Here is a 70249-nt window from a genome sequence, read left to right as displayed (position 1 = left end):
TGATAAAGATTTAATTAACAGAAGACCCTGCAATTACTCCATAATTAAAGTAATGTGTCCCCTTGTTTGGATGAGAAGGCAAGGCGCCACATGCCTCTGTGAGAGCACGATGAGAGGCAGAGGGCACCAGAGGCTAAAAGAGGTACACTCTTAATGTTTGAATGTATTGCTTGATTTTCCAAAACCTATTTTCACCTCGCATATTCTAATACAATATTCGTACCAGCTTCTCTTCCGCCTGTGTTTATTTGCTTTTTATTTGACAACTCATTTGTTATTCATTGAGAAAGTAATAAGCTGAGTACAAAGTATCAAGAGCCACATGAAATAGTAAATAGCTCTGATATAATCATAATCCTCTTCAAACTGCACCGCATACAGCTTGAATTGTGTAATAGAAGGGCTACAAAGCTCGCTGAAAGCTAGAAATAAGAAAGTGGTGCTTTTGTTTGACGAGATCAAATTGCACGAATCCAAAGTGAGAGTCCTGTGTGAGGTGTTTGACCTTGGGCTTGGTGCAAGGTGGATCTAATTTAGAGCAAAGTATCAGTGCACTATTGATGGGGGAAAACACGCTCCGTAACAACTAGTGACTAACCACACAAGACAGGAATAGTGAGGAATTAACAACATCGTCCAATATGTGCCACCGTGCAATGGCAGTCCAATTAGCCTGGAGATAAAAGAAAAATGACTGCCAAGTTTACTATATTAAAAACCATGGAGAAAAATGTGTCTTGTGTTTGCTTCTGAGGTTAATTTACGCGAAGGGGAGAGCACTATCTCTTCTTTACAGATGATGATCTGCATATAATTTGCTTCAGTTTCATGCTGGGTAATTGAGGTAAATATCACAGCCACAACTTGCCAGCTAAAGAGTCCTGCTGATAAGTTGGCGCACAGCCCGCAGCCACCTGTGGCATTTCACATGTTCCATCCCGGGGCAAAGAAACATGTAGAAGCGAGGCTTTAATGTATCTTCTGCAGAAACACTCAAACATGTGCTCACATGTGCCAAGTATGGCTTGATACCCTTTTTTTAAATAATTTTCCTGTTAAGATGTTTTGTTATTTTATAAATGCCTTGCAGATTTTATGAGTAACATTAAAAAACAACAACATAAAAAACTGCAGTATTAGAATACCTGCAAGGGCCAAGACAGTAATGATATCTTGAATCTTTGCCTATTAAGCTGCATTATGGGAAACGTAGGATTGGGCTAGTATAGACACATTCTAAAGTTATCTCTGGCTTTTCTGCTAATTACTTTTTTTACTTTTATCCCTGCAATTTCTTAAATGCGGGAGTCCCCCTTTAATATAACAGGTTGATGATCTATATTCATTGACATACCATCTCTTCCCCCTAATTCCATAAACAGATTGACAGACTTAATAATGTGTATATGTGTTACTTAGCCAAAGTCCATTTGTAATACAATTCTAGTAAAGCTGAGAAATATCATTGTGTAAAATTGAGTTGTGTGGCTGTGAAAAGTGTCAGGAGTTAATTAGTTTTAAAAAGGTGATGCTAGAAGTCCTGAGGTTTGTATCAATCTATTGCAGTCGCAGCGTGAGTACAACACATGAACCTTACTGTCTCATGCAGGAAGCTGGTCCAAGAAAGAAATGGTATCATTCCTCTTTATTCACATAACCCTGCCCTGCTTAAAGCAGGGGAGCCACTGAATGATCTCAACATTAACATGCTGTCACCTTCAGTGTCTCTTCTGTCATTCAGAAAAACAGGCAAGTGTGCAGACATCTGAACCCATCTCACATCTACTGCAGGAATGTTAATTAGGAAGCATGGCATCCCACAGCTCCATGCCTCTCCAAATGCCTAACTGACATGTTATGTATTTAAATCCCTTTCATGTGCCCTTATTATAGAGGAGATGAAGTCACATGCGAATTATGGAAAATGTCATCATCATACAATATTTTTGCATGCACATAAAAATAAAAGCTAAAAAAATGCCTGTGCCCCCTGTGCATATTTGTCAGACATGTCTTGCGTGTGATGCCAGGATTTAAATCCGGAATAAATCTAAGAGCTGTATAATTAATTTAAGAAAAACATATAAAAACAAAAGCACATGGAATGTTAAAGATTAATCATTAAATGTCCTACTATAAATATACAGTCTACATATCTCCTGTGGTAGCGTAATTGCACACAGAGGATTTTCAGGGCATGCAGACTTAGTATATACAATTCCTCTTGTTTCAAATGTATTTATACTGAGTCTTTTTCATAATAAACATCAAACTCCCATTCCTTTGCTCTGTGTTATTGGCTTTTTAATGCGACAGGCTCAGTGGTGTGGTGGGCTTCGTGCCAACCTCTTTATTATTGAGGAAATAGTGCCCTCTTCTGGCTTCAGAGGAAGACTACACTCCGCTCCAAACACCAGGGAATGTTGCTCATGCAGTGATTTTCCGTGGGAAATATTAAGATGACGCTGATAAGATACATGACATGTGAATAATATAGACTTGGAAATGTGTTCCCTATCTCACAAATGCTTTGTTTGATAGAGATATACAAATCCAGGGACTTTTTGGCAGCCAAGATAGCAGAGAAATGCTCATAGTGAGGAGTGATGAAACACATGTGTAACTGTGATTAAACATTGCTGCCATGTTGTACGTACAGAGCAAAGACCAAAGACATCAAAGGCAAAACATAGCATCAACTGTACTACCTTTTAAAACCACTAAATCAACATCACAACCACATGAGATTTAAAGAAGGGCTAAAATCAGAGACGACCAACTCACTTTAAGCTCTTTTTAAAAAATATTTTATTCTTTGCAAAGGAGGCATTGGGAGCATCAGTGCGTTCTATGGCTTGTGTACAGAGTTCCTGTATGAGACAGAATCATAGAACAAGCCCTTGGGTGAGCTGAGGGCCCCACCCATGTTTACCGAGGAGGAATGTTTGAGGCAGCTACTCTGCAGCTGTTACAGAACACGGTCTTAAGCAATGGGCACAGTGTTAGAGCTGAAAGTGTTGGAGAGGAATGCAACTGTACAATATGTGGCGTAGTACTTGACCCTGCTCGGCAGTTACATCAAATCTAAATTCACAAATGTGGTATGCAAGAAGCGTAATGCTGCTGATGTTTTTAAGAATGCTAGGTATGTTTCTCTTAGTAAGTGAGCCCTTAATCGGACTGGGTTCATATTACATCCAAAACACATTTGAATGCTATATTAAAAATGTTACGATCAACTCATAGATTTAATGCTCAATATTGTATTTGTTAAACTAGAGTTAGACTTAATGCATTCAGCTACACTCTACATATAGGCAGTCTGGTAAGCTAACATAGCAGAATAATGCATATTTGTCCCAGATTCTTTACTTTCAATTCATCGGCTACTGTTTTGATCCACACACAATAGAACTCACCAATGTTGGCATGGTGTGCGATAATATCATTATTCTGCTGGTAGCGAGCAGCTGAACAGCCTCCACTGTAATCCAGAGCTGTCAACACTCCACGATAGCAGCAGTTTGGGTTTAGGACTGTTTACAGAAACACTTTGGATCTGAGAAGAGTGGTCGTTACATCTTGCGTTTGGAGACAAAAAAACATCTCCTTATATTTGGTATAATCTCTGAATGCTGCTGAGACTGTGCCCAGGTTTGACAGCGTACAAATCATGATTGGATCAGACCCAGCGTGGGATAAAGCTAACAACAGTGCAGATTGAATACAGTACATGTGTGTGGGGCATGGACACGGCTAGCCAACAAGCTAGGTGGATGCATGTGGTAGTGTGTTGTCAAATAGGCCACAGCCATAAAGAAAGCAAGTTGTATCATTGAAGCACCACCAGCGAGGAGAGTCAATGTATTTCACTACATTCATTATCAAACCCTTCAAGGTGGGTTTGACTCCTGTTTTCTCTCTGGTGGTGTTTTGGGTGGTGGGCGAGATCATAAAAAGGGGATTGGGGTGAAATGATGCAGTGCACCCACACACACACAGTCACACACGCAGGCACACACACACTCACACATCATTTATGCAGGAGAAAAATATATTAACATTTGCATTACAAAACAGTACAAGGGCCTCAGTGTAGTAAAATACCTCTTCTGTCATAAAAATAATCCATGTGGGCTGTCTCTTCCCTATTTATGCAAAGAACTATCTCTCCCTTTGCCTTCAACAAAATATCTCTTCTCCTTTATGAAAAATATTCCCATGGTTTGATGGGATTTGAGGCACTGGATTATATCTCTGTACACAAAAAGTATTTTCCCCCGCCTCCTCAAAGTTCAGCGAATGGAAGCCAAGAGAGCTACGAGATGGAGATGCCGCTAAGGGGTCAGGGCCGGCAGGGCGATGGGGAGCGCTGAACCAGATTGCTATCATACTCAAAGATTCTCTCAGCCAACAGTCCAGCTGTCTGGCTCTCCAATAACTCAAACCCACCAGGAATTGAAGTAGAATATGTTATCAGTGTCCGTCTGATGAGGAAATCATTCCTTCTCCAACCTTATTTAAAGGCCATCCGATGGAAACCAGCAGTGATAATAGTGTAAAACAATCGTCTTTAAAGCAGTCTCAGGTGAAATCGTATTCAATCCTGGAGGAGCCACGCGTGGTCCACGTCCCCGTATGTCACAGTGGCCCTGAACAATCTGTAACGGCTCTCTGTTGTAAAGAATCCACAGTATATGACCAGAAGACTTACTACTTTCCGCAGCTGGCTTACATGAACCAAAGAAAGCACAAAATCATTTCAACAGTTTCACAGCATGTTGGCATTCCTGTCTAATCTTCTCTACCGGAGCAGGACCCTCGGACTCAGTCCACCGGGCCCTGGAAGATTAGCTTGGCGAAGCCCTTAGTGAGGCCGAGCTGGGTGGCACAGAAGGGGCAGGCGGCGTGGAAGGCGTGGGTGCCGTGGGGCAGCGGGATCTCCGCCCAGTATTTCACTGATTTCTCAGAACACACGTGTCCGCATGGCACGAAGGCATGGGTGGGGGCCCCTGTGTCCACGTAGAAGGCCGGCTCGCAGCCCAGCCACAGCGGCACGTAGGGCCCGACCATCCGGCACATGGGACACTCTCGCTGAGCGTTGGCATCCTGTTCCGAGCGGTGGCCCCAGTTGTGGTAGCCGTGCACGTGGCCGCAAGACAAGTAGACCCAGGGCTGCTTCTCCTCCAGAGAGGAGAGGGCGCGGCTGCGTTGCATGCTGGGGAAGGCGAGGGTGTTCAGACCCACGGGGCACTGGGGGCGCCCCGCGTTGATCTCCTGCCTGAGGGCCTCCAGGTGCTTTTGGGTGGGAGTGTGAAAGAGGCCTTCTGCAGTACGCCACAGCAGAGTGGCTCCGCAGAGATCCACCAGGGAGCCGTCCTGCAGGATGTTGCTCTCATGCTCCACCTGCAGAGGGGGGCGAAGCAGACGTTCAGTTTCACTAAGCAGCGATACAATCAGTCATTTTCTATTTGTGATTTAAAAACATGAGCTTGATTAAGGTCACAGTGGCCCTTCTGCTGTATGTATGCAGCGACTGACCAGTTTGCCCGGAGTCTGTGCCGAGCGGGTCTCTCTCAGCGTGTAGACGTCCCCACAAACAGAGATCTCTCTCCACACGCCAGGCTTGGACTCCTCTGTGAAACCACCCTTGGGATGCATTACAAGCACGCCATTGGTTGTCAGTCCGTCCATGTGACCGTCGGGGTTCTTCCATTTTGCAGCTTTTTCCTGTAGAAGAGACAGAGGACACATGCAAAGTGATTGTTACACAATGCTGCCAAATGTGTGTAATACTTCATGTCTATGGTCCACTGAGTAGTACTTACCCCAAGGAAGATGTTTTTGGAAGAATCAAAACCAGCAGCGTAAATGCGGGCGGTGAAAGGTGGGACGCGCTCGCAGACCACTCTGCAGGCAAAGCGTGAGATGGTGCTCTGAGTGATGGGGGTCTCCTCTCCCTCCTGGCCGCCTGCTACTGTGTCAGTCACCACGAAGTCTATGGGGCTCTCAGTGGATCGCCCAATCTACGCAGAAACACAGTATTCATTCAATATCATGCTTTGGATTTCTTGTAACTACAGTGGCATGATGAAAAGGGGTTTCTTTTTCCTTTAACTGTTTTGACTTCCTGGCAAGACATGTGTCATGTTGTGGCAGTTTGATGCTGCACAGGATCACATTGCTGTGTTTGGGAAACCAGACGTGGTCTTGTCTCAGAATTGTAACCAAAGTTTTACGTAGCAGCATATTTTTGATATATCAGTACATCTGTGGAAAGATTCCAAGTTTCTTTTATTTTTTATTCAGGCCTATTTTTAAGCAGACCATCGAGGTCAACACTTAACATTCTCCAGAAACTTCCCAAGCACTTCAAGCTTTCATTTCCTCTTCTTTTTTTCATCTTACAAATTATCCCGAGGTCCTGTTTTTTAAATGAATTTCCTCTTTTCTGAAGTGTTTGTATTTATTCAGTGTTGCTCATAGAAACATGGACACAGTATAGGGCTGATGTGAAGCACGTGTCTGCAGTGCTGACTTCCCTCTGGTCCTTGCTGTTGACATTACACAATCAGGACACTGAACTCACTGGTGGAGTGTGACGGGAAACACCACCAAATGGGCACAGATTTTAAAAGGCTTAGCTGCAAATACTCTTATTTAAGTAGATTGTAGACTCCTGATTACAACATACTGTAACTATTGTCATAAGTCATAATTTTGAAGAAGAAATGTATCTCAGCTTTTCAAATCAATGTAAAGCTTTTATTTGTTATAATTCGTATTACATTTTGATGTTTGAGTTTGTAATGTGAAAGTAAAACAAAGCTAGTCATATAAGAAAAGCAATCTGAATATTTCCCCTTTGGCTCTGGGAAATAATCTAATCGCTCAATAATGAAAGTAATCCTTAGTTCCAGCCCTAAAGCAAAAGGACAGGTTTTTAAAAATACAATCCAAACAGTTAACAGTATTATATGAGGGGTTTGTACCTGAAACATGTCGGTGTCTTTGTCGTGGCAGTACTCCACCACTACCGTGTGGTTCCTGGACAGCGTGTAGGAGATGCTGTGTTGGCCTTTACAGTTCACAGCCTGCAATATAACAAGGAATGTATGACATGCTACTCATTGGGATACCATATTAAACACGACAAATGCATATCTCAACAATTGACTAAGAAGCCAAACAACATATTTATGTCATTATTTATTTATTTTGTCTTTGTTTTAGTGAACCCTTTGATGTCTTGGTTTGTGGCTTTAACACCGGATATGAGAGTGCCAAAGGAGAGGCACTGCCATATGCCTTCTGCAATCACTGCTGAGGTTCAATTACAGAGCAGGCAAACAAACCCCACTATTAAAATGCACTCAATTGATGAGTCACACCCTCAGTCTTAGAACAACTATAGATTTATTTATTTATTTCCTTTTAACAACAACAAAAGTGTCTTAGCTTTTCATTAAAATTGAGATTTCTTACAGATGACATTTAAGCAAGAATACTTCCTCATTATATTACATGCTGTGTGCCAGGAATTTCTGGTAGAGAAAAAGGGAAGAGCGTGTAAAGTCACACTCCCATGACAGTGACCGTAAAGCGCCCACTGGCCTCAGTTCACACGAGCCTGGCTACCAGCTGAGCTGCCTCAGTCCAAGCAGTGAGGCATACGATACGATATACTTTATTGTCCCCATAAGGAAATGTGTTCTGGACTCCGTCCTGCACTTCCACATACATGTGCATATACAAACATAGAAGACATTAAGAGACATACACATATCATCAGTCATACACCGTTTGAACAAACACAATACACAGACGCACATACTGACAATGGCGACCTATTGCACTACCCCTCATGGCCAACATTTAAAAAGTACATTTCATTACATTTGACTACATTTCATTTCATGTGAATGTTAAGAAGCTTAAAGGTAGGTAGTTTGAGAAACCGGCTCGAGATACACCTTGTTATATTCCATGGAATGCTCTTAACATCCCGATAGCAATGAATATCTGAAGTGCTTTGACAAAAAATCCATACAAAGTGTCATCTGTGGAAGCCATGGCGCTGTAAAAAGCACGACCAATCATTTTAGCCAGCCCGGCTAAAATAACTGGATGGCCTACCTGCCTGTCAGCCTTCCATCTGTGCACAAACTTATCTCGTGCCCTCATCGGTCACGTGCGCGTTCGTGTGTGTTGGAGGAGGGGCTCTGTGAGGAAGTGGCAGATTTTCTGCTTGTATATGTTTTGGAGAGATGGGTGTTTTTTAACCCCCATACTTTTCATAGCAGTCTGTACCAGGCGAGCGATCTGTGACTTTGACTGCACTGTCAAGTTACCGTACCAGGCAGTGATACCATACCTCATGATGCTCTCCAACACTGCATGATAGAACAGTAACATGAACTTCTGGTCGACTCCGAAAGCGACGCAGAAAGTACAACCGCTGTTGAAGTCTAGAGCACAGACCTTGAACATGCGCCTTCCAGCTGAGTGTATTATCCAGATGGACACCAAGGTACTTATAGGAGCTGACCTGAGTTATGGGTTCATTGTGGATAACCACCGGCTAAGGTCACCCACTACCTTTGGGTCCCACACCATCTCCTCAGTCTTCCTCACATTCAGCACTAGATGGCTAGAATCACACCACTGCACAAATCTCTCTATTTCAGAGTGATAAGCCGATGAACTGCTGCCCTTGTGCATTAAGCCAAGGATAGCTGTATCATCTGAGAATTTGATGATATAATTCTCCGGGTGGATTCTCGTACAGTCGTTTGTGCACAGTGTGAAGAGGACCGGGGAGCTCACACAACCCTGGGGGGCTCCTGTACTGATGGTCCGGGGCTCTGAGAGGGCATTGTTGACCCTGACGCGCTGAGAGCGATTGGTTAAAAACGAAAAATACCATTTCAAGATAAAAGGATTTATACTGATCTTTATCAGTTTTTGAAGCAAGATGTGAGGCTGCAGTGTGTTAAAATCCACAAACAGTAGGCAGAGACAGGGTGGGTTAAAGTCAGACCCCTCTCCCATCGACACTTCACCACATGCCACTATCATCGCGCTCTAATCTGCGAATACCATTTCACAAACAACCCCCGCCTTTGTCACGTGCGACAGGGAGAGAGAAAGTGGGTCAGCAGCGCTGCCACACTCTGCTGAAACATCAGAGACAGACAGACGGGGACAAATGTCATCATCACATGCCGTCTCGTCTCCACAGCGGCGCTACAAACAAATGGGGCTCCACCTGTTCCACGGCTAAAAGGAGTTCCTGCACGTTCCAAAACATATATTTTTATAAACACCACGCCCCCCCCCCCCCCCTAAAGTCACACACACCCTCCCTCAGTTGAAGGAGTGATAAACAACCCAGCAACAGGCTATCCGGCCCTAAAAGGATTGCCAAAGTAAACAATCACTACTGCACAAATGCAGTGATTGAGCTTAAATGAGCCAGTGTGAAAGCAGGCGCAGGATTTGTATAGGAGGCTGGCAGTGGCGTCATGGGAGCTCCTCATTATCTGTCATGAACACCAGAGTGTGCACAGACACGTGAGATTTCCCTCTCTCAGTAACAGAGCATACTCAGCTCAAGATTTTAGAAAAACAGGAGATGGATTGGATCAATTTACTGCCAACTTAAAAAGAAAGCTCTCCTCGAATTAACCTCAGCACCCTGCTTGTCTGGGAAGGGCTATATTTGACCGTGTGTGCAGCTGTGAGTGCATGGTCAGGGAACAAGTTCCTCCTCAGCTCACCCTCCTAATCCCCGGCCTGGTAACAGGGTGGCAGAGAGGAACGGTGGAGGAAGGGGAAGAAGGTCACAGCAGCTCATGTCTCTGAAACAGTGGGTGACTAATTGTGCAAAGGGCACATTTGCTCAGTTGAGCCGTGCAGCTAAAAACAATCCGATCCAAGGAAACATGGTTTTCAGAGCAAACTGTCTGAGGAAAAAACTTGAGAAAGAACTGTCAAGCCATATTTGATCAGCCGCTGCAGCACAACAATCATCTCAAAGTCAGTTGAAATGATGAATCCCTGCGATGAAAAGGCCTCCGTCACAGAAAAACAGCTATCCGGAGTCATGTTCCACGAGGTGAGAGTAACCCGAACCACAGGGCCTTCAGCCAGAGAGCTAAACTCCCAACAATTGTCTACAATATTGGGCTTCAAGATGTGCCGAGGTAAGCAAGTCCTCCGGCTTGTTTAGCACTTTTGCTTGGGAACCAACGGCAGGAATGCAGACGTGTTATACTGGAGGGGGCAGTTTCTGGCAGGCACTGCGGTACATAGAAAGGGCTATGAGGCCCGCTTAGGAACTACAGTGATTGTACTGGAAATGTCAACATTAAGGTCTGCCAACAATAATGCACCGCGCGTTCCATAAGCTACTGAAAATCACTGAGAAAACATTCTGCTGCTCAAACAGAAAGTGTTTTTCAAAATGTTCCTTCAGCTGTGATTCCTCTACCTTCAATCCCAATGTGTCCAAGTACATTGACCCGATTACTCATTCCCCTCTCTGTTAGTTGTTCACATGCTTATACGTTTTGTCCTAAGATAAGCAACAAAAGACAAGTGGATAAGTGTTCATTCTGACTGAGAGTCTGTTCAGTACAACCACTTATTCATCCTGTGATCCGTTTGGGTACCTTGCTTGCCTGGGGTGTGTTGAGGATGTGCACGGTGCTCGGCTTAACACCGTTGGCTTTGGTCCTCCTGTATAGCGCAAATCTGCTTTTCCGTCTACCCCGATCTCCATTGGGCAGAGAGCCATTGTACCTGTGAGGGGAGGGGGGGGGGAAGGAAAGGACAGCAAAACAGTTACAAATGTATATCAAAAATAAATGTTGAATCCAATGAGATGTATAGGTTAAATGTCTTGTAATCATATAACAAGAAACATTCATGTAGCTTTGCCATGCATTACATCACTGGCAATCTAATGTACCCTGTTAGCAATCTAAGCGTTACCTTGGATAGTGTCTCTTATTACATAATGCACTCTGGTGCTTGTGATTTCGGTGAGCCAGCTCTGTGTAAACTGCAGCTGTTCTTTTGCGCCGTGTCCCAGGCGCGAGCATCTTTTAAAATGCTCGTCAGGTCTGGGAACGCACAGTCTGGGTGAATAACTGGCTCTCATGAAAGAAATATTTTAATTTAAACACTTATAAAGAACATCAACATTTAAAAACCCTCAGCATCCCTAGAAGTTGTTATTTCTCTTTTCCCTCCTCAATATCAGCCCCTCAGACACCTAGCATGGCAGCTCCTTGTGAATGGAGAAGCCCCTTCCGGTAGGGCCGCCCCTCTCCCCATCCACCAGCTGGTTCCTACAGCTGGGACACCCCATGCTCTACTGCCATCCAACACACACCTTCTGTCACACACCCATGTAACCACAGTGTGCTAACAGACACTGTACAATGGATATAAAGCTATTATAGGCCTCAAGTTTGCATAGCAGTGCATATCAAGAGGGAGGGAAATTGTACGACCATTCAGATATGTCTCCTTTTTGCAGCAACACAAATTCAACAGTAGCAACAAGAGCTCCTTCCTGCTCCTCCCTACCTCCGTCCAAAGCTTCTCCACCTGTCTCATGTCTCCTCACGGCTGGCCAGGCATGGAAACACATGGTCCCAGTCAGCACAGTGCACAGAGTTGGCCTGCAGGACAAGCCCCCCACAGAGAGCTAGAGAGGCCCTGTCTGATACTGTGTGGACAAACTGAAACAAATACACTAGAATAATATAATAATAATAATAGTGGTGTTATTCACTCTTGGACCAAGCTACAGGGGAGAAAGCAGATCCTAAATAAAATCCATATGGAGCAGAAATGCTGATGCTCTCTCATTAATAATGTTAGAAGCTAATTTAATAGTGTTCTGACTCTACTCTCATTTCCTTTGAACTGTCCTAGAAAATGTCCCACCTAAATAAAAAGCAGCTAGACTAATACGTAGGGTTGGGAACCGAACCTCGGTTCCAGATGAGAACCGATAAGAAAATGCCGGGTACCCATACAAAATACACAATTTTGGTTCTGCTTAACGGTTCCTAAACGCGGTAGACCCTGTAATCCACCGGGCCGTCTGCTCCGTGGTGACCCGGTGAAATACAGGGTAAGGGCGGACCGGCCATCTGTGTGTTCTGGAGAATCACAGAACGGCCGGTCGTCAGCGGACCGTTGACGGCCGGCTCGGTACGCTGACGGCCGGCACCGCCCTTATTTTTTTTAAACAGCATCATGTAAGTTGCGCTGACTGGCAACAGAGGTCCACAGTTGCCCCGCAGCGAGGCTCCCCTCGCCCTCCCGTAGACAGTCCACGAGCTCGGTCACTTCATAACACCAAAGATGGATCGCGGTAAACTCTCTAAAGTGAGGCTCCACTACACTAAAAAAGAAAAAGACAAGGCACAGTGTAATGCCTGCTAATAGCTTGCCACAGGCATAGCTCAGTAACAAATAAAGCACAGCTTTTGTGCAATACATTTGTATTGCATGTATATGTTTTATTTGTAAAAATGTCAGTTAAAGCTTAAAAGAATAAAGATATTTTTGTCATCTAAACGTTTGACCTCTTTCTTTTACAATTTTGGAATCGAAACGGGGAATCGATAAGCAGAACCGGAACCGGAATCGATACATTTCAAACGATACCCATCCCTACTAATATGTGGATCAGAGTTCTACTAAGTGGATTTGAGGGCTATCTGCCGGTTACCTGTGCCTTGGTGTCTCACATATAAACAAAAAAAAGATGTGCATCTTTGCATTTTCTAATGATCAGTTCTTACTGCTTTCTAACTCTTTGAGAAGAACAACCCACGACTTCTTTTATTCACCTTTACTTCGAGGAAATATGCTGTCACTAGGAACTGCCACATTAGTGAAGGACAGGCTTTTCAAAGCTCTTTTTCTTCTGACCTGTGCGAGACAGACAGTGGATTTACCTTCCAATACTTAGGAGAAGGGATTAGAAGACTCTGGCGAATCACCACCTTTCCTCTGGGTTGCACTAAAGGAGCCAACAGCATCTCCTACCTCTTGTGCTAACATAAAAGGCTAGTGTTCGCAGAATGAGGAGGGGATATGCGGAGTGGTTAAACCCTCATTAGCATGACACAGAGGCAGGGTGGTCTTAAAGGGTCACAGAAGATGGCATCGAGGTTAGATGATGCTGCAAATCAACTACAGGCTAGTAGTGCTCCGGTTAGGTCAAACTGTACAAATACATCAACGCTACATGGGAGGCAGCCAGATGGTACAGTGAGAGGGAAGAGCATCAGTCAACTGACTCAGATTTAAGCTGCCATGGCCTCAAGTATCCATCTGACTGATATAACCTTGCAGCAGACACTGACACCAGACCAGCTCCACCAGCACGCTGACCTTGTTGAGGAACGCAAAAGGATAACTAGGGATGCTCAGTATGGCTTTTTTCAGCCAATACCAATACATTTCTGCTTTTCATAGCGGGCCTGATAATAACCAATAATTGTATACGTTTATAGCTTTAAAATAAGGGCATAAACTGTAGTTCATGCACACCGGGGTTAAAGAAAGGCTAGCAAGTAGTGAACAAAGACAGATGACTTTAAACTCGATCACTATGACCTGACCAAATCTAACTGACATCACTATTGTCAAAAACAAAACGAGTACTGGCTCTTGTTTGTTCATTTATTTTTTCAAATAAAGTACATCTAAAAACTTGTAATGCAAATGTATATCTGTGAAAAGTCCACATCGGTGACATGATGTTTAGTCTGACTTAGTCTAGTCAGCGTGCTGCGCTTGTAAAGACATTTAATAAAAATGTGGCTTGTATTATTAGCTGATAATTTATCGGCAATCATGTTGTTATTGTACCCTGCAATCAACATGTTGCAGCGTACCCCAAAATGCTCCCATAGGCTTGTGTACAGTATTGAAGTTTATGTTAAATAACGTGTATTTAACATAATATAAATGTCCCATTAACAACAGAATACATGTCCGCCTTAGGATAAGTTTTCTTCTTAGATGAATCTGTATAGCACCCGAACAATCAGTGCCAGTTTGTACCAAAGATGTCTGCAAGTTGATTTGTGCACTTCCTTTACGGACCGGTTCTTTAGGGGGAAATGTACAAAGTTCAATCAATAGGCCCAGTCTCCCTGCCACAATGGACAGAGGAGGCTGAGGAGAGGCAAGGGCTGGGTCCTAATCAATCCATCCTTTCATTTCCAGGATACCCACGCAGCTAACCCCCCCCCCCCCCACTGACCAGCACCAAGCCAATCCACCCAGGCAAAGATGGAGGGCAGCCATGCAAGTAATAAGAGCCACCACGGTCATGACAACAAACCACAGAGAACTGCTGCTCAAACAAGCTTTGTTCCATGCTGTCAGCTATCTTGTCTACCATCAGTTTTATCAGTGGGATGTGATGTCATGGCAGTGATTATACACCCGTCACATCTAATTCAAAATATGTGTCTTTATGTCAGGAGAGAGAACAAAAGTCTCAGCTTCAAACGTGCCACATGTTAAGCCCGGGGGTAATAAGCAGTCAGCACTTTTGGTCCCTTCTAATAAGCAGTATGTCTGTGCGTGTATGGGTGGAGGGCCAGGGACACAACCACACTCTGCATATATACCCTTTATTTAGAAGCATCTCATTTCAAATGCTTCAAACACATGCTACACACATGTCATTTTGTCAGCACAAACAGTCAAAGTGCTTATGTTAAATCAGTTGCAATACGGGCCAAACTCTAATCACTGATGACACAGCAGGTGTTTTCCATAATCTGGGACAACCGTTGCCCTTGACAGTTTATCAATATAAACATGATTGTTCATGGTGATAAGTATCTGCGGTGTCTCCTGAACAAATCATAAAAAAACAGTAGTAGCTTCGTAATAGTTGATATAAACAAAGAAAGAGGCACGCCAGTTTGTACTCAGTGGCAGGATGAGACACGTCTAACTAATGCCACTATAACAGCCTTGCTTTTTTAACATCAACAGACCATGGAGGCATATTGTATGGTTTTTTATTACGTGCCAATATCATAGTTTCAGTATCATTGGCAAAACTTTTGAACCCTTGTGTTTTTCTTCAAAGGCTGTTTTAAAACTTACCAAATTTCAAATGGCTCTTAAAAAGGGTCCAAACACAATCCAAGAACTGTGCCTTAATGGAGCAGTCTAAATGGGCACTTAAGTCAGGATCTATCTTGTATCAAACAAGATCTGAGTAGGCATTTGATGCAAACAAGCACAGTTAACAAAAAGTAACTTAGCTGATGAACAGTTAAGAATAGATTAATCAGCAACTATTTTGATGATCGTGTTTGATGATAAGTCCTTTATTAGTAAAAATGGGAGTTCCACATGTTTAGAATTAGTGTTAACAGTATCCCTTTTTTCCCCATTATAATTACCAGATTGTGATTTAAAAGTGCAGCATGATAAGGTGTTTATCTTCATCCCCCACTTATAGCTGATGTTGGTAGTTGTGCTCCAAAGCCTGGTTACAGTTAAGGCCCTCTACCTGACCATGTGGACAGCAGACATTACTCAATGTAAGTCATCCACTTTGTTTTGGGAAAAGCAAGGTATGTGCTTTCAAACTATTGAACGACACAATGATCTAAAGGTCAATTGTAGCATCTTGTGAATAATACAACGCATGGCCTTGTGACCACAGTGGGTGTTTCTTGAAGATGTAGAGTCTTGCGGTCTGAGCTACAGATAGTTTAGAAAATAGGAAGAACCCAGGGGGCTGGGGGGAGGGGACCATCACCACTTCCGAATTCCTGAACCCCATGAATCCAACTTTAAGGTAGAAGTAGCAGCTCAGAGTTGCTGAGTATGGGCTTCGTTTCACCTGGGTTTGTAAAGTTGTGCTGAACGCATCTATTTGGTGGACAAAGGCTGGTTAAAATGTACCCAGGCTGTTGTTTATTTTAGAGAATGTAACATCGCCACCGACACGGCTCGGTGGAAGCAAAATGTACACATTTCTGATTGCGCACGTGTCTGATTAGCTGAGTAACGTGAGCCCGTAAATATAAACTGGGCTTGGCGTGTTTCCCTGAGTATATTTTGAGAGTTCGCTGTGTAAAGTCAATGCCTGTTTAAAAATAAAAGGAAATGTCTTAAGGTCACACCTTATTTAAAAAAAAATCACGTCGCTACGCTCAGTTACCTACGCGAGTGCCCTGTTGTGAAACTTCCTCAAGCCACATAATCGCCTTTACGTTAACGTAGAGGAGTCTTATTAAGTAAAGTAACACAAGAATGTATACAAGAAAAAGCACAACTTACCCCAGGACCACCAGCTCCCCATATTTCACCGGGTCTTTGGACGGGGCGCAGTGCTCCTCTTGGCTTGACGAAAACATGAGGCTACTGGCTTCACTGTGTAACATTAGCTATACAGTAATAACAGCGGCTCAGAAATCACCGAGAAATACCTTCAAAAAACACGACAGGCTCTCATTTCAGATCATATATCCAGCGGCATATGTCTCTGTGCCCACGCCAATCCACTTTTCTATAAATAAACTGTCTCAAACTTCTTTAGCGTGACATGGCAAAATGTAACTTACTTGGCGGTCGAATCCGCTCTGAAGCAGATACAAAAACAGCGAGCAGCAGGGCCGGGATGTACCATTCGCTTGTTCTTTACTTTGTGTAGGGGGGGCTCCATTACAAATATTTGTTTAGAATTATGTTTTTGAACCTATTTTGGTTTTTAAAGTTATACAATATATATAGAAAACTAAATAGAAGTACTTTGCGTTTAATTTATTGTTCGTTAAATAACGTTATTGATTTTAGAGTAAACCCTCCCTACTTTTGCCACCTCAAATGGTCTATGGGTCGCACCCTGTGTTATGTAAACAAAGAGTACAATTTGGGAATTCTTAAATGGATCATACTTTTCCTGAAATGTTTGCAGAGTTTCCAGTTTACCATATCTTACGAGAAAAAGGGATTACACACCGTTTGTCATAACCTGCTTTAAATATTGGCAGGATATGACTCACTCCTTTTCAGCACAGAGGTTGCAAGGTTCACACAATTGTATCTGACATTAATGTTTTTTGTTATAGTTACACAGGCCTAAGGGAGCCTGCAGAAGGTGGAGCAGTAATAGAAGGAAACACATGGTAAAAATAACCATCCTGGTACATTTCCTGACGGAGATAACATGAGTCAAAGGATTGTGAAATCAGGTTTGCTTATTTTATTGGTGACCTTGAAAAACTGTATTTGATTATGGCTTTATTGCAGTTGGCTAATGCATGAAATGTTTTTTGCAACCTAATGATATCGCTGTTTGTCTGCATGCCCGGAAGTTTTAATTTCATATTGCCATTGCTCCTTCTCATTCTGTTTAATTGTGTTGCCCAGCTTACCATTCTCATATTTCCTTTTGTCGGTTGCCAGCCCACAGGTATATGCTTATTTCTTTCCGTAAAATCTTAATTCTGTATTCACCAAGCTCCATGTGAGGAGATGTAAATCAATCTAATAATAACACCTAGTAATTTGCATAATTGCTCCTTCTGAGAATAACTCAGACTGTCTAATGTGACCAAAGGTCTACCTTATGCACGTTTGTCAAAATACCTCTCAACCTTCCAGTATCTCACGGCTTTCTCTTCTTCACTTTTGTCTGGCCGTCTCATCAACATTTTACTGCCTCTGTCTTGTTTTCACAAGAACCTTCATGGCTGGAGGCGCCCTCACTGCTTCAGGCCCCTTCGGTGCTCCCATTGCAATTATGGCCTTCTGTTTGAACTGGTGTTCAGTTTCAAAGTGCCATAACACTTGACACAAAAACAAAAGGTAGTAGGGGTTTTCTCGGGTCCACAAAGTTACTTTCATCCCCACCCTTATTTACTTAAACTCTTTAATACTATAAAATGCATTAATGTGTTATCCAATTTGTGAGCAGTACAACCCAGATTAATCTGTAGCATTTGTTGGTTCCGTTCATAGCTGCACATACTTGTCCATTAATAGTACAGAGGAGTGGAGTTCAGCTCCTTCAGCAGTTGTGCAAAGGCTCAAACTGCATTAGGCCTCTAACTGTAGGCCTAGGGTCTGAACTTAAAGCTGTGGGTATAATGAATGTTTACTGCTCTTTTGTGCCACTGCCTCTCTCCGCTTGCTTTCATCCATTTGGCATTGTCTGTGTAAACAAGCACTACAGTCTTTTCTGTGCGCACACACACACAGTATAGTTTGGGGGGGGGGGGGATCAAAGGCTCTAGCACATACCACACTGATGGAGAGCAGATGCATGGAGTGGGCTGCTTTGCTGTAGTTGTGCTGGCATAGTGTGAGTGCAAATCTGTTTAGGAGGAGGAGTTTAATGTTACCAGGCAAGAAGCATGCAGAGCAGAGGCCTACCGCAACAAGCTAAATTGCGCAATTGAGATCAAGTGTGTGCAATGATGACATGGGAAAGACAAAGCCCCTATTAAGTTCCTCACTGCTCTTTGGCAGGTTTCACACGTCAGACCTTCAATGGAAGTCATGGGGCTATTAGTAAGTGTCTGACAAAGTGTAACCTCGGGCAAATGTATTGCTGTTTTTCAATACCATTTTTAATCCTTTATTGTCTATGACAGGCTTTTCCAAGAACTGTGAGGCACATTATAAAGGATAAAAGTGACAGAACTGTAGAAAATCATCAATTTGTCAGTTTTAGAGATCATCATACAATGAGATGTATTGCAAACAGCTTGTTTATTTTATTCATACGGATCATGGTATTTTTAAAACTCATGACGGTAAATAAGCTATGTTACAGAGGACTGTGTACATATAACAGCAGCCTCCAGCAACATGTTATGAAAGGCACTACTTGTGTTATCGAATGACGAACATGTTGAAGATACAGTAATTCCTGTCTCTTCGCGAGGTTTCCATGAGGGTGAACGCCAGATCTCCAATCAGCTGACTGCAGCATGACAGTGTGGGAGAATGTGAGGTATGTGCTGATCCCATGCTTGCCCTGACCCGACCGACCGACTCCCCCCCCCCCCCCAGCCGGCACAACAGTCCTGTTGTTTTAAAAAGGTATTTTAACATGCAGAAGATGAAAGCAAGAGCTTTCTGTGCAGATACCCAGAGTCAGGTCCAGTCACACATAACCTGTACTTATCCTTGTATTAAAAATTGAAAGTGTGCAAAGAAACGTTAAAAAGGAAAATCACACCCCAAGCACATCTGGGTTTGCGACACACTTTCACACTCAACCACTCATAGCATCAACAAGTGACCGCAGCAGAATAAAAGAGGTTCTTGGTAAGCTATTTAATTTTTACTTACTTTCACGTCTTGCAACTGTTGTAATATTTGTGTACAACTCAGGCAGGAGCTGAGAAAACAGTTTCCTGTTCTGAGGGATTATACCGTACGTTTCCTTCACGGGAAACTGGTCACACCCCAAAATGTTCCATCATTTAGGCAGCACAGTGTGTCACCTACTCTGCGCTAATACAGTCCTTACCTGAAATAAACATGGTAAAGCAGCGTTCAGTTATTATGCTCCAAATATCTGGAACAAACTCCCAGAAAACTGCAGGTCCGCTACAACTCTTACTACTTTTAAATCCAGACTAAAGACTTCTTTTTGCCGCTGCTTTTAATTGAAACTGAGCCCTTGTGTTCATCAGTAAAAGTGGAACTTCTGTGTGAACTATTCATATCTTAAACTGCACTGTAACTTTTTACTCATGTATTTTTTCTTTTAAATGTTTCTTTTATTATCTTTTACCGTTTTTAAATGCCTTTGTCTGAATGTCTTTCATTTTTGTAAAGCACCTTGAATTGGCTTGTGTTGAAAGGTGCTATATAAATAAACTTGCCTTGCCTTTGCACATTCCGTTTTTTCAAGTCATCACAGTTTGAAATATTAACTAAGGTAGCATGCTGCCCCACAGTGGTGGGGAGAAAGAAGTGCGCTGGAAGAGAAAGATGTACGCTGGACAGATTTATCAAGCATCCCTTTTATTATCATCGCCTGTTACAAAAAGAACAAAATCTTCAGTGTTAATGAACTTAGCAACAATATAGCGAGTGTTGATTACAGATGATATGAGACGTTTATTCCTAAAGTAGTTGGAGAAGTATTAAAAACCTCTACACTGTTGACCTGGCCTTCTCTTTTCACAGCCTTCTCTGGAGCTGCAGTACAGACTCAATTTAATATGTCCATGCATCTCCTTAGTTAAAAAATCACGTAGTGACCCTTCTGATATGCTCAGACCCCTTATGATCTCTCTTCTCCCACCCAATAGTAAGCCATGGTATGCATGGAGCTATGAATTCATGAACGCACGATTATGCACAGTTTGATAGTTTTCTGGTCAGGAGGCAAACAGATCAACATGTATTTCAGCAGGTCCTAACTTGAACATTTAAACAATACATATCTTTTAAGTTAAGAAAAAAAGTACTGAAAACCCAAAGTTTGTTCCGTCAAGCTGGACATTTGTATCACTGCCACCCCTTGACAAATAACAACAAAAACTACTGCAGTATTCAAAAAGGGATTTCATTGAAAAATACAGGCGTTTCAAACAGAGGAATGGTTGCCACGCAGTTTAAATTAGGCTGGGTGTCATCTTAAAATTTAGAATAAAAATTGGCGATGCTGCTGCAAAACAGGAATGTGGTGGGAGTGGAGTAGTTTGTTTTGGTACAGTGTCTGGAGTGTTTGGAGTAAAGCAAGCTCTGCCTGCCCCCCCCGCAGTGAGACTGGGGGGGGGGGGGGGGGGGGGGGGGGTTTTGCCAGCGCCTCTGCCAGAGTCAGATGGAGGCTCGTCTACAGTACAGGTGGGGTGACGGAGGTTGGGTGAAAGGGGGGTGGCTGGGTGTTACAGTATGGTGTGACGGTGTAAGTGATAAGACCGAAGGGCAAAGGTGGTCTTTGTAGTGCAGTCAGGGTGGCTGCGGGGGGGTCTGTCGTCCTCTCACTATACCTTGGGCAGACCTTTGTCAGCCTCCTGAAGGGAAACACAAATGCAGAATGCTCAGTCTCCACATTCAAACACACCGTTGCGATTAGAAAGAATGATACTAAAATGAGCAGAGCAGCAGTCCTTACCTCTTCCTCTCTCTTGGTGAGTTTCCTGCTGACGCCTTGTAGCAGCTGCTGCAGCTCTCGAACGGTTTGGTTTAGTCCTGCAGTCATTTTCTCCTTTCTGTCAATCTCTTCCTATCAGACAGAATGACTGGTTTAAGCTCAACGTATCCACTTAGTCACCATACATAAAAACACTTACACCAGAATCTGTTTAAACACCCAAACTGCCCCAGGCTCTTACGGTTTGTGACGAGAGACTGCTATTCTCTATCAGGCCATCAGCGTTTTCCGTCACCTTGGAGAGCTCCCCCTGGATCAGATCAAGAGACTGCTGGGCCTACATTAGGGACCAGGAAGTTACACTTGTTAACAATGCGGCCTGGAGTTGGACTCCTTGCAGCAGGGTAGTCAAATAATGACGAGTATTCTTACCGTGTACAGGTCACCTGCCACTTTTTGCCTCTCGCTCTCTTCTGTCTCCAGCTTAGACAGAGTCTCAGTGAGCTGGGTTTTCAGCTGGAATAAAAACAGACACTCAGCACATGTTTTAAAGCACATTATAGCTTTCCGTTATCACCTGGGAATCCCATTTAAATCTAGCATTGGACTTACAGAAAAGGCATTATTTCAGAGCCTCCTGCCAACATAAAATGCGTTCATTACGGTGCTCAACATTTGCACAGTGGCACTACAACTAACAGTTATTTAGGGTAATCTAATGATTATTTAATTGAATAACTGTATATGCTATAAATGAATACATAACTTAAACCTTATTAGAATTATATTTACATAACAATTATAACCAAGCATTTGCACTTTGCAAAGCCAAAGGTTAAATGCATTGTTGCCGGAAAATATAGAGATGTATTGTAGCAAAACTTAAATGCTTGTTGTTTTTGTGTTGAAGTTCTCAGTGTAAATGATCAAGTCTCATTTTTGACATGCAAATGCAATGTCAACAATCGAATAACTGTTAACACAGGAATGGAGATCACAGACATACGTTTAGTGATACTATGGTACGACAGGCTAATAGACAGACAATCAGACAGACAAGGTTTGTGAGAAGGCCGAAGAGTGTAACATGTTAAGATTCAAGCTGAAGATGCACAAAATTAATAGTTGTTTGGGGACTCTGCAGAAGGAAGGCAAGCTGCAGTTAGTAGCCTGAACAGGCATGAGATAAGGTGCCAGTGTAAAGAAGGGAGGGTTAGTCTCTCAAAGTGTGAAGGAGAGTCATCACCCTCAATCTCAAAAACACAGAAATGTTTTTGAATGTAATGTTTGAGGTTACAGAGGATGACCCCCAGTAGCAGAATAGAAAGATCCCGTCCTGTAGCAGTGCAGAGCCACTGCCGAGTGAAATAAGGGAAAGGCTTTAAAAGGAGTGCTAGCTAGAGGGTGAACACCGCTTACCAAGTTCAGCTCCTCATTCTGTCTGAACGCCTCTGTATATGAGCCATCAAGTCTGGTCTGCAATTCAGTCAACAGATCTTTGAGCTGAAATTAAGTTTGAGATGACGTTTAATGGGAGTGTGTGGGAGTCGGTCCAGGACAGCACGACCAGCACAATCTACTCAGTGAGCTAATCAGGCCATGAGAACAGAAAGGGAACGCTATTTAACAGAGCCATGTAGGGATGAATAGAGCACAGGATCGTGGTGTGCATGACTGTAATTTACCCAAAGCAGTCTATTAGGTTAGTCATCTGGTGGTGTAAATAAGGCTTTGGTAGACTAATTGCTAGATTGCTAACAGTGTGGAGCATGTGTGCTTTCAGTGTCTGTGGTGTGTGCATTTGCCTCCAATAAACAGAAAATAACAAACATCCAAAACAGGAAATTAACATAAAAGTGACAAACAACAACTCGTGTTTTTGTCACAGGAGGATGATGCTGCTAGGACATGATTTAGGGATCCAAACAGAGAGGTATGTGCTTACCTCTCTGACCTCTGTTACATAGGTGGCACTCTCCTGCTCTGCTCTCTCCAGCTCAGACTCCAAGTGCTGCTTTTCTCTTCTAAGCTGCGGGGGAAAGAGAGGTTCAAAGATAGTGAGGACACAAACAAACCAGAATGTAACATGGCTGGTGATCTGAACAACAGCGTAAGTTTGAAATGAGCGTTTTTAGGAAGACTTACATTTTCCAACTCGGCCCCTTCAGTTAGTCTCTCAATCTCCTGATCCATAAGTGTGACTTTCTGGTTCATCTATAAAAAAAGAAAAAAAAGACACAGAAGAGTTATACAATGAAACAGGCACGCAGTACTATATCTGCTCAGTGATCTGTTGTGCTATCTGGGAGTTGTTACCTGAACACACACCTCTTTGAGCTCTCCCTGAGATGCCTCCAGCTTCACCTTCCAGCGGGACTCCTCCAGCTCCACGCTGTTCTGCAGGCGCTGCAGGATGCCCTCCTGTGGATGCAGCAGGAATGACAGCTCAGTTTGGAACGATGGGCCACCATAAAAGCACACATTTTAAAACCTCATCTTACCGTCTCTGCCAACACCTTCTTGTACGTCTCGCAGTCTTTCTGTAGGATCTTTTGTGCTTCCTCCGCTTCCTTCAGCTTCTCAGCCGCTCTCTGTTGAGAGGGAAGTTGCTTAAGATATCTTCAGTTTGAGGAAAGACATTAACCTTTACACTTCCACTTTATTTACCTCAGAGTCCCCTGATGCAGGGGTGGATAGTGCAGCTGAGCTTTCAGCTACTGCCCCCTCAAATCTGTGAAGCCACTCTTGGTGGTTCTAGAAGAAAGGAAGAGAAAGATAAACAAGGGACATCTATACACAGCAGAAGTACAACAGTGTAAGACGGGTAATCGAATACAATTTCCATGGTGATAAATGTCCCGTTAGCCTTACCTGCTCACTGGGCAGAGGCACATGGGGCAGAAGTCTCTGCAGAACATCTCGACACTCGGCCTGACACATTTCCAGTGCTGTCTGGTTCTCCTAAAAGGCGATGGGAGGGGGCAAAGAGGAAAAAGAATAAAAACAGAGGAGAGGAGATTGAGCACTCAAAGTTCAAATAGTTCAGTCGATGCGAAGACAAAGTCCAGGCGTCCTCAGGGCAGATGTCCACCACCTTTCTGCTTTTTCATTCACACCATGATTTTTCTTTAAACCCCTCATAATCAACGCTTCTGCTGATAAACCTCGTTTAGTGGTTATGCATTATGCCATTTCATAAATGACACATTTCATACTCATCATTGTTTCAGGAACCTCCTTACACTCAAGAACAATATACCAACCAGCCTTTTTTTATGTATACAAATATATTAAAGCTGCCAACCTACTTCCAACCACTTCTTTCGTAAATCAAGTAACTACAGGGTACAATATAGTTACCGTTTCACCTCCGATATCCCTCATGTACACACACATGTGGGAATAAGTGGTTTCAGTTACTATACACCTATAGTGTCTCACATTCCCCTTGAGAACTTGAAACTTTATTATCTGCCGGTTTCCTTTTTATTCCTTATTCATAGTGTAATTGTGTAGTTTCAGTTTTGCCAACTGCATTCAAGAGTGTTTCTTGTACTCAGTTGGAAAATAAATCTTGGTCTCAAGTCGACTGCCTGATTAAATGATGATTTAATTTGAAAAGCCATCCATCATGGCGCTCCAATCAATGTCACAGGAATTACTCACTTAACATAATCTTAAACTGTAATTTTAAAGCATTAGGATAAACGCTGTCTCACTCCTACTTCCAATTACCCTGAGAGAAAACATCAGCATCTTTCAAAAGGCCCATGCTACACCAAGTGTCAGCAACCTCCCATTCAGAGCAGATCACATGCTTCACACCTCCTGCAAGCAACAACACGTCAACCTTCTTTCGTGTATCTTGAAACTCTTAAATACGTAAAAGAAAATGCAGTCCTTCAACAATAATCTGGCTTCCTGCACTGTCACCCTGAGGCTGGCACTCTCACAACCACTCACATTACCACACTGCGTCACAGGGCAGCTCTGAGACGAGTTTAATACAAACAGTGTTTTATGACAGTACACAACAGCTGCCAAGGAACTCCCTGGCCCAGCTCTGAGGAGGTGCTTTCTACTATACTCGGATGGCAGAAGAGCAGCTGCGTGCTGACGGTTCAGCATTTACGCTTTCTTAATGTAGGCGACAAGGAGGGCACAGATATATACGTTCACTGTTAATAGACAGGCTATCTGGTAACCCACTCTATGTCTTCACTGAGGGATCTCCAGATACATGATGCTGGATTTAGTTACACAAGTCTTTCAGTCGCGAGTTGAGAGCATACTGAAACATAAGGCCACGTTGCATATTCATCAAACGTTTCGAATGATCCCTTTGGCATTTAAATCGGAGTGAATTAAACAGATTTTCATTGACTGATTAACTGGTGGTACCGACAGCACGGATGTCACAAAACGGAAAACATGCTAGAAATGAGTGACATGATAGAAAGACAGGAAGCGGCCGAAATGATTACAATGATATCAATCTAATGAAATAATGTCTAGGTCACTGCACACTCATTTCCAAGCATCAGCCAGGAAAATTATTTATATATTTATATTTCAGATCTTCAAGCAAAAATATTTGTTAAGTTAATTAAGTCAGAGATTCTCCTGGGGAGTAGCAGAGTTCAGCATTGAGCCAATTGAGGCCAAACAAAAGAGGCGAGGGGCAAGAGGTAGGTAAATGAGTATGCAGCTTTGTAATGGATGGTTGAAATAGGAAATCTCACTGGGTCAATTATGGCAAAAAACAGCATTTTTAGGGGGGGATGCATCAGATTGGAACTAGAGTGAAGCAGACTGAGGGGGGGAGGGGGGTGTCGAACCTTGACAGCTTTGCTGAGTTTCCCTTGAAGTATGGATTCGGTGGCTGACAGAGCTTCCATAGCACTCCAGTTTTTCTCCCGAAGCTCCTGTTTTGGTCAGTTCCAGAGAAATACTACTTTCAGTTCAGCCCCAGGAAATGCATTCAGTGACCCGAACATGAAGACTGGAAGAGTGATACAACAAACCGAACGCATTTCTCATTTTTACATTCCTACACTCTGCTCATCACCCATGCTCCAACAGCTAAAAATAAGTATGAACAACTAGCCTCGAGAATCCCAGTCTCACACCTCGTGTGGGTCACAGCAACATGCATAGTGTGCATTGTAACAATATTCTGCGAGTCATTTATATTCAAACGGAGGAAATAATATATATAGTAGATACAAAAATGAGGGGAAAAAAAAGTCCTGATTTTCAATTAAATTCAACTTTAAAGAATAAAAAGGTAGGCGAGTCCAACAGTCTGAATCACCCACAAGCACAGACAAGCTTTGCCGGAATAGTGAAGGCCAATGGCAGCATATCAGGAGTAGGCTGGGAGCCCTGTTATGCAACACTGAGCTTTAGCTATCCAAATCAAGATAGACATCTGTGCTGATGTGCATGTTTAGAACACAACCTCAGCTGAAGGTGGTGTTTGCATTTGGTTTAAAAAAGAAGAAGCAAAACAAGCGAGACTAAATGGCGGTGGACAACAGGAAGTATGGATGTATGCAGGGCAGTGTGTGACTCCAGTGTGAGGGGAGTGTTTAGGGTGCCACACAAGGGGAGGGGGATGATGTCTCATAGGGCTGGACCAGATACTGGTGTAATACAGTTCAGGTCATCGCTGTGGGAAACCTACGTTGTTCTTCTTCCTGTGAAGCTCCACGGAGTCTCTCAGCTCGGCCAGCTCAGCCTGCAGATCTGAGACCTGCTTGTCCTTCTCTGTCAACCTGACAGACAACAACATAACTTATTGTGAATCATTATATAGTAGGGGCCTTTGAAATGAAAACATGTGGAAAAGGTATGTGTAATGATACATCATATGGAATGCAACATGACTTACGCTGATAGAAGCTCTGTGCTTGGCACTGCTGCCTGGGACTGCTATTTGAGGAGGGGAAACGAAAAAAGAAGAACATTTAAGACAAATTCAAACATGAACCAAAGTCAGAAGAGCTCTTTCATCCAAATGAATTTGTTGTCCAATTCATATCGTCTAGCTAGAGGAATCTTGCTGATTTAATCCAAAATACATGTCACACTTGCACAGAATTCCTTTGCGGTGTTTCCTCACCTGTTGCTGCATCTGCTCCACCTGCTCACTCACTGCCTTTGTCCTCGCCTCCATCTCAGCCTGCAGCATCTGGATCTCTTGGTCCTTTGCTGCCAGCCTGTGGGTCAGATGTGTTGCTCGTTAGAATCATTTGTGAAGGAAGCGCTGAACAACTTCATGTTAAGGTGTGTGTCGGTGGGGGGGGGGGGTTAACCTACTGAGCATGGAGTTTTTGGAGCTCGGCATCAGAACTGGACACTTGTGTTGTCTCCTTCTGTCTCAGCTGCTCCATCTCTGTCTGCAGGGCAGCCAACTGCTGCTCCAGAGCCTGAGAGACAACATGTATTTAGATAAGAGCTCAAAGTCGGACTGGACAACATTAACAATATCATGAAGACTATGTGAAATGTGCAAATCTAGTATATCATTAGAAAAGAAAAGCCCACACCTCTACCGCCTTCTCTCTGGTAGAGCTGCTCTCCTGTGCCGTCTGTAGACTCTCCTCCACTGACTGTAGCTTCACATCCTTCTCCTGGATCCTATAAAAGCATATTGAGCCAAAGGTTTGTCACACTAAAACAGTTTGACGTCACACAGAGAGAAGGTATCTGGGATGAAAGGACATTAAAGAATACACAGGCTCTCGTGACAGTGGATAATTACAATCAGGGGTGTGTCAAGGTAGTGGCCAGGGGGAATGAGTTTGATCTGCCTACAGTAGAACAAGTAGTAGCCTTGGGCAAATAACATGAAATTATGACCTACACCAGCTGTTCATCTATTGTCTGGTGTTAAGGACACTAAAGTCAATGTTGGTCAGTGTGTATTATGGCGCATTTCCACTGCAGGGCCTCGCACGGCTTAGTACGGTATAGTTAGGCCAGGCTCACTTTATGCTGCGTTTTCATTACAGTTTAGTAGCTGGGGCAGTAACTATAGTAACGCAGTGTAGGCGGAACCGTGACGTCATCTTCAATGCGAACCACAGAAAACCAACATCAGCCGTTAGCTGGTAGCACTCAAGCTCACAGCTCCTCATATCTGTTCAGAAACTAGACAAAAGTTAAACAAGTACAAACCACAGACTGCCTGTGTCATGGCGAATACAGTCGCTGGTTTATTTATGTCTGTATAGGCCGTTGTTGCGCGTGTGTAGACGGCCAGAGCATATACTGCGTTAGCTTAGCCGATCTCCATTCAGAAAACACGCATTTTAAAAAGGTTTTTCGCCTGCCGTCTGTCTGCAGACTTGTCAAAGCATTAATTCATGGTTTTTACTAACCGGTATCAGTATGTTGTTACTTCGGCCTCATTTTGAAACGTGTATTACAATTAAATCACGGTCAAATATGTTCATCTTGTTGTAGTTGTTGCCCCCTTGCCAGCGATTCTCTGTCTAGTTCAGCGTACTCAGCCCGGTTGTTGGCCTGGAAAGAACTTGTATTTTGGAGAGCCAGAAAAACAGTACCCGTTAGCCGGTACTACCCCTAGTGGAAACGCAACCACAAACGGGCCGGGTTTGGCACGGCACGCTTAAACCGCGCTGTAGTGGAAATGCGCCATTAGTGTGTAGCGGAAAGGTTGGGTGATCACAAAACACCAAAGTCAACTTGAGTGATCTTACATGCTCTGGAGATCTTCTATCATTGACTCTGATGGTGCCTGTGATGAGAGAAAAATACAATTTAAAAAATACAGAACGAGGTGTGAAAAACACAGCAACTTCTTTACGTAAAGATTTTAGAGATCTCACCTGTTCCGCTGTCATTGTCTTTAAGGCCTCCATTTCCTGTTTTAGTCCCTTGTTTTCCTCTCTTACAGCCTGCATCAGGGAGAGAAATGACTTAAAGATTTTCCTTCCCCCCCCCCCCCCCCATTAGGGATTGTGATTACAAAGCAAGCAGGGAAATGCAGAGTCATTGAAAGCCTGCTGATGTCAGTAAGAGAGTGTGTGAGGCACCTTGAGCTCCTCCTCCTTGTTGGCCACCTCGATCAGCCCCTTCTCCAGCAGGTCCTCCACAGTTTTCATGTTGTCTTCCTTTTCCCGAACACTGGGTGGGAAGCAATGTTTGACAAGGTCATCAGGTTATTCTTTAGAACTTATAAAAGCGACACGTCTAGCCCAACACGTTTAACCAGCTGACTTGTTCAAAATATGTTTCACACACACCTCATCTGGAACTGGTCCAAGGCTATTTGGGAGGCAGTCTACATGGGGAGAGACAGATAAAAGAGGGTGTGTTAAAGAGAAGAACACAAACACATTGGGGCCTTTTAATTATTGGAAAAACAGTCACGGTACATGGCTAACCTGATCAGAAATCAGATTCTGCAGATTCTGAACCTCTGCCTTCATGGACATGTTATCATTGTGCAAGGCCTGCAGAGGAAAACAACAAAACGTATTTCACTGAGACATGACAGGATCTGACAGACATAATCATTACTCTGTCAAAGGGTTGGGAATGACTGGTTTGGGCAGTAGATAGGCTCTTTGACCCGCCAGGACACAACTTACATTTAACTAAAACGTTCTTTTCTTTGTGCTCGACAAAAGTGAAATAGTGAGAATATCTCCAGGTGGAGAAACTAGACTTGAGCTCCGCCGCCGCCATGATAGTCTTGTTAGTAAACAACACAAACACGCCCACAGCCCATCTCCACATGTGACACAGGAAGTATTTAAGTACATTTACTTTACATGTTCTCATCTCTGTTCACCTGGCTGTTGACTATATAAAAAAACTAACGCAGTAACGGAGTAACGCACCATGTAGTAACGGTAACTGAGTTACTGAATTGAAAAAGTAATGCGTTAGAGTACTAGTTACTGCCAAAAATAACGGCGTTACAGTAACGCGTTACTTTGTAACGCGTTAGTCCCAACACTGGGAGTAAATGATATCTGTTCGGCATGTGCAGATGTGAACTGCTCTTTCCAGCAGGGCGGTGTACATGGTCTTCAATCCATATCCCCATAGTCCAGCAGACTAATGAACTGATGCAATTTTAGTACAGGAAGCTGTAGATAAAGCGGCTTTACCTGCATACTCGTTTCTCTAGTGGCCCCACCGCTCCTCTCGGCATTTAGAGAATCCTCCAGACTCTTTCTCTGCAACTCCTTCTCAGCCAACCTGAGGGGAACAGTAGGAAGAGTGCATGAGAAACAGCTTCAAAGGAATAACCTATCTATATGTTTGAAAAGGTCAAGTGTTTCTTACAGCTTCTGTAGCTCCTCAAAGTGAGATACATGGCTGACCTACAGGAGAAAGAAATGACACATTAGCCTAAATTCATACTGTAGCGCAGGCGGCATCTCTTTTTCTGACTTAAAAACTGAATGAGGTTGACCCGTTTACCTGTGTAGACATCTGGGCCTGCAGGGCCTCGTTCTGGACTTGCAGGGTCTCGCTCTGGACCTGAAGACCTTGGTTTTCATTAATAAGGTCCTGTTAAACACAGTCTATATTAGTTGACAAGAAGTGTGGGTTGCTCTGCTTCACCTACATATAGAATCAACACTTCAGAGTACTAAAGTGCCTCTTAGATGTTGTGGAGGCTCACCTGAACCCGGCCTTGCAGCACGTCATCAGGCATGCTGTGCTGGGACATCAGCATGCCATCATCCATCAGCTCCATCACTCTCTGCTCCAGCCGCTCCTTGGACACCATGGCTTCAGTCAGGCTGCTGTGTATGGTCTGGATCTCCTTGTTCTTGTTGTTCATCTCCGTCTCCACTGCAACCAGCTGGCTGTGCAGATCTACATACACACACACACACACACACACACACACACACACACACACACACACACACACACACACACACACACACACACACACACACACACACACACACACACACACACACACACACACACACACACACACACACACACACACACACACACACACACACACACACACACACACACACACACACACACACACACACCATCAGTTGCTGAATGTAACCTAATGATTTCTCTTTAATGTATTCAGAAAGCTACAAAGGATTTCATCTCAAATGCAACAGGATGTATCACCTTGGTTTGAGGCCTGGAGCTTCTCCCTCTCAGTGTTGACATTGTGGAGGAATTTCTGCAGTTCTTCCCAGCTTCTCTTCGCATCCTGCAGCTGGGCCTGGAGATGGAGAGATACATCTACTTTACTGAATTGTACCAAACATTTGAATAGAAAACAAGTCTTGTACTGCCACACTAAAAAGGTAAACTAACAAATAACATCCTTTTATTTCAGTGTTAATATCTTTACCGAGTCTATGGCTTCCTACTACCTTCAACAAGCCTTTTGTTGACTCAAGAATTCAAACACAACTCGGGATGTTGCAAACTGTGTAGTGTATCATAAGCATTTTAATTGATTTGTATTAAGTCTGTGCAATAAAGAACATCTCAACTCTCCAGTTATTTGCTGAGACTCTTGTGTATAGAGCCAGCGACAATATTTTCCATCTTTGATCGTGGTCAATTCAATGAAAAGACAGGAAAGGCAGATCTGGGTGTCTCACAGGAAAGCGTTGTTCATACACAGCACAAAGCTTCTAACATTCCTGCTTCACAAGCCAACACAATCCTTCCAGCCCAGGTTATATTTCCCACACCCCCTCCCCAGGACTTCCACTACAACCTCCTCCCATTTCCTCGGCAATGCTTCCACACCCACCAACCAGATTTGAAGCAGTGCGGAATGGCCCAGAGCTTTAAACAGCTCTGTTCATTTTTGTCTCGGCTGGGGAAACTGAAGCTAAATAAACACATTGTGCATCTGGATTAGCGTACCTCCAGCTGGGACACGTTCTGCTTGTAGTTGACCTCCAGTGACTTCCTCTGGTGCTCCTCCTGCTGCAGCTTGCTGTTGTTGTCTGCCAGCTCTTTCATCAGACCGGTGTACTCAGAACGCAGATTGTTCAGCTCTGCTGAATTCCTATGGAGAAAAAATCATCATAAATGATAGATGTGGAAATAGATGAGGGGGCATCATTGTTGGCTGCATTGATGAAACACACCACAAATAGCATGTATGTGGCATTTCACATTATGTAACTGTGCATAGTAGATGGGTCTCTTAAAGGTGGGGTAGGTCATTTTGGAGAAACCAGCTCGAGTGAGCTAGAATTTGAAAATACACAGCTGGAAAAGATCTGCCACTTCCTTACAGAGCCCCTCTCCAACAGACACGCACGTGCACATGACCAATGAGGGCATGAGATAAGTTTGTGCACAGATGGAAGGCTGACAGGCAGGTAGGCCATCCAGTTACTTTAGCCGGGCCGGCTCAGATGATTGGTCGTGCTTTTTACAGCGCTACGGCTTCCACAGATGACATTTTCTTATGGATTTTTTGTCAAAGCACTTAAGATATTCATTGCTATCGGGATGTTAAGAGCATTCCATGGAATATAACAAGTGCATCTTGAGCCGGTTTCTCAAACTTACCTACCCCACCTTTAACGTGAGCAACACATGCAGGAGAAAGGAAGGGCAAATGAGCTAAAATTAAAAACACAATGCTGAAATTCTAATATTGTTTTACTAAGATGAGCAGATAAGACATGTAGGAAGCATGACCAGTCGCAGATATTGCAGTGCAACACTCACTTGCTCTCCATCTGGTTGGTGGCAGAGCTGACTGCATCCCTCAGGATGCCGTTCTCCTGCTGCAGTCGAGTGATCTGGCTTTCCAGCTGCTCCCTCACCTGCTGGAACTACATATACAAGAGGATTCAGTCTCAATACAACATTGTTCGATTTGTTCAAATTATTCAAATGTCAGGATTTTCCCAATTGTATTAGTTCTATGTAATGTTGTCTAATGTGAAACTGTGCTTATAATAAAACATGGGAAAGTGTTGATGCTTATGTAAGAAATCTGCTCACCTTGATCTGCATGGACTGGAGCTCCTGGTAGCTGCCCTGTGCTTTGCCCTGCATGCTCCCCAGTTCTTTCTCCACGGCTGCACGTTGGTCCCTCATCACGGCCTCCACTCGGGATGTCTTCTGCTTCTCAATATGAAGCTCCTACAGCACAGTAGAAAAACTAAATATTAAGCTCTACACCGAGACTGAAAGTACTATTCGATTTGGAGAGTAAGTTGAGAATAAAATGGTGTCATGACATCATGTGATTCAGGAGGTAGAACATGGGAATCCTGACCTGGCTAAGCTGCTTCACTTTGTCCTTGGCAATGGACGCCTCCTCTTGTACAGTTGTAAGAAGTCTCTCTCGCTCCTGTAGAGCTGGGTCAGGCCTGGCTGCAGACTGGTGGTGAGACACATAATGTTAAAATAAAAGTGGTCATAGCTGGTTCAACTATAAGCACCATGTCTCCTGCGAAATAAAAAATTAAATGTTTCTCGTCCCCACACTTTTTCTTCTCTATGCATCACTTATTAATGTCTCACTTTGAAGCAGGCATCCAAAGCATTGGGGCTCTTTTCCCGGAGAAGAGTCATCACACTGACGGCCTCGGCCTCTGACAGAGCGAGGCTGGACAGACCAGACAGCAACTCCTTCAGCTTCACCCCGGTGTTCTCTGATTAAACACATACGACAGGGTACACCATTTAGCATGTTATCACAACAAACACAACCAAATGAGGGATCAGACTTGTTTTCCCTCTCACCTTTGTCGGTCTCATTCTTCTGTTTCTTGCCACTCCCTTTAGCTGGTGCATCGTTGTTATGACCTGCCTGGTGGTTGGCAGAAGCCGCCAAATCTGCCAGAACATGGGCTTCGTCAACTGGATTGAAGGAAAAGTGGTTGATTCGAATACTAGGATTTGGTTTAAGAAATGTAGATATTACTTTGCTTGTGTATCAGCCTTACCATGCTCGGTCTTCTGCTTCTTGGAGGAGTTCTTCTTCTTGCCACTCGTAGCAACAGGGGTTGCACCGTCCAGAACTTTGGTTTCCGCCACAATAGGAGCTTCCTTCTTCACTGGGGCCGGCTCGGACTTAGCCTCAGGCTGCTGGTCATCCACTGCAACTAAGGAATCATTTATTGAATTAAAGAGTTAGCTATTTCTGTCTAGGAGATGCACACCCACATTCAACAGTGCCCTAGGCTACTCACCAGGCTCTGCTTTTTGTTTCTTCTTGTCCTTCTTCTTCCCAGAGGTTTGGGGAGGTGTCTGAGCCTGAACAGGAGCCTGGACAGATTGGACCTGGACCTCAACCTCAAGCAGGGGAGAGGGGGGGCTGGACTGTTTGCCCGCAGACAGAGTTTGCTCTGACTTGCGGCTCACCGGCTTGGATCCGTTCATCTCTGGCTCCTCAGAGGAAGCTGCAGCAGCAGCAGCCGCAGCAGCCTTGGCGGCCTTCTTGTCCTTCTTCTTCCTCTCCCTCAGACCAACAGGAGCCTCAGGTGACACAGAGACCGGCACGTAAGGAGTAGGCGTCTCTGGAGCTGGATCTGGTGTAGCCACTGGTGTAGATTCCTCTTCTACCTCCATAGCGTTGGTACCATCAGCCAAATCAAAGTCCTGCAGATCCTCTTCAGACTCTCCTCCACCTCTGCCGCCGCCTCCTCCTCCTCCACTAGCACTCTCCCTCTTCTTGCTCTTCTTCTTGTCATTCTTCTTACGCGTGTCTGGCTTGGATGGTGGTAGCTTGAGGTCTCGTTTCTGCCGGGCCAACACCTCATCGTAGGAGGTCTCCTTCATGAAGAGCCAGAAGAAGAGGAACATCAGGGCGATGACCAGGGTGGGGGCCAGGATGAGCAGGTACTGAGAGTCGTAGATATCCAGCGCCATTCTGAAAGGGTTTGGAAAAGAAGGGATCAATATTTTATTTTGGCCTCATCGTTCAAAGTAACCACGAAACAAATTGCATGTGTATTTCCCACATACTGAATGTGTGACATTGTGGCGATAGCTTTCCACCAACAGAAGGCAACTGGCAAATTCTGCTACAAACCGAGAGAGCACAAGAACAGACAAGCACACATATTTTATGAAATTGAATCTGAGATTTCAGCTTGCTGCTCCTATCCCAGTCCTGCGGTTAAATTATTCTTACTTTTGCAAGTGTGAACTGGTGCACATATGAGATGTGGTAGGTGGAGGTGTGACAGCCTATCCTTTAAGCGATATGATTAAATGAGATAACACCAACACAGCTACATATCTTCTCCATCAGGACACATTTTTTAACATGGCTTCATACAGCTCACAAAGGGGACAAAATAGGTCAAGAACATCCGAGTGACAACTAGGCTTAAAAGAAGATGGGTCACTATCTTATTTAGTCACTTCCCCTCCTTCAACCCCCACAAAGACGACACGGTGGTATTCGAAACTCATATCAGCATGGATTTGCAAGAGGCAAAAATACCCCCACACATGCATGTGTCACACACTGAGGTCTGCTGCAGCTGCAGTTTGACCCCTGCTTGCTTTAAGCCAACGGAGAGGAGGTTCTTCTTCTTCTATCAAAGGCAAAATTAACAGAGTTGAGAGGTCCTTTAGAGACAACATCCGTTAGGCTCAGTCAAAGACATTCTTAGGAACTATGTGTTGTCTGCTCAAGGCTACACGGTACACATTAATTGGGGTGGAATCTATGAAGAGAAAGCCGTAATCATTTGAGACACCATATTGTTAACTAGAACCCCCTATAAACCAAATGTAAATAATTACATCTAATTGGCAAAAATGACACTGAGAAAATGGCTGTTTAGATGACGTAGACTGTATATGTATAATGAATGAGCTTACATATTTTCTTGATTATCCTCTTACATACTTATATGATTTTTTTCTTGCAGCACATATTATTCTATTAGCTCAAACTGATCAGACCCCAGGTGGCATGTTTGATGTTAAAATAGCTGAGGTGGTGCTGCAATGTCGTATGTGGCAGAGTAGAACTCGTTTTTAAACATTATTGCATCTGGAGAGTACGTTTTGCAACACACAGCAGCAATGCCTTGTGCAAACTTTCACTACATAAGAAATCATCACTTCTGTGAAAACCTGGGTGACGGCAGCATCATTGTTGTGTCAACACTGCAGGGTGGCAGCGACAGTGAGTGCCATGAAGTGGTGACCAATCCCATTCTATACCAAGGATCTGTAGCAGTAATTAGTTTGGGAGTCCGTGTCTTAAAGCAGACCTCTTTAGTCATTTGGATTAAGCAGATTACCCATGATAATACATTTAAGAATAACTTTCCACTGCAGGGCTTCCTGCGAACTGACGAGCTTAGCCTTATAGTTAAATGATGACCCCGTTTCAGTCACACCTCAAAAACCTCTTCCACGGCACACACAGGTTTACCAGGTCGGTTACAATATCTAATAGTTTTACATATCTTTTTTGGAAACTGGTTTTGGACTTTAAAGCACCTCCCTTTAAGCATAGACCAAATATTATTATATAAGCGTTGAGTCTGGCAAATACATCCGATAGGCTTACTAGGTTATTAGGAATGTTTGCTTTATGCATGTACATTTTTCTAGAGATGTTTGTATAGTAACTGTGTCAAAGAGCATGCATTCCTACACACTCGATAGGCTGCAGCGAAGGAAAAACCAATAGAAAATATGTGTGAACAGTGAGCAGAGAAATAGCTGTTGGTTAAGAGAGCGCTGTGGAAACTCAGCACTGAGTCATAACCCAAGCCATTATAGAAAGGAAAAGTTTAAAACTGTTACGGTCTAATGTATAGTATTAATATGATGTTTTACCCGCTACCTCATTGGAAGATGCCTCGTACTAAAATGACACTACAGAAATCCCAAACCAAGTGTAATAAACAGCAGAACAAGACTAAAAAAGGCTTTCAGTTGACTTCAGATTGTACCCATATTAAAACTGGACATAAACCAACCAGGCCAACGTTTTTTTAAATAAGTCATTAGACATAAAGAAGCCATAGTACATCATGTACTACATACCATACACACCCTGGGTGAATTGTGTAACAACTGCTAACATTCACTGGCTCTGGAATGAGGACATTCTTTGTTATGTTACATTCATTCATTGTGTGATCCAGGAAACTTCCATGTCAGACCAAATGAAGACAAGAAATTACTCTTAATAAAGCAACTTTGCTTCTGGGCGTAATAATCAAGGGTGGAGTAAGTGGCATAAAAGTTTGAAGCCTGCTTGCTTCCCTTTAGTCCCTGGCCTCAGAGAGGAAGGGGCATGAGTTTCCTTGTGCAGCCCGAGCCTTGTCCCAGCATCAGAATGAGCCTGGGGGACAAAGCTCTCTCGGGCTGTTGGCTCCTCGGAATCTAGCCACTTAGCTGGCCAGGCCTCCTGATTTGGCAGGCGTGGACAGAGAGGGAAGCCCTGATAACTATCGAGTCTAAAAAGCTGTGCTGACAGTACTTGAAAACCAGGACAGGCAGCAATTTATAACTTTAAGATGGGAAGAATTCACTTAAAAAGCAAATCAAGGGTCCAGGAAAGCACAGAAAGCAATTTTTCTAGATATATAAACATAAAGATAACATGTTAGATTTAGAATTGGACTACAAAATCATAATAAGACAAAGACGGTGTGCTGGTGCTAGGCAAATGGCAGAAAAGGTTAAGTATTACAACATTTTATATAAATAAGCCATGTAGCAAATAATTTAAAAGGCATGACTCCACAACAAAAGAAGACTATGAAACTATATTAACGATCCGATAGTTACCCTTTATCAGTAAAGTTTAAATGGCTGCATGCCATAACAAACTAATGTATTTACAAGTGATCGGCATGGCAATTGGGAGGTGGTACCTTGAATAGTTAAGCCTGACAAATGATAATGTACAATCATAATTCCTGTAATAAACTATAAACAAGTAGCAAAGTCCACAGACAGTATGGCATCATAGTAGGAAAACATTAACAAATCTGCTCTTCCTGTTGAATCAAGTACAACTAAGACACCCTAGATAAGGGCTTATCTGAAGCTATAGCTCAAGGAAATTAACAATGATGCTAACAAGATAAAACTGATACCATGCGTCAAGCTCAGGCATACATTTAAAAGACTCATAATTTCTCAAAGTGGGGCAATTGGGGTGCTTGAGGGATTTCAAAGATTCTCCAGAAAATACTTTCATTCAGCGTCAAAGTTAGATCAACAAACTATACATGTATTAGGACACAGTGTGACATTTATATTCACTTATTTGCTCATTTCTTTATTCAAGGTGTAGTAAAGCTACCAACATAAGTATTGTTCATTTACATACCAAAAGTAATAACAACACCACAACTGGTCTTAGATGTCCATTGAGCCTCCTCACAATTCAACAAGAGCTGTTCAGTGTAGTTGAGTACCAAATGTCCCAGCATGCTTCGTCATGTCTAATCGCCGGGGCCGGCCTTGTGCTCACTACTGAACCAAGATATGTAATGGCAGCTGTTCGTACAGTAAGAAATAGAGTACTTGTGGATACAGCAGCCTGCAATCTCAGAAATAGCAGAACTGATCCAGCTACAGCGGTTATCTTCCGTGCTAGCCCAGATTAGCTTATAAATCACACGTTATAATGGAATAAACCATAAGAGCATAAGAATAGTTACACATGTCGACGAAAAGCACACTTTACCGACATTATTAGCACAAAAGTGGGGGCTAAATAGTGGTCCGGATACGACTACAAGTAGTAGTAGTTGTATTATCCACACGGGAAAAGGCTTGCCTCTCAAGTTCGTCTCAGAGTGGCTACAGCTCAGCATGATGAATGGGCTAGCTAACATTAAAGCTAACCAACTAACGTGAGGCAGGTTAGCCGACCAATCCAATTATTGGTACAGAGGACGACTCCACAGATGGACTGATTAAGCTATCATATTAGCAGGAACAATTGTATTTCCTTCCCACACACTCAGTCCGTGTGGAGGCGTGGACCTCTGCCTCACCGGCCTCGCCTCGCTGGTGACCCAACCTCCCTCTCTCCTGAAATCTGTGACCCGGTTTGCTGCTTCTTTCTTCCGCTCAAGTCCTGAGGGCCGTTCCCAGGCCTGGGTGAGAGCTTAGCCGCGGTGAGACCGGAATGAGCGGCCTGTTGACGGAATACACATAATACCAACGAGAACAGCTGATTGAGGCGTACCTGTAGCTTTAGTTTGCTGTTCCCGTGGCTGGTGGTTAAATGGCGTTGTTCTGCGTTGACTCCGGCAGACTCCTGACTTCCCAGGGCAGCTCCAGCTTGGCTTTCTTCTACGCTATCCGTCACACTATCTGCCGTTTCTGGTTCGCGGGGGCGGGTCATACTCAGGATGCTTTGGTGCGCTTGTTTTGAGATTCCGGGCACACCGTTCGGGGCGGCTAGTAAGCAAGGCTAATTAAAGAGATATGCCCGCCTTTCCAAGACAGCCTTTGCTCATGAATCTTACTTTCGAGAAAAGCAAAGAGGGGAGTGGTCATTGCACTTCCCCAAAGTCCATAAAACAGCACTACAGAGAGCACAGCAGTGGTATTTAACCAGCCACACTACTCTAATTTCAGTTACATTTATCTGTGGTATCTTCTTGTGACCTAACGACAATTGATTTTCATTTATTATAATAGGGAAACAACCGTATTTCTTAAAGAATTGAAATAAAATTACCTTTGTCTACAACATTTTACATTACATGTATTACAAAATGAACAGTTGTTATTATTAAGCAATAAACCAGAGGCCATCATTTACAGTAATTTTACAACAGCTAAAGGGTGTTGTTGGGCACAAAGTGGATTATTATTGTTATTGATTGACAGACCTAAAAACAAAAAACTGAAAACACTGGCTTCAAAGGAAAACCATTTAATATCAAATAAGTAAATCTTAAACACTATATGTAAAGAAATGATAATCAAACACTGATATTTTCTTTTGTAGCTATTACTGCATCAGGATGAATCCGTCATTCCTCCTCTGTGTCCATGGACTCTGAGGGCCCTGCGGCCTGTACCTCTGCCTCATATTGCTTCTTCAGGCCCTTCAGATACATTCTCAAGCTTTCAGGGTCAAGTCTGGAGTTCCTGGCAGTCTGCATGAGGCGGGTGGCCAGGTGATACACAGCTCTCTGCCTCTGTGTTTCCGGATCACTGTGATGTTTGGCCTGGAGCAATAATAAACCACATCATTAGGGTATAGTCTCTTTGCTCTGATGTGAAGCAGGATTATTTATTGGACGCAAAAATATTTGTGCTGTCTCTCATGTCAGGCCAAGCCAAAGTATTTGACTCTCTCAGGGTCAAATATTTGTTTATGGTAAATGAAAGCTTGTTTTACTGTTGCAAAATGTAGCTTGTGCTGTATACAATCATGTACTGTAAATTAAAGGGACACATAAAACGTTGAAGATGGCAAAAGTAAATCATCGTGAACCATACCAGAAGCTGCTGGCTAACTTTGGAGGCAATTATCTTTGCCTCTTGAATTATGTTTGAAGGAAGTGCAGTCATTTCTGCTGCTCTCAGACCTAAGGAAGCAAAAACAAGCAGTGAGAAATGTCTTTGACCAGTTTAATCAGGATTGTATTCAGATTTTACAGACTCAGTACCATAGTGTCTTTCTTCAGAGCACCCTCGATTTAGCAGGTATGTGTACACCACGCTCTCTGCCCCGGTGTCCCCACTGCGTGTGTGCTGAACCTCCATGTGCTGGTTCTCCACGTTGGGATAAAGAGACTCCAGATGGCAGAGCTCCAGATAATGTGTTGCAAACAGAGTGAATGCCTGCAAACACACAGGAAACAGCACACCTTAAAGAATTAAACACACGGTATTCCTGTATTGACTTTACCTCTTTGTTGTTGACCTCAGAGGTGTATCTCACAGACAATTGCAAGTTATTCATAAAGCGCATAGGAATCAGATTTTTCTGGTTTCCATTTGAGAGGAAGGAATGTCAGTGGAGGACTGTATGCATACTACCTTGAGGCTAAGCAGGAACTCGCAAACTGTGTGGCAGATGCCGATGCCTTCCTCAGCACTGGTTCCACGCCCCAACTCATCTATGATGATCAGGGACCTGTCACTTACATTGTGGATTATGTAAGCGATCTTTGGAGAGTAAATATGCAGTCAATCATTATTTCATTATTTATTTCACTCTTAAAGAAAGTGAGAAGCCCTAATGTTAAAATACAAACATACCTCCTTCATTTCCAACATGAAGGTGGAAGAGTTTGTTTCAAAATCATCATCCACACCTATCCTGGTGAAAACCTGATCAGCAACACGAAAAGATGCATACTCAGCAGGGACAAAGGAACCTGGAATACAAAACAATGTAAGGGCGTTACTCAAAAAGTCAAATCAAATCCTGGCACTGTGCAGCTCCACATTCCAGGTTCCTGCGAGGCTTTAGAGGTTTGCTGCTGACCTATCTGAGCCATGATCTGACACAGCGCCACCTGCTTGAGGTAGGTGGATTTGCCGCTCATGTTGGGTCCAGTGATGATGACAAAGTTGCTGCCCTCGGAGATGTAGCTATTGTTCGATATGGGCTGCTGTCCAACAATCCGCTCCAGAATGGGGTGACGACCCTGCTTGATGGCCAGCGTGTCTGTGAACTCTGGGCGCACTGGCAGACGCAGCAGAAAGAAAAGGAACAATCAAAATGACCTCTACTTGTTAGTATGTTGTTTACATAATAACTCTCTTTCATGCATGTCCATGGGATGATGCCAGTAAACTGTGAGTTAATTAATGTGAATTAATCTACATAATTAAATTCTTAGGTAAGCTGGTTGTTTAACTGAAAGGTTTGTGACAGGATAATAAAGCAGATTTTTCAAAGAGTGTGCATTGGTTACAGCCAGTTAGCTCCTCCGCTGGGGGATTTGTCTGGGTTAATACAGCGCACCAGTGCACACTTATGTAACAAGGGTAAACTGAGTACAGGCTGACTGGGATAGAGGGGGGCAGGCAGTCAGCACATGTATATGGAGATACACTTTCAGACAGCTGAGGCCCAGCGCACACCACCCACGTGGCTGATCGGGCTGGTGCTGCCCACGACCCCACAAGAAAAAAAAGACCTGATGCCAGCAGAGCTGCCAGCTCAGTGGAGCAGTGTCTGACTGTTGTGTGTGACGTCGGCTGGGTGCTGACTTTGTGCACACAGCACTCCTTAAGACAACAGATCAGCATCCTGAAAGGTTCATTTGACAGTTTGACTGAATTGATATAGGCAGTGGCGGAGTATTTTTGTTGGGTAATCTATGGTAGGGCTAACCCATACAGTGGTGGGGCTCAAGTCAGTATTTGCAATGTAATTACATACACGCTATATCGCCCCCTTGACAGTGAAACGCCACGCGTGACGTTTAGGTTATTTCCCTGTCTCAATCCAAATGGAACAGTATGAAATAAAAAGGCACATGTGTCTTGTAGTAAATAAAAAGGGCGACCTGGAGCCAATCCTGCAATTTCCCCACAAGTGAAAGAGTTGACATGACAAACCCAACCCCTGCAGGGGGGTCTGGGGGTTGATTTTTTGAAATACTAACATAAAATACACATTTTGGTACTCTCTTTAGAAGAAAATAAATACATCTATTACTACACGACATATTTTAAAAAATGAATGCCATTTTAGTTTTTTGTTACTTGGTTCTGAAAGCTGAACCTGCTGCTCCTCACAGAGAGAAGAGGAAAGAGGCTGTGAATTACTTTACATTGTGGACAAGGGTGGATAGCCCCCATTGTTCTGTGTCAAAATGAAAGACAGCCCACACACCTATCAATCATCAAACCGTGGGGTCTTATTTCATTACGTGTTGATTTCTATCAACACCTAATGTTGTATCGATGTATATAGAGATGTACTACCGCAAAAGTATTCTCCGTCGGGACTTCCTGCAACAACACCACGCCGTTATGGTGATGTTCTATTAAGAAGACGATCACTACGTGACAAAAGTTTTCAAAACCGTTTCTGGTCTTCGGTATTTCCAGACAAGTGGCTACTGAAATCAATCTTACTAACTGCCGTCTGTGCAATTTACTCCGCGAGGTGGCGGACTTTATTTAGCTTACTTTAACATCATTTTTCATGGTGGGGCTAAGCCATTTCTTGGTATGGCTGTAGCCTACCCCAGCCATACCCTGGCGCCGCCACTGGAGATAGGTAGTCGGTTCAGTGATTCATACTAACCATAGTCTGAGATGGTGCATGCGTTGGCCAGTGACAGCAACATGTCCAGCATGGAGACAGCATCAGAGAGCTTGTAAAGGCAGTGGATGTGCTCGTGGACAGTGCTTAGCAGCTGACATGTAACCCTGTGTGGAAGACAGGTTAGATGCTGCAGGGGAATAGTACTGGAGGAACATTTGCTAACAAACAGTACCCTCTGGTGGACAAAACACAATAATTGATCTAAATAAGCTGTTAAAATGAAAACTTAGACTGTCTAAGTTTTCATTTTAACAGCTTATTTAGATCAATTATTGTGTTTTGCACTGTGCCCACAAAACAATACATTACTGTGAATGTTTGGTACTAGTAATATGATCATGATTTCCTCACACATAGGACATATGGAAGATCTCCCTCAGGGCCTCATCACAGCGGTCATTCATCTTCATCAGGTCAGCAATAGTGAAGCCATAGTTGTTCTTGTGCTTGGTGACCTGCGGAGGCAGATGTTGAAATCAAGCTTTTGTGTTCTTTCAATAGTTAGATATAGCATTTTCTCTGTTCTTAGTTAGCCTGTTAACTCTCTAACTTGAGTGGACCTTGATGAACTCAGGGGGGAGTTTCCCTTGAGGCAACACCACCCCTTCAAGCTTCATCTGGATGAAGAAACCTCGAGCTGTGCTGAAGCTGGTACGCATCGGCAAACCGTATTTCTCCCCCGTCTGGTTCACCAGGCCTGTGCAACATTCAAAGTGTTTTGTTGTTAAAAAATGGTAAAAGATTATGGCAGAAAATACTTTATTCAGCCTCTCATATATGTAGAATATATATGTATCATATTAAAATGTATATATTTAGGTTTTGGACTGTCAAAACAATCTGGAATGGACATGTTTTAGTATGCTTTTTTTAAAGTATGGACCGAAACAAATAGAGAAATATTTGCCATATAATTATGATAATGAGAGGTAATAAAAATAATGAATAGTTGCAGCCCTAATTGTAAGCCAAATATATCAACTGAACAGCCAAATGACACACCTGCAATGTCGTCCACTATCTCAGTGTAAGCTCTGCGTGCGATGTCGAGGAACTCGTTGATGTTGGGGCGGACAGCATAACACTTCTGGGTGCGCATGTTCAGGCTGCCCTTCAGGTAGGTAGTATCCTCATTTATCACTGTCTTGATCTGTGCTAGGATCATGTCAAACCTGAGGATAACTCAAAAATATTGACTGTAAGAAGTCTGTAGTACATGATGGCAAATGTATATCAAACATAGTCACAACACTTGGTACCTGTTGTCTTCCAGGGAGGTGCTGTATGCCTTGAGCAGAGCTGTTTTGCAATTCTTTAACACCAACTAATCGAAAGGGGAAAATGCTTGAAACTTAATATTTGCCTACTTCATCATTTACTACATGGGTATAGAATGATTTAAAACCAATTTCACAAACCCGTAACCGTGGCACTAGGTCTAACGTGTGTTTCAGCTGAATGACGTGAGTAATCTTTGCTTCAGCAACCTGAATCTGCAGGAATACAGAAACAAGTACTGATTTGCTAAAAGGCAGACAAACATTTCTCACATATTTTGGCAATTTAGTTTGCTAACATTTTCACACGCATTCCACTGCTATGAAATCAGTTTAGACAATCACAAACACTGAAAGTACCGTTTCCTGCTTTGGGATTTGGACGAGAACAGAAAGCAGCTGGTCAATGTCAAGGAAGTGACCTATGGCTGTGCAAAAGAGCAGATATTGAAAAACTGTGTCATATTATTATTATATGCCCATCTTCAGTATGCACATGAATCTTTAATGTATCAATAAAAAGCATTTGTGGTTATTCCTGACCATTCTTCAGGCCAAAGAAGAGCTCCTCGTCCTGCAGCAGCTCTTGTATAGTATCCAAGCGTATGTTGATGGTGTCCACATCAACTAGAGGCTCCAGAATATTGGAGCGCAACCTTCTAGCTCCACCAGGCGTTTTAGTGTGGTTAAGTACACCTAAAAGAGTATGCTCGCTCCTATACACAGATAAGCAGACAGATCTCTTAATGCACATGATAATAAAAGCACTACACACTTAAAAGATGCTTTGACAGTCTCGCCCTCTTACCTGTGGTCTCTGTTATTGACCACCAACTCCAAGTTAGTGGCAGATGCTGAGTCAATCATTGCTGTCTGCTCGCTTCCTTTAAAAGTCACTTTGAGAGACTTGGCAGCGTAGACAGAGTTCTGGATGAACTCCAAATATTTCAACAAAGCAGCTGCTGCAGCTAGGCAATAATACCTGAAAACATAATAACATTTGGTAATAAAAAAATATTGTTACAGTACATCTGCTTCTATACATTAATGTACTCAGTAGCGTACTTAGTTTGCACTTCCATGATGACGGTGCCAAATTCTGGAGCACACAGCTGCTGAATGTACTCCAGTCCTTTCCTCTCATTAAAGTACTTCCTTTGGATAGCAGTGAAAGCTACACCCTGACAAACAAACATAATAATATTGTAATAAATATAATAATATGATAAATACAAATAGTATGTCACAATAGCAGCTTTAATAACACAGGTGATTAGATGGTACACACCATACAGAAGAGACAGCAAGGGGTGAGACAATAAGATTTGATTATGGATCGCAATTGAATAAATCTTTCGGGCTATTGTAAACATCCTTGGAAAGGCTTTTTATTTTTGCACTCATCGTAGTAAAATTAAATACATTAGTGGATACATTAAAGCGTTTTTTTTTCTAACAAAATCCTGGGAATCCAATATGTTTTAGTGCCATTTAAGCATATTTTTATGATTGTCAGGATTACATTCTAAATTGCGATTATTCTGGCCTAAATGTTGCATAGAATCTTCCTATCGTCCCGTGCCTAGTATGAGTGAGTGAATACTGTAAGCATGAGTGATCTACTATCTTCTTTCAAAGTGGGTCTTTTTGAACAAATGGTGTTTGACTCATAACAACTATTCTGCACAGGTACCGGGAAGTTCTCGGTGATGAGGTTGAACAGCTTGGTCCCTTTTCCCTTCTCACTGGCTGTGTCTGGCATCAGTATTTCCAGTGGCACCAATATGTGCATTTTGGTAATGACCTACAAAAGAGTAACATATGAGTGAGACAAGAGTTTCTTCTATTTTAAGAGTCTGTGCTGAGTGTAGCCATGATTTCCAGCCAATTAAGCATGTAGGTTAGAGCTTTTGACAGCATTACCTTGGCATACGCCCCAGTGTCTGCAAACTGGGAGAGTATAAGCTCTGGGCATTTCAAGTTGAGACTAGCAATGCCAATCTCTCCCCTGGCCAAACCGCGGCCTTCAACCACCGCAACAATCACAGAGGCACCACAAGTTGACGTTGCAGAGGAACAGCTTGTTACTGCAACCAAAACATTAATTATAATTAGAATCACAGCTTCAGTCATGTTGACATGGTCAAACAGTATTTGAGGTTAAAATACCAGTGTGATCAGTCAGTGGTGTCCGTGCTGGGTGTGTGCCAGGGGCCCCAGCAGACCCCGGGGTCCTCCTGAGTTTCGGTGTTACTCCACGGCTGCGAAGGGAGGAGCTGTCCGAGGTAGTCGCAAGAAGTGATGAACTGGTCCTGTCTAACGTGTAGCTGTGATGGAGCTGACCTTTTTCAAGACAAATATAAGTATATATATTTGAATGGAAATTCAGCATTGTTGTTGTTGAAATGTCTTCTGTCCAATAACAATAGCTTCAAATTCATGTGACATATAGAATACCATTCCATATTAGATATTATTACTATTCTCGACAAATAAGACCTTTTGTATTTTATTTTAAGGCATACTCTGTTTCATACCAATACTGTATTCAAATGCAGCTTTTTTTGTTGAAAAGTCTCGATGTATTTCATAAGCTTCCATATAATGTAACCCATTGACTCCAAATCGATGCAGAATTGTAAAACTACACAGGTAAATCAGCACACACTTATTTTCAATGGATTTTAGTGTTTTTTCTATGTTAAGAGACGTCCACTGACTGTTGACAGTCTTTAACTTCATTTGTAAGGCCATTGTTGTAAAAGAAGCTAACATTGGTGCTAGCTTAAACTGCTATGGCTATCATCACCTGAGGCCATCCGAGGGAGCGATAGACCATGGCCGGAGCTCGAGCTGCCTTCACCTAAACTCTGGTGGGATGAACTGGACGAAGTTGAAGGGGGACAGTATGAGGTCGTTTCATTCGGCTCGCTTCTGTCCATTGGGGACACCCCCCATGTTTCTCTACATTCTGGGGTGTCACCTACCTCGTCTGTGCTGCTAGAAAACATTTAAAAACCTGGCAAAGGCAGATGAAGAGACCTAAATTACCGAACGTATTAATACATATTTTAGGAGTAGCAAAAATAAATGTGGAAGAAGTCTGACCGGAAGCTTCCAAAACCCGCCACACCGAAAGTACGATGCAGAGCCAAATCAGCGCGCGATCATGTTAGGTCCTTATGGAAAGCCTAAAGTGCCACTATTCGCCCGTTTAAAACGCGCGTTTTTTAGGTTTTTTAGGTTCTAGCTATTTCATTTCATTTCAAACCTTTATTTAACCAGATTGGTCCCATTGAGATCATAGACCTCTTTTTCAAGGGAGACCTGCAGCATATAGGTTCCACATGAAACATAAAACAATAAAGGACATTATACATTATATTTACAGGATACATAGTTATAGACATTTACAAGTGCCCATTGTATCAGCAAGCATTTCATTTAGCCTAGCTTTAAAAACATGCAGAGGAATGAGATTGCTCAGTTTCAATTTTTGCTGAAGATTGTTCCAAGCAAGTGGAGCTGCGCACATAAAAGCTGTCTTACCTAAGACAGTCCTTGCTCTTGGCACATCTAACAAGACTACATCCTGTGATCTCAGACAATAGCTGCTTGCAACTCTCTGTGTTATCAGAGAGCAGATATAATACGGGAGTTTACCCAACAAAGCTTTATAAATAAACGTGTACCAATGACTGAGCCTCCGTACAGAGAGTGATGGTAAACCTGCCTTGGTATACAGTGTACAGTGATGTGTAAGCGCTTTACAATTTGTGACAAATCTCAGAGCACTGTGATACGCAGCATCCAATTTGCTCAGGTAATTGGCAGGTGCATTCATATACAACAAATCACCATAGTCCAGCACAGGTAAAAAGGTCACAGTGACTAGCCTTTTCCTGGCCTCAAGCGAGAAGCAGGACTTGTTTCTGTAGAAGAACCCTAGCCTAACCCTCAGTTATTTAAGCAGGTTATTGACATGAAGTTTAAAAGAGAGACACTCATCAAGCCAGATACCAAGGTATTTGTAACAGGCAACAACTTCAAGTTTTGTTCCTTGCGTAGTTACAATATCTAAAACAGGCTCTGGTGTCTTTTTAGCTTTTGAAAAGAGTATTACCTTGGTTTTATCAACATTTAAAAGAAGCTTTAATTCAGAGAGCTGAGTCTGAATAGTGTTAAAAACAGCTTGTAATTTAACAACAGCCTCTTTAATGGAGGGACCTGCACAATACATCACAGTATCATCCGCATAAAAATGTAAAGTAGCTTCATCCACATTATCACCTACACTGTTAATATATATGGAGAATAAAAGTGGTCCTAAAACAGAACCTTGTGGTACACCATTAGAAATGTTTAACCATTCAGAAGACAGTCCATCAAAATGAACACATTGGGACCTTTTAGAGAGGTAGTTCACAAACCACCCCACTGCAAGGCTGGATATGCCAATACTGAGTAGCCTCTGCTTTAACATGCGATGATCAACGGTGTCAAATGCTTTGGAAAGGTCAATAAACAGAGCTGCACAACTCTGCTTATTATCTAAAATAGTAGTAATGTCATTTACCACTTTCATTGTCGCAGTCATGGTGCTGTGTTTCTTTCTGAAGCCTAACTGATGTTTAGACAGGATGTCATTTGTACATAAAAATTCCTTTACCTGTTCACTCACAAGACGTTCAAGAACCTTAGCCAGAACTGACAATTTAGAGATTGGCCTATAGTTATTTAAAATAGTTGCCTCCCCTCCTTTCAGTAAAGGCAAGACATAAGCAGACTTCCATACTTTTGGAATTGTGTTCGTGCTGAGGGAGAGGTTAAAAAGAGAAGTAAGAGGTGGAGCAATAAAATCTGCAGCTATCTTTAAAAAGAAAGGTTCTACGTTGTCCGGGCCAGCCGGTTTCCTAGGATCTAACTTGGATAATGCTTCATGAACAATACCAATAGTTAAAGGAGTAAAACTGAAAGGGTTTTCCAGACCACATTGTTCAGAGTCAAGGATTGGAGCGTTCACAGGAGCCACACAGCCAAACAGAGAGCCACAAGACACAACATGCTCATTAAAGCAATTTAGCATAGTAGCCTAGCATGCAGCATCATCTGGTGTCAGTCAGTCACGATGGATTGTTTAACCAAGACTACTGACTGACTTAAATACATATCTAGGCTACATCAAATAGTATATACACACAACACATTGACATCGATGGGACATAGGTACATATACAGAGTCAAACAAATATAAAGAGGTAAAGAAAGGAAATAAAGAAAGTGATTGAAAATATATTTGTCAAACACCCATTTGGTTTTGATTGCATTAATATATTTTTTTATTAAAGTGTTGCCATATTGAGAATGAGTGAGTAGGCTCACATGATCACTGGTTCTTGTTACACAAATAGTTATCTTGTAATAACATTCAGCAAGTGCACTATTTTTCTGCTTTTATTCTGAAAATAACACACACCGGAAATCACCTACTTGTTCCTGCCGCTGCCAACATGGCGGCTGATTCAGAAGAGGGTGATTATTTTGTGAGAGAAATTGAGAAAAACGACGGCTTTTCCCTAAAAGTGAAGCAGTGCTACTTGGGAGATGTTGGCTGTGTTGTTTGGGATGCAGCTATTGTCCTGGCAAAATATTTAGAGACGAAGCCGTTTTATGATCCGCCCTCAGGAGTGAACGTGTGGGCTGGGAGGACTGTGGTGGAGTTAGGAGCTGGGACAGGAGTTGTTGGGCTGATGGCAGCAACACTGGGGTGAGAAAACTTACTTAGAATCAGAGTTATAATGATACCTAATTGTTTAAATATTATTATACAAGTGTTGTACCTCCAACGTGTTGCTATTCAACAACGAACTAGCTGCCCCCCCCCCCCCCCCTTGCTTTGGAGTTATGAACTAATAACAAACAGAATAGTAATAGATTGTTTTTGATTGTGTTATAAATCCCATAGAGCTGACGTTACTGTGACAGACCTGGAGGATTTGCAGACCCTCCTGAGGTTGAACATCCAGGAAAACCAGGCACTAATCAAAAGTGGATCAGTTACTGCCAAGGTACTGAAATGGTTTGTACTTGAATTTTGTTATTTGTATCTCAGTCATATCACACAATGTGATGTTCAACACATTGCAAGACAACTGCTTGATTTCTGCTCTCCTTAAAAGGGGTGAAGATGTGTCTGACTTCCGACCTCCCACACATTATGTCCTTATGGCTGATTGCATATATTATGAGCAGGTAAGTTACTTTTACTTTGCCCTTAAATCTAATCATGAATATTTATAAAGTGGTGCTGTATCACTGTCATTGCAAAACAGAACGAACAACTGTAGCACTGTATTTCTCTTAGTGACTTATAATACATTTCCACACAGTCTATTGTTCCTCTGGTGGAGAGCTTGAAGCTGCTCTCGGGGCCAGAAACCTGCATTATTTGCTGCTATGAGCAACGCACAGAAGGAGTCAACCCAAAAGTGGAGAAGCAGTTTTTTGAGGTGAGAGACCAACTGTGTGTTCCATTTGTAAATACTTATAAACAGGTAATTAAGTAATAATACGTTGAAATGTATGTCATAACCTCTCAGTAAATCATCATGGTCGTTCGTGTTATATTCTAGTTGCTGCAAAGAAACTTCAACTGTGAGGAGATCCCTTCAGAAAAGCAAGACCCAGAGTTTAGTAGTCCAGACATCCACATCCTGCACATCCGGAGAAAAGCCTGAGTTTGTGTCTACAGTAATCAATATTGTACCCTAATGCCCTATGGAAATCAGACTTAAATTTGTACCTGTTTTATATTTAATGTATCTTCATTTCTGCACTCACTGTAACATTTTTTTTAAGGAAATATATGTTTTGGATATATTACTAAAGAATGTACTTGATGATTGGAGAACACTTTTTTTTTTTCAAGGCGAAACCATTGTAAAAACCTGTTTTTCGTAAACTTCAAAACACATGAAGATAATATCAGGAGTTTCATAGGTGTGTTTCATTGTAGGGCTGTGAAGGTAGATGGCAGACATGGGCAAGCAGAGACATGACAGACTATGCAGCCTATCCTTAATATAAAATGAGTTGTTTAAGCTAGACTAGATCACAAATTTACCACAATTAAACCATGATTTCTTGGTGATTGTTTGGATTTTTGTCTCGCATGTATGTAAAAGACAGTGAACATTTGAGTTTAAAGCTCAGTAAACTGCAGCAAAAATAAAAAAACATTAGACTTGCTGTGATTTTGCTTTGGACTGTCCCTTTCTGATGTGAATGGTTCAATGTACATGTGTGTAGGTTATAACATTAGGATAACACGCAGAGTCACAAATTAGATTGATATAGTTAACATTCCCCGAATGAGCAGCTGAGGTATGTAAATTCAGACATTACTGATTTGGAGCACTAGGGGGCAATAGTTGCCTTGAGTAAATACAAAGTATTTAACTTTGAGTAATGTTAAATCTGTGCAAATACAACCTATTAGATTATGACTTCTAGTGAGGACCAAGATTGTTAAATTAAAACAGAGTTAATTTAGCTTTTGAAATGTTATTTTTACATTTTATAACTTTTTACATTTTATAACTTTTTACATTTAGAGAGGTGGGAAAGTAAATAATGACTAAAACTCCCTTATCCATATATTTCGGTAGCTTGCCCAGTTATAAACATCTCCTAAAAAGCTTCTGCCCTGCCTGCGAGGCGAATTCCATCCCAAGCCCCAGATTAGCTGAAAGATTACGGCTCTTTTTCAAGCATAAACCATGAAGTACGCCCCACACTCCCACAGGCATGCAGGGGCCCCTCACAGCCTTTCATGCTGCACTCTGTTTACACAGGAGAGATGCAGTGTAATGAGCAGGGTGGCCTCCAACGCTCACACCAAATAAAAATGTTAATACTGAAGTTGACGGGTGAGGTTGACACTGAAGGTCCTATTAAATACCAAAATTACTTTATAAAAGATTACAATGTGGACTCAAGTTTGGTTATGTATTACATGCATTAATGTAATGTTCAATATTAGTGATATAGGCTAACCTGTTTGCCTGAAATCTGCGATCCATGAATATTCATGTTACATTTTTTATTAAAATCGAACATTTCATTATCCATCTTGTGCGTTGTGTAAAAAGATCATTATATATAAATACTTCAAACAGCAGATGCTTTAGCAGTGTGTAAAGGTAATTAATGGTAAATCATCATTGTTTAAGTACAACATTATGAGACGTTTGTTCATCTGAAAACACGTACAGACACAAATAAAGTCCCTCCTGTCCCAACTAATATATTCTTTATCAACAAATTCCCCGTAGAGGCTTGGGAATGTAAGGAGGTGAAACAGAGAGGGATGAATCATGGTTAAATCATCTAAGCCCTGGATCCCTGTTGACATAAATCAATGATATGGCCTAACACAAAAGGGATAAAGTAAGATTAATTATCTTTATTCTCATTCTCTTTTACAGATACTTAAATTAAAGCAGGTCATTTAAGATGATCACTCCCTGTAGCCCTTATCTGCCCTCTCACTTCTTCCATGTCCAGCTGGGCTGCAACAATCAGACCAGGATATACGTCCGGCTAATTAATTTGTTTTAAAGCTGGTATTAAGTTCATGTCCCCTATGTGGCGAGGACAGTATTCAGGGGGGATATTGGGGAGATTAGAGGGGGATTCTGTGTCAACATTTCATCCTCCTCCCCTCCCTTAGCTCTCCCAGTCAAGCCATTTATAATGTTTAACAGTCTCACCAGTCCTATCTTCTTTATTAAAATGTTAAATTGAAATACTGTAGTTATATCATTTTTGTGGTTGGCTAATTAGGCTAGCACTACAGGGGAATACAGGAGGCTACATGAGGACAGCCCACAGTGAAACCGTTACAGTTTATTCCATAAAAGCGATACAAATGCATTACTGGCGTATACTGCATGAACCAAGACAGAATGGGGGCGTGTTCTGCCAACAGATGGTGCTATTTGTAGAAATAACTCTTACCTGTGTGGAAAACCTGCAGCAGGCTGAAAAGTTAAAGTCTTCATATATAGCTGAAAAAGCCACAAAGTGCCCTCTTTTTTACACAGGCAGTTTATTGACTATGGAATGATGATGACATTTGTTGGACCTCTGTTGTATTTGTATATGTGATGAGTCTATGATCTTAATTCATGTGCAATATACAACCAGACATATTTAATTTCTACACAGATATCCTGGTAAATAACATCTGCATAGACTCCGTAATGCACCGGGTTCTTTGAAAACATGAGGGAGCAGTGCAGCGCCCCTCCAAACCAGCTGGGTGGAGGAGAGTCTGACTCCAGGCAGCCCGTTTGGTGTGTGCACCACTCTGCTGCATCACAGCCAAGTGACACAGAAGATCCTTTGTGTCTCCATCCTCACACTGCCTGGAGCCAAGAGACACTGTTCCAGATAAAGGAAGACTCATTTTCTCGCTAACTATTAGGGAGTGGCTCAAGAATAGACATCAAACTGGGCTGATTAAAAATAGAATAATAGAAGAATCCGGCATGAGTGTGTAACTTCTCCGATCCTGCAAAGGTGCCTCACAGCCCGTTTTAGGCACACAGATCACATTACAAACGGGGCCTTTATGCTGCACAAAGGGCTCTGTTCCAAAACAAAGCAGGTGATTCGTTTTGCAGCTTCTTCAATAATGAGATGCAACAATGCTAATAATCTGTGGCACTCTTGTTCAATGGATTCAGAAGCAAGCGGTGGTACGGTGCCAGTGAAGCAAAGCCCGACAGGACAACTAGCTTATAGAAACACAATGCTGACTCAACCCCCCCCTCACCCTAACCACTCCCACCCCCCTGCAGGGGACAGGAGGGTGGATGGGGGTGCTGTTAGGACAGCTGTGCTGCAGTTGAGAAGGGACACACAACCAGTGCTGTGAGAAAATGATGCACACTCCCCACTCCTTCAATTCATGACAATACAGCAATATTCGACACACCAATGATTGTTTATCTGGATATTTAAAGAGCATTTATAACCCGTTGTAGTCTTTGTAGGCAGTATTAGGCTTAACTGTTACAATAAACTATGCGTATATGGTCAGTGATTAATGGAGGTAACGTGGTATCAGTAAAAATGAAATAGTGTATTGATCCCTCACTTGAAATACCACAGGTTATGCGGCAACTTGTCGGTGACTGCTGTCCCTGAGGCATTCTAGTGCAATGATGTATTTGTCATCATTAAGATGGGTGGCGGACCAGCACCGAGGGGAGAACTGCAGAAGGGAGGGTGAAGCGTGTGTGTGTGTGTGTGTGTGTGTGTGTGTGTGTGTGTGTGTGTGTGTGTGTGTGTGTGTGTGTGTGTGTGTGTGTGTGTGTGTGTGTGTGTGTGTGTGTGTGTGTGTGTGTGTGTGTGTGTGTGTGGTCTTTTCCTGAGTCATTATATCTCAGTAGTCTGAATCTAGTGTGAGCAGCAGCGCCTGACTTGCCTTAGATCTGAGGATTCCTCCAAAACTGTTGTCTAATCCAGACGCAATGTCACTCCAAACACTGTCTCCACTGTAATTACAGCGCTCCTGTCAGACATACAGATGTAGTCAGTCATGGAGCATGGCAGTGTGGTGGCAAGCTGCTGAAGGAGGCCTTTGAGGTTGCTCGACATGGATCTCTATCATTGTGTCAGTCCTTGTGTGAAGGCTGTGAATGAATACATGTGTGGCTGCTGGATACTGCTGCTGGGTGAATGACTCCTGTCTATGTTCAACTTGGTATTAGAGTCACCTGTGTCTGTGGGTGTTGAGGTTATGTTAAGCCAAATTACACATGCCACATGATTAGAAAAGGTCAACGCTCTGAATAATAAAAAATAAAAAATCCAATTAATTTAATTTTGTTTTAGGAACTGACGCACATTCTGTTCCTGGCAGCCAATCGACCTCAAGCTGCAGCACCATATATAACGTCTGCCGCCCCCCTCCCTTTTATATACTGTAGCATTGGTTACATCTGAAGGCAAGATAGTCCACACTCAGCTACAATCCTTATTATCTCTGTGTGTGTTACAGCTGGAAAAACACAGCAGTGGAGTCCAAGGACAGACTGGTTCACACTTTCACACAGCTGTGTCCGACATCCTGCAATTCTCAACAGGAACCGTGTGGACACATTTCAGGTTTTCACATAATGGAATTTCAATAGAAGCTAGAGGCTTAAATGTAATGGGACTTAGATTGTATATTTTTAAAGTGGAGAAACCGACATGATTATAGACCAGTAAGGCCGAACCAACACATCTGTACTGTATTGTTAATGGTTAAATCATGTAGTTAATGCTTGTATGAGCACTTTGTCTTTCATTTAAAAAACAAATTGGTTTTGTCGTGTGGACCTTCAGCTTTTCACAATCATTTTCTGGTTCTTTGAATTTGTAACTTCACCACAGCAAGTAACCTTCAGTTTCAGATATGACTGGAATGTATTTTTGGACCAATGCCCAGAGTGCACCTTGGACTTCACAGCTTCACATTTTCAACCTCCACTGGCCGACACCACTGCACAACCCTTTTTCAAATAGTTTATAACTAAAGCCTTCCCTGGCACACAATAAAAACACAAGAGACGCTTACAATATAAACAAAAAAGAGTGCGTCTGTGAGCGTTAGCCTCAGCAGGAAACCTGAAAAAAAGTTTAGCCACTTCCTGCTATTTTTTTACACTGTGCTCTGCGTGAGTTCATTATTCAAAAGCTCTCTTGAAAAGGCTACCCATTGAAGGATTTAATCAGAGGACAGAGAGATAGAGGTTTCATAACCAAAGAGGCTGTTTTACTGTCCTTAAGCAGCCACTGTATTGTGTGAGCTGTGGCTTACAGTAGGTGTTCCCTCCTACCATTTGGCAGATAACTGAACCACCTTAATTACATAGTTCACCCATGTGCACATGAATATATGTGTCTAAAGGCATAACAAATCCAACAGTGATTATCCAGCTGGGTGTGGCTGTTCAACTGTAGGCTAACTGTAGGCCAAATGTAAGCCTGCAATGACTATTCACAACCCACAGTCCGAAAGAAGTATTATATTCGTACTACCTGCACAAATGTGACCCTGCAGTGAAGAGGAAGTAACGACAAGTGAGGAAGAAGAAACCACACCCTTGAAAACCACAAGCATTACTCAGGCTATAGGTTTGTAGGCATGTCGGGCATGCAGCTGTAATATAGCCTTCCACTCACCACAGTTATCCTTAAGCTACTTTAAATCTTTCTGAAGTTGACAAATGAAGGCCGGGCTGTTATTGCGACAAAAATATTAAATAAGGTCTGATCCGTTATTGCAGAACTGAGCTCACCGAACGCGGGGTGTCTTTCAATTTCTCTACTCTCTTCTGCTTTTTATATAGAATAGAGGAAGTGACTGGAAACATGCAGCACAGTCAGCCACCTATGTGAAACCAAAAACACCAGGCTATACTAGCAGGGTCCCATCATGCTGTCCTCAGGAACTGCCCCAACAAACAGGAAGGGAAGATATCTTTGTGCAAACTAATGGAAGCATTTAGGCCTTTTTTTAATCATCTAACTTGTTGATTTGCTTTACACTAAGTACAGTTATTCATACATTGATATATATATATATATATATATATATATATATATATACATATATACATTGATATATACATTGATATACCCCCAAAGAACCCCCAAATAATCGTAGCAAAAATATGATCATAATAATTTCGAAAAGTATAGGCCTCTATACTGTGTGTTTATATGTATATAAAATAAAATAAAATAAATACAATAAAATAACTAAATAATATTAGTGAACAAGCCTAATTAATTTCATTCGTTATTTTCAGTCTTATCTCTTCACAGGAAATTCACAGAGTATATGCATATTGCCCCATATTTCCTGAATTTAGTAAGTATTATGTCTGATAACAAAATTATTTAAATCAATGCAGGATGCCATTTCCTGTAACTAGGTTGCAGGTTTAAGGCTGTCCTTTTATACCAGAGACCACTCTCTTACAGCTTATCCTCTGTACATGATAGATTCTGACACCAGGACGGTATGGATCTGAAATAAGCTTTTTCTTTCATTTGTGAGATGCTAAATGAACGTGGTGCTGTGCTGTTGTGAACACAATCATATTCAAACCCCACCTTTCTAAATGCTGTCTTGCATCTCATAACACACAATAATGAAACTGATTATACGTGGCACCCATAACTGATCTTGTCTCTATGACCTTTCCTCTCAGGAAGTCTAAGGAATTCCAGCCAGGCACAGAGGGAGTTGAGAGAAGGGCCAGGAGGTCTCATTTTTACAGAGGAGAGGTCATAGAACATTGCCAACGTTCGCTGTCCTTGCCCCAGGGGCCCCAGTGCTTCTAATAAAGCTGTGAGAATCATATGGTTGTAATGAAGTGGTGGGAACCAGAATGGCCATTATAGCCCAATTAAACTGCCATCAGCATATAATGGAGGCCCTCGACCAAGCTCTCACTGAAGGAAAAATATTTACAAATACCCTCAGAAGCCTGGATATCTGAAGTGTTTGTGTCTGATTATTACAATAGCTGTTTACTCTGATAGAGCAGTTAAATCACAGCTGCAAGAAGTGTGTGGGTGATGTGGAACATCTTCTGTGGCAGAGGAGCTGTATCTTTCTGTCACCTGACCTGTGTGACGGAAACCTCTGTGGTGCTAAAGCAAACATCCTGAGGCCTCGACAGCAACTTGCTAAGCACCAGTTTCCACACGCTAAATGACTATACATACAAACACTTAGACACATGTACGATAGGGTGAGGTTATGAGAGAATGCTGCAAATACTTACCTTGTATGCTTGAGAGATAGTGTGCATCCTATTCTTGTAACCTGTGCTTTTTAAGGGAAGGTTGCATTACATTGTGCCAGATTTCTTTATGTGGACGTGTTAAACACTGGAAAGAGTGCCTTTCAGTATGCTGAGAGGAAGAATCCTTAAAAATCAAAGCTTCAGTAACCCTAAACACAGTAGTCAGACTATATATCACTATTAATACTGTCTTTGTCAAGAGAGCTAACAAGTGTTAATCAACTTAATGGAAACTAAAACATTACTGTGTCCGACTTCCTAATGAAATGTCAAACTGACTATCTTTTAAAAGGCCTATTCGACTTAAATAGCTTGACAGGAATGATTATTCAGCAACAGCAAGAATGACATTACATCAGCGTGTTTGCAGAGTAGAAAAGGGGAATAATAAAGACACCAAAGGATATGGCGTCATCTTTCTGGCATATAACAAACTATAGATTGGACACGGATCACACTCACTTTTGAGAGGTTACATACACCGATATGGTTATTATCCTTATTACACACTCATTATACTCATGTTGAAAGACTGCAACATATGGTTGTGGGTTTCTCCTTTTGATAAGAGCAATAAACGGTCTTATTAGTTACTAGTAACTCTTTACAGATGAGTCTCAAGTTAATCTTATTTACATTAGTCCACTTCAAAAGCCTTTCCTTCTCAGCGAGTGAAAAACCACCCAGACTCGCTTTTAAATGCCAGTCCCAACCAAATGCATATTCAGGAAGTTACAGCTGACAGCTCAGCTATGGCTCAAACCCAACATTTAAAAAGAATTCACAAGTGGGCTGTATATCGCAGCTGCCCCTCCGACTCCCATGCAAACTATCATGTGGCTCTGTTGTTCTAAAGAGACCAGCAGTCGGACTTCCTGTTTTGTACATTTCCCACCCCGCATTTACTGGCAGGGGAACAGAGGCCAGCAACTTTGTCTGAGGGTGGACATAAACCCTTTATGAAGAATCTGCTAAATTGTCCTAAACCCAAGAGAATTTTAACACGACATACTTCTACTTGGAGCATTCTCAACACTTCTCAAATTTTATTTGTAACCACTAGTTACAAGTAAATTAAACTTTCACCAAAAACAAAATGGTTTCATCTCACAGGCCTAGCCAAGATAATTGACTTTAATCCTTGAAAAAACAAACAAACAGACATAACAGATTTAAAATCACTTTTTTAATAAGACATTACAATGACATTGTTCTGTACATGGTTCCCCCAGTCAAAATAAGAGCTGCACTGCAGGGTGTCTTCTACAATTCACCAGTAACAGCTCCCTCTGACTGCACGACAGATGGACTCTGGTGTGGGGTTACTGTACTTTCGTACTCATGCTACAGATATAGGCTATCATATAATGTCCCAATACTGACACTAATCAACTGTGGAATCAGATTGAGAGCTCAGAGCTGAATGACATTCCTTTGGAAAGATTGAGTCAACTGACTACTTGTTACCCAAAATCAAAAATGCAAAATGCAATCCCAACAAGCATGTTTAAGAGTTACAGGAGGCGTATTTGTTGAATATTCAGCACAATTAGGTATCAAGACATGAAACGGAAGGTCAATCAGAAAATTATATAGCCCACATAAGGGGATTTGGGGGGGTAACAAAACATGTCTGAAGTTATTTTATTTCTTTGTCAAGACAGATGACTATTAAATTAAACCAATGTTGATTTTTTTCCCCATTGCAGCAGTAAATACCATTGAGAAGAAATACTTATCACAGCACTGTGTTAAAACAAATACCAAATTCCTTCAAGTATGCTACATGACATTTAAGATCTCGCCTCAGAAGAACAAAAAGATCCAAGTTCGATGCAGCAGAGACTGAAGGGCCTTGAAACAAGCTTTAGTCCTCGAATGAAGACACAAACTTCATTAGAAAAATTATACAAAACAGGGAAAAGAATAGGCAAAGGCGGTGATCTCTGTGGCTTTAACATTAGGACCAATCAATTCAGAATTCATCAAGCAAGCCCCAAGATGATGAAGGAGAAATAGTCCTGCTACAGAGTACAAGCAAACTTTAAGCCAGCAAACCCAGTTAAAGATAAATTAGTCATGGGGTAAACGTAGTATTAAAAATAAATGGGAAATAATCAACTTTTTCTTAACCATACTCATTTTGAAAAGTTATTTGTTACTTGCAACGTTATTATAGTTTTGACCTAAAACAGTCAGCACTCAATCATTAAGATTTGTAATTTGATGTTAGCCATGTCAAGCCCTCATACAGTCCATCACCTGTGGTCGCACAGGAGGGCTGAACATACCAATTCCTATCTCTGATGCGGGTCAATCCGAGCTTCTCTTGGATTTCATGTGGCTTCATGGCATCCGGGAGGTCTTGCTTGTTGGCAAATATCAAGATGATGGCATCCCTCATCTCCCGGTCATTAATGATGCGGTGGAGTTCCTGCCTTGCCTCGTCGATGCGATCCCTGTCCGCGCAATCCACCACAAAAATTAACCCTTGGGTGCCTGTGTAGTAGTGTCGCCACAGAGGACGAATCTTATCTTGCCCTCCAACATCCCAGACGTTGAACTTGACATTTTTGTAGGTGACAGTCTCCACATTGAAGCCGACTGTGGGGATTGTGGTGACAGACTGTCCAAGTTTCAGTTTGTAAAGGATTGTTGTCTTTCCAGCAGCATCAAGTCCAAGCATTAATATTCTCATCTCCTTGTTGCCAAATATTTTAGACAGCACTTTCCCCATTTTTAAATCGTGTGCATAAATACTTTGTTTCTACCGAGAAAAATGTCAGATTCGGTGCTGATGACCATTCACTTTTAACTGTAGCTTCGCGTTAAGGGCTTATTTGTGATGACATGACTCAGTGAAGAGCATATATCGGAGAGAAAAGTCAAAAACGCACACTCATGTTAAAATCTAACAAACAGTACGTATAGGGGTTTTCATTGAAAGTCTGTGCGTCCTGTTAAGTGCTGGGACGTTTATGTTCAGAGTATCACAATGTTTGCAGGGCCTATACACAACATGGCACGGTTACACTAAGAACTTGGCAGCAGCTGTTGCAGGACGTTCATTTTGTTGACTAAATCAACATAAAGCTGATTGGCAAACACAAGCTGCGAAGGTTAAAAACCACAAAGAGCAGACACGTTGTGTATACAAGGCCTCGGAAAGGCCACGTTACTTGTGAGTTCTTTCTGGTGTCCGGTCCTCCTCATCGGGTGCGCCCTTGTTCTCTTCACCGCTACCGGGGAGAAAAGCAGCTTTTCTGCGGCTAGTCCATCAAGCGTCGCGCCGGGCAACTTCACCGAGCTGTAAGGGACGTCTTCGAAAAGAAATCTTCTGTGACTCAGCAACACATGTATCCACCCATGAAACTCCAGTTCGTAGCCCCCTGAAAAGAGATTTAGGAGGTGGGTCAGACGTGCCAAATTAGCAAGATAGCGCTCATGGCTGCTAAAGAGGGCTAGCAAGCTAACGTTAGCTAGCTGGTTTCCTAGCAAGCTAGCCTTAAGCTAACTAGATAACGGTGGTTAGCTGTGGAAAACTAACCATATATAGATACAAAATACGTGCGACAGTGACAAAATGTTTGCCTCACGTCTCGCTGGGATAAACACTTAATTGAAATATAAGAAATGTACCTCCTATCTCCCCCTCCTGTATCAATAAATACAGCCAGCTCTCGTCTTTCTCCTTAAAGTAGAGCTGGTCGCAGTGCTGCTACACCGGAAAGGTGTGGAGCTGCATTAACCGCCACTTCCTCTCGGCTCCATTCAGCTGCTGCTGTCGTACGTTACAACAGCTTTCACTGTCTGAGGCATTCACGATACAGAAACAACTATTAAAAATACAAACTCACGTGAAATACATTTTACTTTAGTTAATTGTACACCATAAGTTAACATTTCATAATATTTTTTTTTTGAATGCACTAGTTCATTTTTAAGTTGTGCCTGTTTTTGGTGTATTTTTGGAGTTACGACATTACAAATAAAATACTAATATTGAAATATTTATATTGAAAAACATCACTTTGATAACATGTTCAGCATCTAAGTTGTATCTGTTTAGAATACTGATTCTAGGTATGTAAAGGGTAACAGCACCTTACCTAGCAATATTTTTTAAATGATTTCCTTTTGTCTGTTTTTGACAAGTCTCTGTGGCAAACGCATTTACCTGACCTGTCAGTGTTCTCTCTGTCAATAATTTACATAATATTGAAAATAGTGTTATCTATTAACTCTAGTGAACTAAAGCAATCTTCCTCATGGCCCCATTGGTGTTTTTCTATTGGTAACGTTTTCTTCTAGATAAAAATAAATAAATATGCTAAATGTGGTTATATACTTGCTAAAGGAATTACATTCTGTAATCAGCATTTTATTATTGTAACCTGTACAGTAGGTCAAACTAATTCTAACTATTGCCTGGTTGGTATTACAATACGTTCATGTAAACAAAATAAATGGAAGTGTAGTTTCACATTTCATTTTTACCCAACTGTAATAGGTCTTGTAACATACTTATGAAATTGTAAGAAAGGTTTTAAATGTTTTTTCTGATAGAAGGATAAGAGAGGATGAAGGCTGTATATGATCTTGAAGCTCTGTGACTAGAAATTGTCCTTGGAGGAGTGTATGGCATGCTATTCTTCCACTGCAACATTTTATTCTTATGAATAGACAAAGAGTTTTTCTCAGCTGATGTCTTTTTTACATTAACTTAGTCATTCATTACAGTACAAAAGTTAACCAGCTCGCTTATGGATAACTGCAAGAGCTGGCATTCTGTTATTTTTATCTTCAAACAATAATGAACAAAAACATTCCTCTACAGTGCCACATTGGCGTCTTTATTGGTAAGTTTACTTCCATATATAAAGCCAAATATGCCAAAATGTGGTCCTATAATTTCACTGCTAAAAATGTGATACTCTGTAATCAGCATTTCATTATTCTAACCTTCTTAGGTGGCCCCAACTCTAACTACATTAGCTGGGATTTACAATAAGTAGATTTTTTACAAACTTAGAGAAGAGTAGTCCAATTTTGCATTTCATTCATCTATTTAATTAAAATAGACCTAGTTGTAACAAGTTAAATGTAAATCTTATATATTATATTATATATTCTGCCAAATCCGGTGGCATGATGCTGTTGGAACATTTGCAACCATGCTTATGTGGTGGGTCCCTTAAGTCCCAGGCAACTCATTGTGTAAAACAGCAGAAGCATCTCCTGCTGATTTAAGTCAAGGAGCCCCTAATCTCTTTTGATGAGGTCTGAATGCTTCCCTTTAGCCTCCAACACTCATTTCCTAGAAAGTTGGAGCCACTGCAACTCTTATCTGACAAATGTCCCTAGAACGACCGGTCCCGATGACTTACTTGTAAGATATGGGTATCTGAGATTGTGCCCTGAACCAAGAGATGGCAGAACAAGCTGTTGTAATGTGACCTGAGAACCAGTGTTAGGTGAAGAAGCTGAACATTTGACTAACCGTTGCTCTTATCACATTCCAAATCAGAGGATAAGATCATTATCCACTACAACCATTTATGAAATGATTGCTGTCTATCCATAAAATATATATTTCGCTTGTGAAATATAAACTTTCATAGAGGTCAATGTCAACCGCAATGAAACGTGTTATAAAGTTTAAGCTTTAGCTTAACTTCATGAGATACAGCACAGAAATGTCAGTTACAAGAAAATGTTACAAGCTAACAGGCTATACATGGCTGTATCCTTGATTAGCATACAAATATGGTCTTAAGCAATTTAAATGAAGAGGATAAATGTCAGCTGTGGGGGAAGGTGTTATTAGATATGTCACTTTAGATAGACTATTGTAAGTAAAAGTAGCAGTAACACAGTGTCGAAATACTCAAGTACTACAAGTAAAAGACACTAAACTGTGAAGTCAAGTTAAAATGATAAGTATTAAGCTAAAATAAAGTAAAAGTATCATTATATAAAGTTTAATATGTTTATCAAATGATAATTCATTGATTTTATGTGAAAATAAAAACATGTACAATATTTTCCTCTGATATAATGAAATTGAAGAATAAGTTTGCATTAAATAAAACCAGTATCATTCACCGTAATTGTTCTACATGACTTACTTTTAACCACTGAGGTTACACTACTTTATTTTAGAATATTCTTTGTTGTATGCACATTTGCACATTTGATGTAGTAAACATTATTAAGATATAATATTATTAAAAACTAAATCTGTAGTTTTAGTGTAAATCCTGTTGCACTTGAGGCCACACCCACAACACTGACGTCAGAGTAAACGCTGTCCATCGGTGTTTTTGAAGGGCAAAAATGGGTCTAAAATGAGGAATAGTCCTATACTGTGTGTAGATTACACTGGAATATGATTCAAACTATGGTGCCACTGCCACCCAGTGGCGTAGCCACCATAGGGCCAGGCCCACTCTGAGAAAGCTTCGGTGTAATTTTTAAATTATTATTATTGTTACGTGCCGTAGTGGGTGCTGGGGCCTGTACTAGTGATGTTATGTATTGCGCCGAGGCTTCGGAGCGTGTGTCGAGTAATCCCCGAAGCTTTTTGTGAAGCTTGTAACGAGGCTTGTATCGTTTTGGGCCAGTGACGTCATCGATGACACACGAAGCCTCGCTGCCTGTCGATACCACGTGACTGCTTCAGGAAGCGATTTAGATCGGTTGAACCGTTGAACCACAACGCTCATACCCATGGATGCATACTAAGAACCATATTACCCCTCCTGTATCCGGGCCCGGTGACACGATGGAATCAAGAGAGCTCAGACCCTCACTCATATAGAGGTCGGAACATGTCATAAGTAGGCTATAAATAGATACAAGCATAAATAAATGTAGGAATAAAAACATCAATAAATACAGGAATAAATATCTTACAGTGTTTTCAAGGAGATTCAGCGTGTGTGCTGTAGCTCAGCCTGAAAGCAGTTGACTCATGACCGTAGGGTCCCTGGTTCAACGACTGAACAATACGTATTTTTTGTTGTTTATAAAAGCTACAGCTAAATGAGATAATGTAGTTAATAAATGTATTCTTTGATATGGTTTAGCCTTTCTCAGGCTACAACATGGTTAAGTTTACGAATATTATTAAGGAATATAAATCCCTCTTTGCAATGTTTACCAGCCTCTTTAGGATTTTCAATCACAATCATTAAACTGTAATAAATACAATATTGTTAACATGAAAATATGATTTTATGTTCGTTGTTTAGAGTTATTCTAAGGCTTTACTCATTAGGAACTCGGTATGAGATAGAGCACACTGTTGAGATGTCCAATCTGCCTGTTTTACACACTTTGACCAACAGGGGGTTTGTGTTCAAATGAAGCCCATGATGAAGCCTCATGAGATGAACCCTTTTGCGAACCAATTGGCTGGAAAGCTTCAAAGCTTCATAAGGCTTCATCTCGCCATCACTAGCCTGTACTACGAAGCTGGTTCAACCTAACCTGGATATGTTTGAGTTAGCCGGTTGGCCTAATCCAAAACATACGCGCTCTCGCTAAACGGTACTACGACGCTGGTTATCAAGTGGATCGCTCAAGCCAGCCGTGTCCTATCTAGTTAGGTGCGCGTTCACATGAAAGGGGTGGTATTTGGAGCATTTGACCAATCACAAACATAGAGAAGCGCACTGACAGCGCAGCGTCATACTTCCTGAATGAAAAGTCAACTATAATATTAGACATATGAAGAAGTTAAACTTTAAACATCCATGACTTAAACACTTTATCCAGGATAAAAGCCACATAGCTGCACCTGCAAGGTGAATACAGCTGGTAAAAGAAAAAGTGTTTGAATGCGTACATTAACAGGTTTATGATATCACTGCCCCGTCTAAGACACGAGTGGATCTGACTTTAATTACATTTGTCTCGAGTGTTTCGTCAACTTAATGTGTTGCTTAAAATAATACTTCTGCATACAGTATGTGACACTGTGAGTGTTGCACGGCCAGATAGGGCTCAGCTGACTCAGATAAGAAAATATATGATACATTATGAAGTGATATGCCGCGGACTGTATGTTACTCTGATCCGGTTACTTATGTTGTGGCAGATATTTAAGTAAGCTTTCTTAACGCTAATGTTATAATAGTTAGATTGCTCTGAAGATGGGAGGTGATATTCTATTAATGTTCACGTTCACACAGTCGGTGATTTTTGCCTGCCGTCTTTCCTGCAACGGCAGCTTTTCTGTATTTCCTTTCTCCTGTAATATGACTTGATCGCTTTAAACTCCGCACACTGAGCTCTGATTGGTCAGCAGGCAGTGCTTTCACTGAGTTGAGCTCTTAGCCTGCAACCTAACCAGGCTATTTCAGTGAAACAAGGCTGTTTTGAACATTTGACAGATTTATGTTTAATTCTCTCAGAAAGTTACTGAAAGATACACTTTTTTGTATAAAAGCTGTAAAGTAGATAATGAAGTACTTTGTATTAGTAGATTTCGTCAAGCATCTGACTCTTAATGGCAGTTTGTGATTTTGAGGCTATTTCAGTGAAACACTGCTGTTTTGAACATTTGACATATTTATGCTTACATTCTCTGAGAAAGTTACTGAAAGATACACTTTTGTGTATAAAAGCTGAAAAGTAGATAATGAAGTACTTTATGTCAGTAGATTTCGTTAAGATTCTGACTCTTAATGGCAGTTTGTGATTGTGAGGCTATTTCAGTGAAACAAGGCTGTTTTGAACATTTGACAGATTTATGCTTAAATTCTCTGAGAAAGTTACTGAAAGATACACTTTTGTGTATAAAAGCTGAAAAGTAGATAATGAAGTACTTTGTGTCAGTAGATTTCGTCAAGCATCTGACTCTTAATGGCAGTTTGTGATTGTGAGGCTATTTCAGTGAAACAAGGCTGTTTTGAACATTGGCAGATGTATGCTTAATTCTCTCAAAAGTTACTGAAAGATACACTTTTGTATTTAAAAGCTGAAAAGTAGATAATGAAGTAGACTTTGTCAGTAGATTTCATTAAGAATCTGACTCTTAATGGCAGTTTGTGATTTTGAGGCTATTTCAGTGAAACAAGGCTGTTTTGAAACATTTGACAGATTTATGCTTATATTCTCTGAGAAAATTACTGAAAGATACACTTTTGTGTATAAAAGCTGAAAAGTAGATAATGAAGTACTTTGTATTACTAGATTTCGTTAAGAATCTGACTCTTAATGGCAGTTTGTGATTTTGAGGCTATTTCAGTGAAACAAGGCTGTTTTGAACATTTGACAGATTTATGCTTAACTCTCTCAAAAAGTTACTGAAAGATACACTTTTCTTTTTAAAAGCTGAAAAGTATATAATGAAGTACTTTGTGTCAGTAGATTTCGTTAAGATTCTGACTCTTAATGGCAGTTTGTGATTTTGAGGCTATTTCAGTGAAACAAGGCTGTTTTGAAACATTTGACAGATTTATGCTTAACTCTCTCAAAAAGTTACTGAAATATACATTTTTGTATTTAAAAGTTGACCACTACCATGAAGTACTTTGTTTTAGTAGATTTAATTAGGATTCTGACTCTTAATGGCATTTTGTGATTTTGAGGCTATTTCAGTGAAACAATGCTGTTTTGAACATTTGACAGATTTATGCTTAACTCTCTCAAAAAGTTACTGAAAGATACACTTTTGTATTTAAAAGCTGAAAAGTAGATAATGAAGTATTTGTGTCTGTAGATTTCGTTAAGAATCTGACTCTTAATGGCAGTTTGTGATTTTGAGGCTATTTCAGTGAAACAAGGCTGTTTTGAAACATTTGACAGATTTATGCTTAAATTCTCTGAGAAAGTTACTGAAAGATACAATTTTGTGTTTAAAAGCTGACCACTACCATGAAGTACTCTGTTTGAGTACATTTCAGCACACAGGGTCTGACAGAAAAAACATAACATTTTTAAGTATCTAATAATATACTATCCACATAATATACTAATTTAAGCCGTACCAAAAAAAAACAACATTTAATAATTACATGATATTATAAAATAAAATAAAAAGTACTTACCAGAGTTTTTCAAGATCAGATACAGGTCAAGAAAATGCATAGAGGAGGTATGGTGCTGGCTCATTAGCCCTCTCACTCTTCTTAGAATGATCCTGTGCAATTATTAAAAGTTGAACTCTTATCCCCTTATAAACCAAAATAACAATAGCCCTTAATTAACACTAATCCTTTAAAAAAAAATTACATCTAATTTAGAGAGGACAACTAAAAGTGTAAGATTTCTTTCTTAAAAACGAACTCCGTCCCCTCGCTTCTCACCTCACAGAGAGTGTCTTAATCAACATATAGATTAACATCCCAGGCTTATCTCAAACCCTCACATCAAAGGCCAACTCCAACGTGTGTGTGTGTGTGTGTGTGTGTGTGTGTGTGTGTGTGTGTGTGTGTGTGTGTGTGTGTGTGTGTGTGTGTGTGTGTGTGTGTGTGTGTGTGTTAATTGTTCTTAAAGGTAGGGGTAGGTCATTTTGGAGAAACCAGCTCGAGTGAGCTAGAATTAGAAAATACACAACCGGGGGAAATCTGCCACTTCCTCACAGAGCCCCTCCTCCATCACACATGAACGCGTGCACATGACCAAAAGAGGGCACGAGATCTTCGGCTGGAGGTGTCTGAACCCCGCACAGATGCTGCATTCGTTTCTTGACTGGCGCTCCGGACGGATGGCGGTAAGTTGTCACAGGCTGATTAAACCCAATTCGAGGCGTCTCTTGTCATTTTTCTTTTTTAAAAAGGTGACTTGTAAGTGGAAATGACTGTCTTTTGATTTAGTTTGAGCATATTTCTATCTTCATCTAATTCCACCCCCACTATCTGCTGGCGTCATAGCCAAAAAGGAAGGGGTGGAGAAAAGGGGGAGAGGCCTGGGCTGGGAGACAGTAGGCTTGTTTGAGACACATTGCGGCTCGCCTCGAAAGTAGACGAGAGTAGCTGATCGCAGCCGGGGGAGGTGTCAAAAAGCTCGTCTTAAGTCGGACAGCTCGGACTCGGAGTCGGCTTGACTGGCTGGGTTTGCAATGGCGGAAATTCCATTTTACCCACTGTAGACAAAGGTGATCTCCATTGATTTATATAGGTTTGTTAATTCAGTCATGATGATGAACCACACCAGTGACTGGGTTCCATAATTAGAAATGCTCCTCCCTCTTAATGTTTGCAAAACTGATGGTGGACAGGCTACAAATGATCAGTCCCTTCAGATCCGCACACATGAAGCTTAATGAGCATGAATTGAACAGACCTGCTGCTGTGTTAATTCTTTAGCTGCCACTTTAAGCTTTATGATGTGTACAACATGGATGTAATTTGATTTAATCTTGCCATTTTAAATGATGTATTCAATAAATAAGGTTAAACCAAATCATTACATTACAATAGATTTTATTTTAATGATTTGGTTTAACTTAAAGAGAAACTTTATTGTTATTGCACATATTACAGGTACTGAGACAACGAAATGCAGTTTAGCTTCTAACCAGGTGCAACAAGCAGTGAAGTGGAAATTAATGTACACAATCTACAGAATAACATATAGAATGAATTGAATGATGAATAAACAGTGGGGTATGAATGAATACACTAGATATCAGCCTGTGAGCAGTATGAACAGTGTGTATGAATATGCTAAGATATATAAAGTATGAAAACCGTAAGCAGTATAGTATAAAATATATAGATAT

General features: G+C 41.8%; 5 protein-coding genes across 13 annotated transcripts; 1 reads left to right on the top strand and 4 right to left on the bottom strand.

Annotated features, from left to right (window-relative positions):
• Window positions 1–2790: 2790 nt before the first annotated feature.
• peli2 (pellino E3 ubiquitin protein ligase family member 2) lies at window positions 2791–16659 on the bottom strand. 2 transcript variants are annotated; one of them, XM_034111501.2, is made up of 6 exons: window positions 16345–16659; window positions 10674–10803; window positions 6993–7094; window positions 5829–6026; window positions 5542–5730; window positions 2791–5406 (listed from the first exon to the last, which is right to left on the bottom strand). In XM_034111501.2, exons 1-6 carry the CDS (start codon window positions 16446–16448, stop codon window positions 4828–4830), a joined length of 1302 nt encoding a protein of 433 aa, XP_033967392.1. In that variant the 5' UTR covers window positions 16449–16659; the 3' UTR covers window positions 2791–4827. The 2 variants fall into 2 exon arrangements, with proteins under 2 accessions (XP_033967392.1, XP_033967393.1); XM_034111502.2 differs by having other exon boundaries at window positions 10683–10803.
• A 3366-nt stretch (window positions 16660–20025) lies between these two features.
• On the bottom strand, window positions 20026–39457 carry ktn1 (kinectin 1). 7 transcript variants are annotated; one of them, XM_034110975.2, is made up of 36 exons: window positions 39312–39457; window positions 34324–35003; window positions 34078–34236; window positions 33875–33991; window positions 33653–33783; window positions 33405–33509; window positions 33128–33268; window positions 32849–32955; window positions 32030–32174; window positions 31274–31370; window positions 30792–30988; window positions 30587–30676; window positions 30449–30486; window positions 30271–30361; window positions 29539–29607; window positions 29398–29435; window positions 29188–29278; window positions 28981–29049; window positions 28852–28889; window positions 27676–27766; window positions 27446–27555; window positions 27249–27345; window positions 27018–27058; window positions 26811–26901; window positions 25963–26049; window positions 23996–24085; window positions 23792–23878; window positions 23626–23715; window positions 23441–23545; window positions 23270–23338; window positions 23070–23153; window positions 22544–22627; window positions 21557–21640; window positions 21366–21461; window positions 21146–21256; window positions 20026–21044 (listed from the first exon to the last, which is right to left on the bottom strand). In XM_034110975.2, the coding sequence occupies exons 2-36, from the start codon at window positions 35000–35002 to the stop codon at window positions 21015–21017; spliced, it is 3849 nt and encodes a 1282-aa protein (XP_033966866.1). In that variant the 5' UTR covers window position 35003; window positions 39312–39457; the 3' UTR covers window positions 20026–21014. The 7 variants fall into 7 exon arrangements, with proteins under 7 accessions (XP_033966866.1, XP_033966868.1, XP_033966867.1 ...); XM_034110977.2 differs by having other exon boundaries at window positions 23453–23545; XM_034110976.2 differs by having other exon boundaries at window positions 27018–27055.
• Window positions 39458–40085: 628 nt separating this feature from the next.
• Window positions 40086–47694, bottom strand: msh4 (mutS homolog 4). Of its 2 annotated transcripts, none has more exons than XM_034110982.1 (20): window positions 47457–47694; window positions 46817–46990; window positions 46571–46734; window positions 46341–46451; window positions 45713–45828; window positions 45456–45629; window positions 45191–45363; window positions 45008–45075; window positions 44789–44863; window positions 44630–44694; window positions 44373–44542; window positions 43931–44067; window positions 43722–43825; window positions 43350–43474; window positions 41574–41774; window positions 41345–41463; window positions 41123–41251; window positions 40750–40924; window positions 40580–40668; window positions 40086–40305 (listed from the first exon to the last, which is right to left on the bottom strand). In XM_034110982.1, the coding sequence occupies exons 1-20, from the start codon at window positions 47656–47658 to the stop codon at window positions 40108–40110; spliced, it is 2769 nt and encodes a 922-aa protein (XP_033966873.1). In that variant the 5' UTR covers window positions 47659–47694; the 3' UTR covers window positions 40086–40107. The 2 variants fall into 2 exon arrangements, with proteins under 2 accessions (XP_033966873.1, XP_033966874.1); XM_034110983.1 differs by having other exon boundaries at window positions 47511–47694.
• A 2420-nt stretch (window positions 47695–50114) lies between these two features.
• vcpkmt (valosin containing protein lysine (K) methyltransferase) lies at window positions 50115–51900 on the top strand. The gene is made up of 5 exons (XM_034111642.2): window positions 50115–50414; window positions 50613–50726; window positions 50827–50899; window positions 51037–51156; window positions 51280–51900. Exons 1-5 carry the CDS (start codon window positions 50158–50160, stop codon window positions 51382–51384), a joined length of 669 nt encoding a protein of 222 aa, XP_033967533.1. The 5' UTR covers window positions 50115–50157; the 3' UTR covers window positions 51385–51900.
• Window positions 51901–59685: 7785 nt separating this feature from the next.
• Window positions 59686–62322, bottom strand: arf6b (ADP-ribosylation factor 6b). The gene is made up of 2 exons (XM_034111398.2): window positions 62158–62322; window positions 59686–61907 (listed from the first exon to the last, which is right to left on the bottom strand). Exon 2 carries the CDS (start codon window positions 61253–61255, stop codon window positions 60728–60730), a length of 528 nt encoding a protein of 175 aa, XP_033967289.1. The 5' UTR covers window positions 61256–61907; window positions 62158–62322; the 3' UTR covers window positions 59686–60727.
• Between the last annotated feature and the right edge of the window lie 7927 nt (window positions 62323–70249).

This window comes from Pseudochaenichthys georgianus, chromosome 22, assembly GCF_902827115.2.
Source record: "Pseudochaenichthys georgianus chromosome 22, fPseGeo1.2, whole genome shotgun sequence".
NCBI classification, from domain to species: Eukaryota; Metazoa; Chordata; class Actinopteri; order Perciformes; family Channichthyidae; genus Pseudochaenichthys; species Pseudochaenichthys georgianus.
Note: the sequence above shows the minus strand (reverse complement) of the source record. Positions and strands in the feature narration are given on the sequence as shown.

Excerpts from the sequence above, each read along its gene's own strand:
- peli2 (XM_034111501.2), bottom strand. The coding sequence starts at position 16,448 with ATGTTACACAGTGAAGCCAGTAGCCTCATGTTTTCGTCAAGCCAAGAG. Across the intron at positions 6,027-6,992 it reads AAGACACCGACATGTTTCAG|ATTGGGCGATCCACTGAGAG; the intron begins GTACAAACCCCT and ends GTTTCTGCGTAG. Across the intron at positions 5,731-5,828 it reads CCAAAAACATCTTCCTTGGG|GAAAAAGCTGCAAAATGGAA; the intron begins GTAAGTACTACT and ends TCTCTTCTACAG.
- ktn1 (XM_034110975.2), bottom strand. The coding sequence starts at position 35,002 with ATGGCGCTGGATATCTACGACTCTCAGTACCTGCTCATCCTGGCCCCC. Across the intron at positions 32,175-32,848 it reads ACCAACCAGATGGAGAGCAA|GAATTCAGCAGAGCTGAACA; the intron begins GTGAGTGTTGCA and ends TTTTCTCCATAG. Across the intron at positions 23,339-23,440 it reads TCAAAGAGGTGTGTGTTCAG|ATGAACCAGAAAGTCACACT; the intron begins GTAACAACTCCC and ends CTTTTTTTATAG.
- msh4 (XM_034110982.1), bottom strand. The coding sequence starts at position 47,658 with ATGTTTTCTAGCAGCACAGACGAGGTAGGTGACACCCCAGAATGTAGA. Across the intron at positions 45,630-45,712 it reads ATCATGGAAGTGCAAACTAA|GTATTATTGCCTAGCTGCAG; the intron begins GTACGCTACTGA and ends TTATGTTTTCAG. Across the intron at positions 43,475-43,721 it reads ATCTTCCATATGTCCTATGT|GGTTACATGTCAGCTGCTAA; the intron begins GTGAGGAAATCA and ends TCTTCCACACAG.
- vcpkmt (XM_034111642.2), top strand. The coding sequence starts at position 50,158 with ATGGCGGCTGATTCAGAAGAGGGTGATTATTTTGTGAGAGAAATTGAG. Across the intron at positions 50,415-50,612 it reads CTGATGGCAGCAACACTGGG|AGCTGACGTTACTGTGACAG; the intron begins GTGAGAAAACTT and ends TAAATCCCATAG. Across the intron at positions 50,900-51,036 it reads ATTGCATATATTATGAGCAG|TCTATTGTTCCTCTGGTGGA; the intron begins GTAAGTTACTTT and ends ATTTCCACACAG.
- arf6b (XM_034111398.2), bottom strand. The coding sequence starts at position 61,255 with ATGGGGAAAGTGCTGTCTAAAATATTTGGCAACAAGGAGATGAGAATA.